This window comes from Sycon ciliatum, chromosome 2, assembly GCF_964019385.1.
Source record: "Sycon ciliatum chromosome 2, ocSycCili1.1, whole genome shotgun sequence".
NCBI lineage: Eukaryota > Metazoa > Porifera > Calcarea > Leucosolenida > Sycettidae > Sycon > Sycon ciliatum.
In genome coordinates, this window is record NC_088644.1 from 25,350,524 (window position 1) to 25,417,362 (window position 66,839).

General features: G+C 47.2%; 5 protein-coding genes across 9 annotated transcripts; 2 read left to right on the forward strand and 3 right to left on the reverse strand.

Annotated features, from left to right (window-relative positions):
• Positions 1-857: 857 nt before the first annotated feature.
• On the reverse strand, positions 858-3,231 carry LOC135809342 (uncharacterized). The gene has a single exon (XM_065322674.1). It carries the CDS (start codon positions 3,126-3,128, stop codon positions 1,752-1,754), a length of 1,377 nt encoding a protein of 458 aa, XP_065178746.1. The 5' UTR covers positions 3,129-3,231; the 3' UTR covers positions 858-1,751.
• A 13,633-nt stretch (positions 3,232-16,864) lies between these two features.
• On the forward strand, positions 16,865-21,655 carry LOC135809343 (uncharacterized). Its single transcript, XM_065322675.1, has 3 exons — positions 16,865-17,371; positions 18,026-18,178; positions 18,458-21,655. Exons 1-3 carry the CDS (start codon positions 16,979-16,981, stop codon positions 20,810-20,812), a joined length of 2,901 nt encoding a protein of 966 aa, XP_065178747.1. The 5' UTR covers positions 16,865-16,978; the 3' UTR covers positions 20,813-21,655.
• Positions 21,656-27,128: 5,473 nt separating this feature from the next.
• On the reverse strand, positions 27,129-34,394 carry LOC135809345 (biogenesis of lysosome-related organelles complex 1 subunit 5-like). The gene is made up of 5 exons (XM_065322679.1): positions 34,323-34,394; positions 34,155-34,237; positions 32,308-32,437; positions 29,276-29,331; positions 27,129-27,796 (listed from the first exon to the last, which is right to left on the reverse strand). The coding sequence occupies exons 1-5, from the start codon at positions 34,348-34,350 to the stop codon at positions 27,650-27,652; spliced, it is 444 nt and encodes a 147-aa protein (XP_065178751.1). The 5' UTR covers positions 34,351-34,394; the 3' UTR covers positions 27,129-27,649.
• Positions 34,348-38,503, forward strand: LOC135809344 (elongation factor 1-delta-like). Of its 3 annotated transcripts, none has more exons than XM_065322677.1 (4): positions 34,348-34,416; positions 34,805-34,906; positions 35,327-35,881; positions 38,323-38,503. In XM_065322677.1, the coding sequence occupies exons 1-4, from the start codon at positions 34,363-34,365 to the stop codon at positions 38,359-38,361; spliced, it is 750 nt and encodes a 249-aa protein (XP_065178749.1). In that variant the 5' UTR covers positions 34,348-34,362; the 3' UTR covers positions 38,362-38,503. The 3 variants fall into 3 exon arrangements, with proteins under 3 accessions (XP_065178749.1, XP_065178750.1, XP_065178748.1); XM_065322676.1 differs by lacking the exon at positions 34,348-34,416 and adding an exon at positions 34,464-34,597; XM_065322678.1 differs by lacking the exons at positions 34,348-34,416; positions 34,805-34,906 and adding an exon at positions 34,463-34,597.
• A 2,506-nt stretch (positions 38,504-41,009) lies between these two features.
• On the reverse strand, positions 41,010-60,335 carry LOC135809346 (uncharacterized). Of its 3 annotated transcripts, XM_065322680.1 has the most exons (22): positions 59,737-60,334; positions 58,800-58,864; positions 57,484-57,560; positions 56,232-56,306; positions 55,104-55,237; positions 54,709-54,817; positions 52,835-52,976; positions 52,389-52,573; positions 51,876-51,987; positions 50,971-51,328; positions 50,675-50,761; positions 48,628-48,825; positions 47,889-47,948; positions 47,200-47,320; positions 46,863-46,928; positions 46,308-46,432; positions 45,749-45,833; positions 44,443-44,584; positions 42,822-43,030; positions 42,528-42,612; positions 42,147-42,237; positions 41,010-41,782 (listed from the first exon to the last, which is right to left on the reverse strand). In XM_065322680.1, exons 1-22 carry the CDS (start codon positions 59,984-59,986, stop codon positions 41,505-41,507), a joined length of 3,054 nt encoding a protein of 1,017 aa, XP_065178752.1. In that variant the 5' UTR covers positions 59,987-60,334; the 3' UTR covers positions 41,010-41,504. The 3 variants fall into 3 exon arrangements, with proteins under 3 accessions (XP_065178752.1, XP_065178753.1, XP_065178754.1); XM_065322681.1 differs by lacking the exon at positions 58,800-58,864 and having other exon boundaries at positions 41,014-41,782; positions 59,737-59,861; XM_065322682.1 differs by lacking the exon at positions 42,147-42,237 and having other exon boundaries at positions 41,624-41,782; positions 59,737-60,335.
• Positions 60,336-66,839: the final 6,504 nt, after the last annotated feature.

Here is a 66,839-nt window from a genome sequence, read left to right on the forward strand (position 1 = left end):
AGGCAGAGCACCCTGGAAGCTGGCAGGAGCAATATTCAAAGAAGAGTGTGCAACTCCGCAGCTGGTCTGGTTCACGGTGGATTTTTTGTTGGCTCCTGTTTCAGAATGCATGCTGTGCAGAGCGCATGCGACCTATGAAGGGTGCACGGGCACCTTTCGCCCCCCTCCCCCCGGATCCTCCCCTGACATGTGGATGACGTTGCTATTGTTTGCGACTCGGCTGATCTTGATAGTGAAGTTTTGTTCACTGTTAGTCCTGGGTGCACCGGTGGGTGTGTTTGGCGGCCTGACAAAAAAACAACAACAGTGGGCCATGTGGTTTGATACATGTACGTGCGTGCAGGTGCTGAAGAGTAGAAGAGGGTTGGTAGAACATTTTTCAGCACCGGGAACGAGGGAGTCGTAAAATACCGCATTTTACGACTCACCGCTATGAACGTATGCATCGTAGTGAAAACAAGACTTGACTGGAGGGCAAAGTACGTCTCCTAGACAATAATCATTGACTTTACGTGACGACAACTTCTCCAACTCTTCAGGACCGGCGGAAGCAGTTTTTGATTGGTCCGGCCACGCCATAGCCTTTCATACAGTTTGTTTAACACCCGTTGGTGGCCAACATGTTGGTCCGGGCGTGGCCTGACGAACCGGACCGGTTCCGCCGGGCCTGCTCTTGTCCTTTGCTGGTACGGGCAGCAACAGTACACGGCACTACCGCCGGGCCAATCAGACAGTATCCTCAGGTTTGGTTGGATACTCATGCCAACTAGTGTGTTGAGCAGTTGTTCAGGACATCCGTTATGTGCAAATGACGGATATTCTCCTGCCGGGATTTTCACACGCTTCGCAATAGAAAATATGATTTTGTCAACCATTTCGGTCTCTCTGTGCTCTCCCTTGTTGATGGCACAGCTAATATGCATCATAGCCAAACTAAAAGTAGATGAATATATTCAATGTGCATTGGATGCTCATAAATCCTTAGAGGAGAAAGACAGACCAGTGACTTCATGAAACGAGAGAGCTTGGAAGCTCAGGGCCCTACGCTATGCTTTTTTGCCTTGATGACCTAGACAAAAAAAAAGCATAGGGATGTTATAAATTCTTTCAAAAATTCCTTTTATTTAGACATAACCTGGGATTCGAACCCGCACTATCGCGCGCCCTGCATTCATCCCCCGATGCACTTCGCATACATACTAATTCTTCCAAGTTGTTTCACATTGTGATCTTGCATTTGAAAGCCCTATTTGAGTTATATGCATTGTGGCCAGCCGTCTTTGATGGCACGGTACGGTAGGGGATAGGTACGGGACAGGTACGATCGAGGGTAATACGACACCGTCTCCCGTACCGTACCGTACCATCAAACACAGCTGGCCACATACAGCTTCCCGCAATATTCAAATAGGGCTTTCAAAAGCAAGATAATAACGTAACGCAACTTGGAAGAATGGGTATGAATGCGAAGTGTATGGGGGAATGCATGTAGGGCGATAGTGCGGGTTCGAATCCCAGGATATGCCTGAAAAAAAGGAGAATTGAAAAATTTATAACATCCTATGCTTTTTTGCCGTCAGATACGGATAGCGCCAGGCGTGACACAAACAAACAAACACACAAACAAACACCAAATTAAAGCTGTGTGGACCCTGGCTAGCGCCAGACGTTACTGAAGTAACGTCTTCTGCATAGCTACGGGAATAATAATTAAATTACAATTCCTCTAGTAAAATGCGTGGACTATTTCATCATTTGTTGGACAAGAAGTTTGTGAGCAATGCCAGTGCTGCCTTTGGCTTGAACTGGGGCACCATGTGGCCAGCTCCCTTTACAGTGGCGAAAGAGAAGTCATTCTCGTACCTGGTAATGTAGCCAGCGACCTGACCGTCCACCAACCATGCCTGGAAGGGTGCCACCTCCTTGTACCCCATGCCGCTGGTCCACTGTTCATTATCGGTGTATGGCACGACTGCGTCGGCATCACCATTGAAAATAAGAACACGGTAGTGCGAGATCAGCGCCGGATAGACAGTGTCAAGTAGTGACGCAACCGAGCGAGTATACATCATCTCGATGAAGGGGCTGCACATGGACCAGGGGCCTGCAAACTTCGGCTCGGTCACATGCAAGGCGTCCATAACCTCTGGAGTTCGCAGATAGGCTTCAACGTTCAAACCGCCAATGCATTCGTGAACTTCTGCACCCAGTCGTTCCCGTGATCCGACCCAGAAACGTGGCTCCGCAGATCGGCGAGTGGCATCCGAGCAATTACCGTAGATATCTAGCGAGTTCACGGGACCGGTCGTTGCCATTGCACTCTGTACGGCTTGGCCACATGCGGTGGTGTTTATGATCTTTGATGCACCACACTTCTCCCTGATGACGTTCCATGCCTTCATGCTAATAAGACCGTGGGCATAGAGGAAGGGCACAGCGTAACCCAGCGCGTGCTCTGGTCCACAAACGCCGACCTTGGCGCCAATGCAGCCATTGCCGACCAGTATGCCCTGCAGGTTGATTTTCTCCTGAGCCGAAGCCTGCTCGTTGTGCTTTAGGATGTCGTACGATAGCGTTGGAATGTAGATGCCAGCATATGATTCCCCACTAATGTAGAAATCACGACTTCTCAACTCTGGATATGCTTCAAAGAAACCCAGCAGAAATTTCAGATTGTCATCGGCCGTCCGACTATCGTTCGTTGCGTAATCCATCTTGGAGTCAGAAGAGCTGAAGCCAACTCCCGCTGGAGCTTCGATATACAGCATGTTTGCAACTAAATTCCAGGAGTTTGGATTCTGGTAAAGGGTTTTGCCATCTGGGTGTACATACAGGGGGCCGTTCTCTGTGAAATACCCCATCAGGGAACTGCATCCAGGTCCTCCTTGCAACCATACCACCAGTGGATCAGTCTTGGGATGAACACTCTCCACATACAAATAATGCAATCGTCGGTGTGTACTTTCTTTAATTGTGATGTACCCACTATAATGCTTCGTAGGGGGTGCGCCATACCCAGGGAAACTCTTCACTTCGTCTGCTTCCACAACTGCCGTTGCCTGTTTCAGGGAGACGCACCCAACCAGTAGGGCGAACAGAAGGGATCCGGAGACTCTAGATCTACCCATAGCTGCAGCCACAAGTTATCACTCCTGAAAATTTCAAACTAACTAACTAAAATCACGTTGTGTAGTTCTGGCCACTCGATCCCATGGGCCATGCCCAGCTCTGCCAAATTATTTTATTGTCCGAGAAGGCAGGATTACAAAAGTAACATCAAGAGTAGATAAACAAGAGTGTGCAACTCCGGATGGATTGGCCCACGGCGGAATTTTTTGTTGACGTAATCTTTTCGACGACGCACGCGCTGCGAGCCTTTTGGAGAGTTTTCCCTCGTGCACTTGGCTGGGCTTTACACTACAAGGTCGGTGCCCAGCACGTGCTCTCACACTGCTCTGCGGCAAAGCCGCGTTTCTCTGAAAAAAGGTGACGTAAACAAAAAATTCCGCCGTGGGCGCGCGGTATCTGCAGATTGTGCAGGAGAGATCCGGAGTTGCACACTCTTGTTTATCTACTCTTGGTAACATGCATGCACAGCTACAAGTACTTTTAATTTATAGCTCATACATGATATCAAGAGTGTTGGACTCTTGATGATATCAAGAGTCCATAACCACCCCCCGGGGGTTAGGCTGTCATCACACCATGGTACAAAGCGCTGCGTCTACGTCCACGTAAGGAGTTTTTGGTCGGTTGTCATGATGATCCGTATACGGGGTGAAAACGGGAGCAGAGGAAACGGGAGACGTGGACGTGGTATGGAGAGGGGGGGTATACGACTTTTTGTATGAACGTGCGTATCTCCCCCAGCCTTTTTCCGATCGACCCTGTACTTCGATGTACGTGGGTTCAAATTTCTTCACAAAACCTGACTGCGTGTACGCGTCAAGAACTGTGCCTATCTGATGACACGACCACCCGTTTTGGTTTTTTCACCATAGACGTAGACGTAAACGGGAGTCGGAGAACGTGGTGTGATGACGGCCTAATGGACTCTTGATGATATCAAGACTGACATTGACAAGAGTTTCTGGAGACGTCCCGCTCGTCACATGTTTCACTTCAACGTGCAACAAGCGAAGTCATTCGCTCACGCTGACGTCATGACGCTGACTCGCTGAAAAGGCCACGTGATACGTGTGGTAGATCTGCTCAGAGCAGATCTACCACACGTATCACGTGGCCTTTTCCTGCTCTGTTTTTGTTTGGGGTTGATCGCGCCCAGGCCAGGGAGCCCTACACGTAGATTCTACGTACAAGAGTACTAACAACACAACATAACTTTTCATGTTCAGGGCTCACAGTTGCGTAGAAAAGCGTCGATTAGATGGGGGCGGTGCACGTGCTCCAAAATGCCAGCTTGGCCAATCAGCAGTCAGCATTTCGTCGCATTTTTGCTCGAAGTAGGGGGTGTTTGAAGGAGTTAGCAGCACTTCAGCCTGGTTCTACGAAGCTTAGACTTGGCCCAGGCACAGATGACAGGTGTTCCAAAAGATTTACCGAAACAAATTTTCATTACTCACACGGGTATGCCAGAGCATATGCGTAAACTTCGTGAGATATAGTACAGCATTCGAAAGGAATATCCAAAAACGTCTCGGTAAATTTCTTTGCCAGGGTCTCCTGAAAATTTTGAGCCATTGATTGTCCAAATCGACCAAAGGGGAGATGCTCTGTACTAATTTTAGTAACCCCGAGTCCTAGCGGCGCGCAACCGCGAAAATGTGTGAAGATCAAACAACAAGAAAAACGCATGCATGCAGCAGAACAGCAACGCGTGCCGTCGAAGAGAAAATCATTGTGCACAGATTGTTCAGTGTTCTCTCCTCAGTTCGCCCGCGGCGTTGGTTGCTGTGCTTTTATTCTCGCTGGAGTTCTTGTGGCAGCGCATTTCGCCATCATGGAGGAACTGGCACCCTGGGAAACCTGGTCTTCAGTGGCCCTCGACAAACGCCCTGTGGATTTGCTGGTCCCGTTCACCTCCATCCGATCACCAGCTCCGTGTGGTATCATCATGTTCTCGGCGTTACCTGCCTGGCGAGCTCTGACTCGTTTGTTTGTCTTCTTACCTGTGGAATCATCACGATCGCTCATTGTAGGATCAGCTCTTGGTCGAACATGGCATGTTGTTTTTACTGGGACTAGCACAGGTTGCGTTTCGCCTTTTCCTTCAAAATATCGCGAACATCGGCTCTAAAACTACGAGAACAGTACACATGGTACAAGTACAACTCGGGTTCTTTCTCTTTTCTGTTCTGTTTTGGATGCGTGGGATGTACACGATCGGTACTCTCCCGGGGTCACGCGACTCACGTGCACCAAACCCGCCCTCGCACGACGCTTTTGTCGATCCTGCATGCCTACTGTGAGCCCTGATGTTACAACTACTTAGTTAGGCTGTGTTTACATGAAGCGTTTCAACCCGGGTTGAGTTCGACCCGGGTCAGATTTCAAACCGCCATGTGCACAAAGTGAATGGCGCGTTTACACATGACGCATTGCGCTTGACCCGGGTTGAAATTTCGCCCCGGGTTGATTTCAACCCTCCCCCCAAGGGCCGGGTTGAAATCAACCCGGGTCAAGAAAATCGTACAAACGTACTTCTGTGCGTATCTCGCGCCAGGTTTGAACAGCACTGCAGATGCAAATTTCGCGCGAACGGATTCACGTGACCATGCAGGACTGTAGAAGTGGACTTTTGGCGGCATATCAGTATTTGACCCGGGTCAACTGTCTTCATGTAAACGCTCACCTCTTTTGTTTGTCGTACAGACTTCCAACCCGGGCTGAACTCGACCCGGGTTGAAATTTCTCATGTAAACACAGCCTAACAAGGCGAGGACGCGTAGTGCTCCTGACTACAAGTACAACCATAAACCGGTTGGCAGAGTCCCGGTCTTGCGACCATTTGAACCGTATTGGGAACATCCATACATCCTGTACACACACCTTGTACACACTCTCTCTAACGGTCTCTAGGCTACACTGCAATTGATATACATTAGCTCAAATTTTCGGGCAAGGCCCATCATCAGGAATATGTTTACTGTAGACAGAACAGGGGTTTATATATATGTGACAAGTACTAGTGGCCAAAGTGTGATGGTATAGCAATACCACAGGAAGCGAGATTATAATTCTGTGTGATATGTATGAAGTGAAAATATAGTGCAGTGATAGTGCAGGATTACTAGCGTGAGTACAAAGCAGAACAATACACACTTCTAGCAACACTCACACACATACATACACACACACACAGTGCACACATTCTTGCACAAATTATGGTAATGACAGACATATTTACACATCACCCAACAGTCGCCAACCATTGTCACTGTTCACTGCCGGCTTCCTCTTCCTCATGAATAGTGCCTCCATGATTCTGCGGTCAACGTATGACCGTTGCCTGCGGGCGAGAACTTGCAGATGGGCGAATGGTGAAAACTGCGGTGACGATGGGAAGGTGTGCTGCTTTTAGACATATTAACGTTAACGGAAACGTGGCTATCCGACAGTGTACCTGACATATGTATTACAGTACCTGGATACACCATGCATAGACTTGATCGGAACTCAAAGAGAGGAGGTGGTGTCAGTATATACGTGAGAGAATGCTTCGGTAATCGAGCACTACATCACTCCTCTCCCATTGAAGCCCTTGCAGTACACGTGAACATTCACCCCCAGCCTCTCACTATCCTCTGTGCATATAGAGCTCCAACAGTACCTGTAGCATTTTGGCAAACCTTATCTAGCCTAACTGATGACATACTGGATTGTACACCGGCCTCCTCTGCGTGCATAATTCTAGGCGATTTCAATGTCAATGTCCAAGACCCTAGTCACGCACATTACCCTCACCTACGAACATTCTGCCATGATTTTGATCTCCGAAACGTTGTCACGTCACCAACTAGATTCCCTAGTGCAACAACCATAGACCTAGCACTGATCTCAAGCTCTTCCTCCACCACGTCTACTGCGAGACCAGGCAGGGATGAACTGATTTACAAAGACTGCAATGTTATTCCATGTGATCTTTCCGATCACCAACTTGTTTGTGTGAACTACAATATCCATGCTACCACCAGCACGCTCAAGACAAACAGACAGGTACAAGTACGAAAGCCACCGCTGCGTACGTTGAAGATTAAGCAATTCCAAGAGACAGCTGCTAAACATATGTCTACTCTCCACCAGCAGATCACATGCAGTTCATCACAGATGTCTCTAGACAGTTATACTGAACACTGGCAGGATGCAGTCAGTGATGCATTGAATGAGTACTGCCCACTAAAGACTGTTAACGCCAAGAAGAGCTATACTCCATCGCCTTGGGTAGACGACGAGCTCCGGCAGACTTTATTCAAGCGTAAACGAGCACACCGTGCAATGATAAAACGTCCTGATCGCTCAGACCTGCTGCAACAATTCCGAACTCTACGAAGACAATGTAAACTTTTAACTAGGAAGAAACGGTCTACATACTTCCAGCAACAACTAATCAATCATCGAAACCACCCAAGAGAGCAATGGAGTGTCATGAACAATCTACTGGGTAGAATTAAAATCAACCAGGAACCTGCTGCCGAAGTAGCCGACATCACAAAGACATTTACAGACGTTGTCAACGATACATCACTTTCTGGCAGTACACTACGCACTCCTAATGGCCCTGTATCGGAATACTCCCTGACACAGTTCACACCAGTCACTGTTCCACAAGTCCAACTCCATATCCAGAGAATGAACAGTCGTAAAGCCACAGGACCTGATAACATCCCCGCCCAGGCCTACAAGCTCATCAAAGATGAGATCGCCCCATCTTTAGCCAAACTATTTACCAAGTCTCTTACGTCTGGAGATTTTCCATCGACATACAAACTAGCAAACGTGCGGCCTATCTACAAGCGTGGAGATAAGTCAGTCCCATCCAACTATAGACCAATATCACTCCTGTCCCACATGTCTAAGCTACTGGAACATATTGTACACGACCAACTAATGTACTATATCTATAATGCACCACCACCACTGTTACCCCTACCTGCTGAGCAATTTGCCTACCGCAGAGGCCACTCCTGCGAGGACTTGCTCACTCCCGTGATCAACGACTGGATGCTCTCCTTGGACAATGGTGATTATGTCGTAGCTGCCTTTCTAGACATGTCTAAGGCATTCGACACAGTTAGTCATGAAGTTCTACTGAGTGAACTTCTGGAAATCGGTGTCGGTGGTACTGCCTTGCAGTGGTTCTGTAGCTACCTTACCCACAGGAAGCAACGTGTGGTCACCAAGACACAGCAAGGCCTTACATATAGCAGCAACAGGGGGGTTCCGCAAGGCTCTGTCTTGGGGCCCTCTCTCTTCAATCTGTCAGTCAGAAAGCTCCCATCTGTACCCCAGCACTGCAAGGCTCGACAGTACGCGGACGACGTCTCCCTGTACAAAGCTGGCAAGAACGTCAAACGATTGTGCAAGGAGTTGACAGAAGACATTGTGAAAGTGAAAGAGTTCTTGGCGGCCAGAGGCTTACTGCTGAATCCTTCCAAGACGCAGTTTGTCGTGTTCAGGTCAAAGTGCAAGCCCCTTGACCCTAGCGTCGCTCTACAGCTGGGTGAGGTCACAATCAACCCTAGTGCACACATTCGATACCTTGGCATTATACTCGACGAACATCTCTCCTTTGGAGAGCACGTTAGGCAACTAGAGCGGAAAGTTGGAAGTAAGTTAGCCATGTTCAGAAAGGTCCGAGCTCACATGACGGTAACTGCAAAGCGTGCATTTTACATTTGTTCCATTCAGACAGTACTCGAGTATGGGAGCAACTCATTTGCTCACTGCTTGTCAGTAACTCTGCATGACCGTCTAGTCCGTCTAAGTAATAGAGCTCTACGCATTGTGTTCAGTATGCCTCGTTTTTCTGACGTATCCCTTATTAATGCACGCCATCACATTCTCCCTTTGTCTGTGCGCTATCAGTTCAAACTCTATATCTTAGTGTTTCGTGTCCTGAATCAGTTAACTACTACTCTCCTTACTGATTGCTTTTGCCTTCGTTCTACTTCTACTCGTACCAATTCCTGCACTCGCTCCCAGGTATCTTCGTCTGTGACTCTACCCAAGGCTAAAACTCGTTTCGGTCTCTTTTCAGTTTCTTTCATCGGTTCCGACCGTTGGAATGCCCTCCCCGCTGCAGTCCGCTTATGCTCTTCCCTGCATCTATTCCGTAATTCAGTACTTTCATTTCTAGGGTACCCTGTAAGAAGGCCTTAGGCCTGTGGGGATTGCCCTATCAAAAATTTGATAATAATAATAATAATAATACTCAAAATAATAATAATAATAATTTTGTCGATAATGGGATATTGGGATAATGGGATATTGGGAACATGCTGTCAAAATTGAAAAACAAGCAAGGCTTCTGTATTATAAGACTTAAGAGTACATAACCCCCTACTCTTGGTACGTAACAAGGCGAGGACGCGTAGTGCTCCTGACTACAACCATAACCCGGTTGGCAGAGTCCCGGTCTTGCGACCATTTGAACCGTATTGGGAAAACCCAGGTTCGGACCCTCGTTACTCTACGGGTTGGTAGGATTTCTATAATTTTCGTTTTTGTGTTGTAGAAGTCGTCGTGTTGCCGCCGTAGTATTGTTTACGTTGCTGCCGCTGCAGGGATCACGTCTGGAAAGGATTTGTGATGTTATTTTCTTGTCTTCCTCTGTATTTTTAATTATTTGTAATTTGTAATTTATATTTCTTTTTTCTTTTGTTCTTTTGTTCTTTTTCTTTTTTCTTGTCTTTTTCCAACTTCTGCCCATGGCGTACGCGCGTCCTTCTCTCAGCTCGTCAGCTGTAACAGCAAGAGTACATGAAAACCTTGGTTTTCATGTACATGTACTCTTGGTAACAGTCATGGTCATCACCATGACGACTGTTGTGAGAAGGTGCTCGCTGCCGACGAGGTTGGTGATGTCCCGACGAGGCCATGGGTAGGCCTTCACCACGTCGGAACACCCCGTCTGCACGTTGGTGTTGTGGTCTGGGTGTTGATGGACGTTGATGTTGTTGTAATAGTTGTTGTCGTTGTAATTGTCGTTGATTGTTGTTGTTGTTGTTGTTGTTGTTGTTGTTGTTGTTGTTGTTGTTGTTGTTGTTGTTGTTGTTGTTGTTGTTGTTGTTGTTGTTGTTGTTGTTGTTGTTGTTGTTGTTGTTGTTGTTGTTGTTGTTGTTGTTGTTGTTGTTGTTGTTGTTGTTGTTGTTGTTGTTGTTGTTGTTGTTGTTGTTGTTGTTGTTGTTGTTGTTGTTCTCCTTAGTGTTGTTCTCGTTGTTGCTGTTGGTCTTGGTAATACTAATAGTCTTGTTCACGGACCTCATGAATTCCACAAATAAAACAGAGTCATATTTCTTAAATCAGCTTCAGGGTTACTTTTCCTTCAATTATGAATGATTTGTGGAATGTTGCAATTGGTAACATGGAAACATAAGTTCAGTGCAGCGTCCAGGATGTTGTTCAGGTGAGGTACGCCGGTTTTTGGGGTCAAATGTCGGAAGTCAGCATTGCTTACCTCGGCTGTTGCGCTGGACCGTCTTGGATTCACTCGTAGTTAATTAATTGTGCGTCCCCCCCCCCCAGGGGGTTTGGGCTCTCCGGTATTAATCCTTTGTTGAACGAGAAATTGTTTACTAATTAATTATTGATGTTGTATCACGTTCTTCGTGGCGTGGGCTGAGTCTTCTGTCAGGTGGACGGAGGTATAAAACACACAGACAGGACGGCGGTTATTGGTGTATCGAAGGAGAAGAGAAGTCTCACTGCAGCGGCAGCAACGTAAACAATACTACGGCGGCAACACGACGACTTCTACAACACAAAAACGAAACTTGATTATAGAAATCCTACCAACCCGTAGAGTAACGAGGGTCCGAACCTGGGTTTTCCCAATACGGTTCAAATGGTCGCAAGACCGGGACTCTGCCAACCGGGTTATGGTTGTAGTCAGGAGCACTACGCGTCCTCGCCTTGTATGTGTACGTGTAGCTACAGTCCATTTCAAAACTATAGACGCGTACCTAGGCAAAAACCGTTATGCCAGCATCTACATGTATACCACATAAAATCTGTGATCACTTTGTGCATAAATTTTTCCAAATTGGGCGTCTGTTATCCAATCCTTTAGAAACTATATGAGAGTAATTGTGGAGCGATCCTGAGCAATATTCCGAAAACTATTCTCAAAAGGTTCCAGCCAAATTTGAAATATTTCAAAAACCCTACGCGTCTATCGTTTTGAAATGCACTGTAGGGCTCCCTGATCGCGCCAGTACGTGCAGCCGAGTCTAGATTCTACGCTGACCTGACATGACTGTGCAGTGCGCGCGGTACATCTACATGTACCGGAACATACCAAGTACCTGGTATGTACGAGCTACAGACTACAGACCACAATGTAGGGTCAGCAGGTCCAGCCTCAACTAACTACTTTTTTTCCTTGACGGCTAAAAGGACAGTAGAGTAGAGAGTTGGGAGAGAGTCGGGAGACGCGGAGAGAGTTGGGAGAAAGTTGGGAAAGAGTTGCACAGACCACGCGCCCACGAAAGTAGATCTACGAGGTGCTTCCAGCTGGAACGCCCTGCCACCGCCGCTACGGATGTTATCTGTATACATGTACCGTCAATTTCGCATGGACTGTCTGTACTCCCCACACCCTAGCCTAGGCCTAATCTCTCTGTCTCCCAGGCTGACTGTCTCAGACATTTGGGGGGGGGGGGGGTTCCTGGCAACGGGAAACCCCCTGCGTACGCGCCTGGTCTGTCTGTCTTCAAGTTCTGCATACCAGCCTGTCGCTGCCTCTGTCTATCTCCCTCTTTCCCCCTCTCTCTCTCTCTCTCTCTCTCTCTCTCTCTCTCTCTCTCTCTCTCTCTCTCTCTCTCTCTCTCTCTCTCTCTCTCTCTCTCTCTCTCTCTCTCTCTCTCTCTCTCTCTCTCTCTCTCTCTCTCTCTCTCTCTCCCTCCCTCCCTCCCTCCCTCCCTCCCTCCCTCCCTCCCTCCCTCCCTCCCTCCCTCCCTCCCTCCCTCCCTCCCTCCCTCCCTCCATCCATCCATTCCATCCATTCCATTCCATTCCATTCCATCCATCTATCGATCTATCTACCGGTATCTATATATCTATCTATCTATCTATCTATCTATTTACGTGCTCCATTCAGCGCTTGTTACAGTAATGTTGTTGTTGTTGTAGAAGTTTATTTAACGTCGCACCACAAACAGGCGATTTCGCCTCCTTTGATACATGTGGACGACAGAAGGAATGAGAGAGAGGGGGGGGGGACAGAAGTATGGAGAGAGGAAGGGTAGAAATAAATAAGCAATCAACCTCAGGGCTACACCAAAGCAAAAACGGAATGGGAACATACTATAATAGCTTCATACATACATGTATATTGCAAAACACGTTTACTATTCTTCAGTCCGCTATACCACAGAAACCCACTAGCCGAAAAGCATTTAAACGGAGCCATGATGCGCTTTTAGCAGGGCACAGAACTGAAGGTGGCTGGGCTCGGAACGGAGATCAGGCGGGAGCTGGTTCCACAGGACTGCGCCGATGAACTGCATGGTCGCTCGACCCGCAGGACCGGGCCAAAATGGTACTCGAACGAGGTGATGTGCTGCTCCCCGAGTGCGGTCACCAGTAACTCTCACGAAGAAGCTGGTGAAGAGGGAGCTAGCTCGGGAGAACAGACAACGACGGACAAAGATGAGGAGCTTAATGTTAAACATGTCCTCCAGGGTGGTGAGGCGGAGCTGTTCAAAGATCGGGCTCGTGCGCGACCACGGTGGCAGACCAAAGAAGCCGCGGATAGCGCACTTCGTTAGACGTGTGAGGGGCTCCATGTTGCCAATTTGAAGTGACGGATAAAAGGCGTTGGAAGCGTACGACAACCTACCCTGGATCATCGACCTGTAAAACAGGATGGACAATTGATATCAATATTTTACACTGCCTGCACCTAGCAGTAACTCTTCACTCTTCACACTTCACGCTTTCTTTTTTGTGCGCCTTGCTGTGTGGTTGTGTATTTCTTTAGTGGACCTGACAGCCCTGCTTTAGTTAGAAAAGTTGCCTGACGATTGAAAAACTCAAGAAACTCGGAGTAGCAACGGATTGTGTTTTCTTGGTGAGGACCGCTTCCATTGTATCCATCTATCTATATATCTATCTACCTATCGATCTATCTATCTCTTTCTGTCTATCGGTCTCTCCGCCGTCCAACATTTTCTCTGTCTGTCTCTCTGTCTTTCGCACCACCTCATATATACACACACAAACTATCTCTCTCCTGAATGCCGGCCTCTTGTGTGAGCATTTATACAAGACTCTGAGCTTTCTTAGTTAATGGTGGCAGCTGCTTGGCATGCACTCGATGATCCCCTGGCCTCTGAAATATTTCTCTCCTAACTGTTTGCTCCTCGGTATTGTATTTTAATTATTGATATTGACGTATCAGAGCTCTCATCGTACATCTCGGACCAAACTCCACCTACCCCTTCCCCACTATCTAATATTTTCTGCTTTAAGTCCCCTCGTGCTTCTTGGCACCTTCATTCTCTTCATTGTTATGTCGATCGGGGGATCAAGCGATAACTGCAATGCAGTTGTCAATAACAAGTGTACAGAACACAACAAGCTACAATTAGGATAGATCTGCGGGTGAGCTCATGAGGTGCGAAGGAAGTGATAAGAAATGTGAAACTGGGAAAAGGGTACTTTTTCGACTTCCTTCTCAGACTCTCGCCCACTGCTCCAGCGCAGCCTCCGGGAAGCTTCCCCGATAGGTAACCTCAACTGAGGTACCATTAAATTTTACTTTGAAGAATCCTTCTATTATGCATGTTTGTAAATGTTCTCATCAGAGGAAAAACCTCCGGTTCCTACTTAAAGAACAAATAAAATATTATGAGAGAAGGGAATCTTTTTTTTAAATGGACTCGGATGGAGAGCCAAGGATACATAAAGTAAAGAAAAAAGGACCAAGAAACTACAAGTTACGCTATAATGTCCACTAGCACCACCAGTTACTAAACAATCAGCTCATGAGATAACATTGCACGGCCAGTTAGTTGTAGAACGTCCGTCAGTGTCGTGCAATGTTATCGCATGAGCTGATTGTTTAGTAACTGGTGGTGCTAGTGGACATCATAGCGTAACTTGTAGTTTCTCGGTCCTTTTTTCTTTCCTGGGAATACTAAAAAGAATCATAACATGAGAATTCCAAAGTATAGAATTCAAATAGATGTGTTTACGTGTAAGCAGTGCAGAACACATCGGGATTACACGCAGGATCGGTAATGTGTATAATGAATACTGGGGGGATTATTGCGTGCACACTGCTTTTTTTTTAAAGTATATAGATCTAGATGAGGGATGAATGTCAAGCAAAGCGGTACCCATGACCGAAGTGATGCCGAGTTTACAGGCACAGGCCACACGGTGGAGGCGAAAATCACTGGGAAGGGCATTCCAAAGAGTGCTTCCCACAAATGTCAATGACTGACGACCAGAAGGTCCAGGAAGGAAAGGCACTTGCAGCAGCCGCTGTTCCTGTCCTCAAGTAATTCTGTGATCATCCCGGGATGCGTGGCCTGTATTAGCCGCCCGCTGAAAGCAGGTGCAGAAAAGAGGATGCAAGAGCATGTAGGGAACGGAAAACAAAAAAAGCATAACCGTGTAGTGAAAAATGTGAGTTACGGATCGAATACCCGGTAGATAAGCTCATGAGAAGGGGGGGGGGGCTGTGGATGCACGGCTGGAGAGTGGGAAAATTGCACGAACTCCGGATATGCTGGATTTGATTAAACGACTCTGCAGCTGCTATGTACTGTGAGTGAATGAGTCCTGGCTCCATAGTAGCTACATGTAGTCATTATAACTTTATAAGCCACTGATAGCAGGGATCAAGGGCACATTTTATGATAAACGATATCACCAGCCTTCGTATTACTTCGAAGTACTCGGACTCGACGTGTGCATGATCTTCGCAAAGGTGGTGTTAAAGTCCTAAAGATATCAGCGCAGGCGCATAGCTACTGGGAAGGTGTGTAGTGGGGCCTAGTTTTCAAGAGGGAATCCTCAGTGGAGGGGGGGGGGTGCAGTAGCACCCTGAGTTGAGGAGGTTGTGTCCTACGCAGGGCGTCAGGCAAATGTCCTCCCCCGACCGAAAGCTCGAATGTACATGTACTTGTATCCGCAAATCACAATCCCGCTTCACTAATACTATTCATCGCTGCGGTAATCACAATCCTCTGAAAAGCTTACATGTATTGACAAGAATAGGAGGATACAGTGATTCGATGTGTCACACACTCTCAAGCTGTTTCAAAGTCGGTATACTGTAGCTTGCATTGTGCCTTGAAACCGCTGGTATTAGGCGCATGCCAGTTTTGATCCCCATAAAGTACCGGTATGCAACAACAAGAACCAACAACAACAACGACAGCGGCGGCAGCAGCAACAGCAGCAACAGCAACAGCAACACTCAACAGCAGCAGCAACAGCAACAGCAACACTCAACAGCAACAGCAACACTGAGCAACAGCAACACTGAGCAACAGCAACAGCAACACTCAACAGCAACAGCAACACTCAACAGCAACAGCAACTGCAACACTGAGCAACACTGAGCAACAGCAACAGCAGCACTCAACAGCAACAGCAACAGCAACACTGAGCAACAGCAACAGCAGCAGCAGCAGCAGCAACAGCAACCGCAGCAACAGCAACCGCAGCAACAGCAACCGCAGCAACAGCAACCGCAGCAACAGCAACCGCAGCAACAGCAACCGCAGCAACAGCAGCAGCAGCAGCAGCAGCAGCAGCAGCAGCAGCAGCAGCAGCAGCAGCAGCAGCAGCAACAACAACAACAACAACAACAATCAGCAGATGTATCACCCTACCATGAAGGACACCACCTACAACATGGCTTGTATGGAATACTATGGAGTATGGATCCGTAAAAAAAGTGCTGAATTCGGACAGGAAGCCTCACACATACTTGTACATGTACATGTATGTAGCCTATTGTAGGGCTCCAGCGATCCAAAAAGTCAGCGTTGCCAGGAGTGCGGCCCGGCTGTGACGTAGAACGTTCACGCCATGTGCACACTGAAGTTTCACCACGCTGTATTCCGCCATATTCCCCGTGGCTGCACTGCTATTCCAGAAAATAGGCCTGAAATCCGCATTGTCCGGACTCCCAAACATGCATGTTCGCACTAACTGGAATGGGACAGTTCGCCTCCAATAGAGGGACACGCCTTACAGATCGGTGTAGTAAAATACCCTGGAAATACCCTGGCAAAGAGAGTCATCAAAGGGGAGAATACCTCCGAGTGAGGGACAACTGTAGATGGTCTGAAATATGCCAAATACTTCTGGAGGCAGCAGCTGTCAGACTGTGCTTGGCATAAAAACACTTCCTTGTGAAAAAACATGGCTCTGTGCGTGGTGGGGTTGGACTGGGCCGGGGCCACATCTGCTTCTTGATTTAAATATTCTCATCCGCATCCCAGATGCTACGAGCATTCAGGCCTAAAAAATCCTCAGTGCAGTTTGACAGTCTGGGAAACATCTGTGCTGATATTGACCTACATGTGGTGACTTCACTCAACAGACATCAACCTCAATACATGCATGACGTGTATGTATAGCTGATTGGTACTAGAAATCTAGCAGGGTTCCGAACTACCAAGGCCCAAATCCCACATAAATAGTGATGCCCGCAGGAGCAAGTCGATCTTTCCTTGGCAATGAGTTCAATTACAGATCACCAAATCAGTCTTCATAGTGGTTGATCACTGGCTTTCAGTGCATCTGCGGTTCTATTATTTAGTTCTTACATGCTACAAGCATGGATTCCACGCCAGAGGTTAGACTGGTTTCAGCACTGGAGGAAGCTCCTTCCAAGGAAGAGAGAACCCTGCCTGCAAGGCATCAAGGACAGCAACCAAAGAAATCACACCACCCAACCACTGCGGGGCAGAAGCGGATGGGCCTCTTCAGAAACATTGCCAGCATCCAGTGCAAGTCGTTTCTTTGCTCTGCTCTTCACTACTATTCTACCAACACTGCACTGCTGGAGCAGCCAGCCTCCACTTGCTGTCGTGATGATGGGTGTGACCAGAGCTTGGAGAAATGGCGCACCATGCTTGCTGGTGAGATTATGGCCAACTTTCAAGCTCAACGAAAAATTCAGCAAACCCCCAAGCAACCAAGTTCAAGAAAAGTGAAACCAGTTGTCCAAGTAAGTTACTAGTAGTTACATTGTGTTCACGTGATAATAATTATTACTGATATGGCCTTGTACAGTACTTCGAAGCAGTGACCCGCCTACTGTAAAATGGATAGCTTTAGCGATGGTACAACTTTGAGAGCAATTTAACCGTTTTGTTGTAAAACTCGCCAACCATTTTTCTACCCTAAAAATAGGGAAATACCCCAGTGTCTGCTCTAGGATTGTAGGACAGCCGGGTACACGTGTACCTGGCGCAACCATTTCAACCGGGTCGGAGCCGGGTATACATGTACCTGGCACTGTCTCACCAGCCGAGTCACATGCTTTAACTGGTTGGTTGGTTTATTTTAATTCGGACAATAAACGGGAACTAGGCCCAATGATATAAAGGCGAATGGATAAGCCGCATTTAGAAAAGAGAGGACAGGAATTAGAAAATTACGAAAGAAGAAGAAGTATCTGACACATACAAGCCATGGAGTCAGTCCTTTAAAAGTTCGAAAGTGTAAAGTACCAACCGGGTCACAGGTGACCCGGTACTATATTTTCAACCGGGTCCAAGCGCCGCCCAACCGGGTGGATTACTCGGCTCACCCGGCGCTGGAGCAGACACTGATACCCATCTGCCACATGAATGACATTGTCTTCTGTGGGTGTGTGTAGGTTGTTCATGGCGGTAAGGCATCAGGCAAAACCAGGGTTGCTCAGCAGCTTGTGCACGAGGACAGTTGCCGGGATCTACCCAGGTACTCTCGTGTACTGTGGATACGCGCCTCGTCGCGACATCACCTCACTCGCTCCTGGAGAAACCTAGCGGTAAGTAGAGTCAACATGCATTGATTCGGCAGCTGACTGTGTTAGAGTTGGAGACTAGTCACCTGACTGTGTTAGAGTTGGAGACTAGTCACCTGACTGTGTTAGAGTTGGAGACTAGTCACCTGACCATATGTAACAGTCACTAGTAGGACCACCTGCACTTGCCAAAACCCCGCCAAGACATTGCATGCATTCTTGTGACCAGGTGCCTCTCCCACCTTTTAAAACATAATTATTATAGTTCTACCTGTATTTCTGCGTTGTGTGCAACCTGCTCAGATCTCCTTGGGACTGCTGCCAAGAGCCTCTCAATACCCACTTGCCTTCTTGGGTCCTCTGCTGAATGGAACGTTGAAACTGACTAGCACACGGTGGTTGCTCGTTCTTACTGGCTTGGAACATGTGTCATTACTTGCTCAATCGCAGTACAATCTACCCGTGAGAGGATGCCACTGTGATGTGCTCATCCTCACCACCGATTTCTCCGCCGATCTATCTCCAATAGGCAGGGACTTCCACACAATAGATGGGCCAACAGTGAAGCAACTGCCACCTGAGCAAGCCCATGCCGTCATCACCCACAACTTCCCGTTGCACAAGCACAAGGCCAGAGTGACTGCAACAGGCATGCCTGTACATGTATCTGCTGCTCGCCCACCCCCAGTCGAGGACCCAGGTGACCACGACAGGGCCTGCGTGCAAGAAGACCATCGAGCCGCGTTGCATGACATCATGTGTCTGACACAGGGACACCCCCTGTGCTTGGCCATGCTGACTCGATGCGTGACGGTGGCACCAGCCATGGGTGTGGACATGGCCGGGCTCATGAGGAAGCATGCAGACGCTATCGACACACCCGTGCAAGAGCAAGCCTCCTGCGTCAGCGGTAGAATCACGGACAGTTCTGCATCTGACCGATTGCCACTTGCTGCCATAATTGGCTTAGTACTGAAGTGCTTGACACCTGCTGCCATGGATCTGCTGGTGCTGGCTGCAGCCTTGGGAGGCAACCAGGTGCCCCTCCTTCTCATTCTACTGCAGCCATTGGAGACCCTGCCCAGGCATCTTCAGAATGCGCTGGGCACAAGCTGGCACGATGTACTGAATGCCCGAGGCATGCCTAGCAACCAGCGCAGCATCAAGCAGCTCGGCCAGTGCTCTCGGAGGCTTCTAGACCTGGTCCATGAGCTGGAAGCAATGCACACGGCAACACTGCACACAGGACTTCAGCAACAGGATGCTGAAACACCGGAACTCACCGCTGTTTCCGTGCAAGCAACTGTCCGGTATGCTGTGCTGGAGCACTTCCAAGGCAGCGACTCATGCCTTCCGTCCTTCCTGACCTTGGCCATGGACATTCTCCTAAAGGCAGATAGCCAATGCTGCATATCATCACGGCTAGATGTGCTTCTGCCGCTCAGCATGACATTCCTGGAGGTGCCTGATTTGAACCGGGCTCATGCGTCTAGCTTTGTGCAGAGCGGCAATCCAACTGGCCTGCTACAAATGCTGCCAAGAGAGGCAAGGCACTCCCTGGGCATGCTGGCTAACCAATGCATGTTGCTGTTTGCAAGCTACCCGCAACTCATGGAACAGGAGCAGAAGCTGACAAGCCTGCTCTATATACTTGACTTGCTGCAAGGTGATGCCAGCCCACAAGCCGAACAGGCAAGGAACCTGCTGGAAAAACGATGCCGCGTGGTCTTGAACAAACAACCACGTAGCACCAGAGCCCAGCATGCGGACAAACTTCTTCGACAACTTCCAAAGAAAATAGCTGTCACCGTGTTCCCACCCCTCTTGCAATTCGGCGCCCACTACACAGCACAACGCTTCCAAGTTCACACAAGTAGCTCCGCCGGCATGCGTCATAGACCAATGGATGCCGCCGCTGCTCTCTGCATCAATCCATCCGCATTCGAACCATGGTTGGCTAGCATTGCTGGGCTGTTCAGCAAAAAGAAGCTTGAACGACTGCGTTTACTTTTCCAGGATATAATTGCTGGCTTTCTCCTACTGCTGGAGCTGTTACCAAAGAGAATCACAGCCTTGCAACAGGGAAGGACACCGACCAAAGCCAGGGAGCTTAGTGAGTTCCAGAAGCGATTTGACCCCATGTGTAACGAGATAATGGACTTACTCCAACATGCCGTGTGCAAATCGGCAGGATTCAAAGACATACCACTGCCGAGCAGATCGACGAAGACAGCAGCAGCAGCTGCTGACAAATGGGAGCCAATGGTCACATGGCAAGAAAGCAGAAGCGCAAGCACGTTCACAAGTAGACCCACTCCTAAAGGGCGCAGAGGTCTGAACCGGCGCACTGCCAGTGGTCTGCCAATAGCACAGAAGCTGGCACGGTTTGCCCACGACTGCTGCGCACGGACCGGCGCTCACGAGATACAAACAGCGGTTGCTACTCTCCTGGGTCTACATGCGCTGGCTTTGCTGGTTGGTGGAGACCACGCCGGTGTGATGCGGGAAACGGAGCGATCGCTCTGCGTCAACAGGTTTTCCCGCGACGACAATTCACAGACGATTCAAACCGGTCTCTTCATGCTATCCCTGTTGAAAACAACCTCCTGCATCGGAGCAGAACATCCACCGCTCACCTTGTGTGATGCGCTTGATTGAGGCATGTCCTCTCCGACTCTTCTTCAAGTGGTTCACGGACTTGTCTTCTGTCTTACTTGTAAACGCATATGCTGCAACTGTGTGCAAATAGGAGTTGGCTCATGCCACAGTGAAGTCCAAACGTCACACCATATTGATTTGACTTTGGCTGTAAATACTGGAGACCAGTCATTGGCGATCAAGTACGCCTTTGCTGACTGCTCATATCAGAATAGCACACGCTCGTTTTGTTTTGTTTTTATCTAATAGTGCAGATAGCAATCTGGAGCTGATGCAAAAAGTAAAGTTTGTTCTTTTTGTTTCCTTTGTTTTTAACGATCATGTGATATTGCTGCCACAGCATGTACTCCGAACACAAGCAAGAACATTCAAGCAAATTGGCACTGAGCTCGTACACAGAAGTGACTACCGTATTTCACCAAATATAAATCGCACCCTTTTACACTAACATTCAAGGGTAAAAATTTAAAAAAAGGGGGTGCGACCTACAATCAAGCGTGACTTACTACTGAAGTCAATATAATATTATATTGACTTCAGTAAATAATATCAAATCATTATCGCCTTCTTAGTATTTGACCCCACTAATTTCCCTGATACCTAAGCGGTCAAATATATCGCGTATTTGACTGCTTAGTCAAATACGCGATATATTTGACTACTTATATTTGACTCCTTAGAACTTCTTGGACTTAGAAATTTTCTCTCCAACTTAGAAAAAGAAATTTTTGAAGAAAGCAGAAATACACAAGATGGGATTAGAACCCACAACCTTGTGAATCTCAGTCACTCTTCCTTACCACCCAGCCACTGTGCTACCGATGCTGAATCTAGTTTAAACAATGATCTTGACTTTCAATGCAGTACAATGCGGTATAGGCTATAGTATAATACTAGAATTACAAGGATATGTCGTATATGAAGAGAAACTATTGCGTGGAGAACACGATAAATAGATTATAGACATCATAGTTGGTCTATACAGGATATATAGACCTCGTAAAAGACCTCGGGGGACCTCGGTCTTTTACTCGGTCTATATATCCTGTATAGACCTCCTAACCGGTCTATAAGTATAGATTATAGACCGGTTAGGAGGTCTATACAGGATATATAGACCGAGTAAAAGACCGAGGTCCCCCGAGGTCTTTTACGAGGTCTATATATCCTGTATAGACCAACTATAAGGTCTATAATCTATTTATCGTGTTCTCCACGCAATAGTTTCTCTTCATATACGACATATCCTTGTAATTCTAGTATTATACTATAGCCTATACCGCATTGTACTGCATTGAAAGTCAAGATCATTGTTTAAACTAGGTTCAGCATCGGTAGCACAGTGGCTGGGTGGTAAGGAAGAGTGACTGAGATTCACAAGGTTGTGGGTTCAAATCCCATCTTGTGTATTTCTGCTTTCTTCAAAAATTTCTTTTTCTAAGTTGGAGAGAAAATTTCTAAGTCCAAGAAGTTCTAAGGAGTCAAATATAAGTAGTCAAATATATCGTGTATATAAGCAGTCAAATACGCGATATATTTGACCGCTTAGGTATCAGGGAAATTAGTGGGGTCAAATACTAAGAAGGCGATAATCTATACATATTGCTCAAACCTGAAAATGGGGGTGCGACTTAAAGGGGAAGTTAAGGCAAAAATTTAAATTTCACCAGTTGTAGTCTTCGGGGTGCTGAGGCGAATGGTCTTGGTCTGAGGAAGCTGAGACGCTCCCTTCCTACTTGAATCACAATCGAACTCGCGCACTTCCACCGAAACTGGGTGACTGCGCCCTACTAGATGGGGATTTGTATGCAAAATGTCACTAAAAGCGCCATTTCGTTCTTATAAAAGCACGGATGACCGCGATTGGCCCATATGTTGTAGTCTTTTGGACGCTGAGTCGACTGGTTTTGGTCCGAAAAGGCTGCGATGCAGCGTTCCTCCTTTATTCCCAATCGAACATGGTTGAACACGCGGTCACGTGCTCCTGGGTGCCCAAATCACCTGGTCACCACGCCAGCAGGCGACAACTTTCACACCAAGGTTCAACTCGAGTTCAACTCGAGTGACAGGATTGCACCCAAAAAAGGTCAAACAGGCTAGTAAGTAAGTTGTACCCTGCAGGCACAGTGACCAGGTGACTGGCGTACGCAGGAGCACGTGACCACTTGTTCAACCATGTTCGATTGGGAATAAAGGAGGAACGCTGCATCGCAGCCTTTTCGGACCAAAACCAATCGACTCAGCGTCCAAAAGACTACAACATATGGGCCAATCGCGGTCCTCCATGCTTTTATAAGAACGAAATGGCGCTTTTAGTGACATTTTGCATACAAATCCCCATCTAGTAGGGCGCAGTCACCCAGTTTCGGTGGAAGTGCGCGAGTTCGATTGGGATTCAAGTAGGAAGGGAGCGTCTCAGCTTCCTCGGACCACGACCATTCGACTCAGCAGCCCGAAGACTACAAGTTAAAGGGGAAGTATACCCTAAAATCAAATTTTCACCAGTTGTAGTCTTCTGGGTGCTGAGTCGAATGGTCTTGGTCCGAGGAAGCTGCGACGCTCCCTTCCTACTTGAATCCCAATCGAACTCGCGCACTTCCACCGAAACTGGGTGACTGCGCCCTACTAGATGGGGATTTGTATGCAAAATGTCACTAAAAGCGCCATTTCGTTCTTATAAAAGCACGGATGACCGCGATTGGCCCATATGTTGTAGTCTTTTGGACGCTGAGTCGACTGGTTTTGGTCCGAAAAGGCTGCGATGCAGCGTTCCTCCTTTATTCCCAATCGAACATGGTTGAACAAGCGGTCACGTGCTCCTGCGTACACCAGTCACCTGGTCACCGTGCCTGCAGGGTACAACTTACTAGCCTGTTTGACCTTTTTTGGGTGCAGTCCTGTCACTCGAGTTGAACTCGAGTTGAACCTTGGTGTGAAAGTTGTCGCCTGCTGGCGTGGTGACCAGGTGATTTGGGCACCCAGGAGCACGTGACCGCTTGTTCAACCATGTTCGATTGGGAATAAAGGAGGAACGCTGCATCGCAGCCTTTTCGGACCAAAACCAGTCGACTCAGCGTCCAAAAGTCTACAACATATGGGCCAATCGCGGTCATCCGTGCTTTTATAAGAACGAAATGGCGCTTTTAGTGACATTTTGCATACAAATCCCCATCTAGTAGGGCGCAGTCACCCAGTTTCGGTGGAAGTGCGCGAGTTCGACTGGGATTCAAGTAGGAAGGGAGCGTCGCAGCTTCCTCGGACCAAGACCATTCGACTCAGCACCCAGAAGACTACAACTGGTGAAAATTTGATTTTAGGGTATACTTCCCCTTTAACTGGTGAAATTTTAATTTTTGCCTTAACTTCCCCTTTTAAGACCATGATTGAGAAACAGAGGGTACCAGGTTCAAGTCCTGCTTGGAAGCGGAAGGATTTTTTCCAGCCGTGCTGCGACCCACAGTTAATTGGGGACTCGTGGCCTGGCACGAGGGAAACATGGATGCAGTGAATGGGATTTCGGTCTTTGACCACTTTGTGGTGGGTCTGATCTACTCACCTCCCACCGCTTAGGAGCTGCATCTGCGCCTTGATCCAAGAGGGTGGTGGCGTTCCTGCGGATGCGGAAAACTGGGCCTTTGGCCGAGTCTCACGCGAACCGTGAAATTTTTTTTTTTCCCCCTTTAAAGGGGAAGTCCGGTGAAAAATTTAAATTTCACAGTCCGTAGAGTTCGGGGCGCTGAGTCGAATGGTCTTTGTCCGAGGAGGCTGCGGCCTATGGTTCGTCAGCCTAATCGAACATGTGCGAATTTGAGCGCGCATCACCCAGATCCAGGTGATGACGTCACAGCGTGCAGCCAGGTAGCCACACCATCTAGTTGTGTACAAAACGGCCATATTCGGAGCGCGTTCGATTGGGGAACCGTTTGTCGCAGCTTCTTCGGACCAAGACCATTCGATTCAGTGTTACAAACACAACGTACTAGTACCCTGTGTTTTTTCACTTTCAGCTCGGTAAACCTCGAGGTTATACCGTATTTTAGCCGTTTCCGAGTTGGACTTTTTCCGTCGGCATGCACTGGCCTCTACAGCTCTAGCAATGCGCTGCGTGCATGCTAGCTGTACTGTAGTCAACAAACTCATCACACATGGAACTACTCCCGCACTGCCGTGCTGGGGTAGCTACAACAAGACCTTGAAGACTCGAGTCACAAGACTCAGAAAACTAGTCAACACACGGACTTGTCATGTACTACAAGTCTACAACAGTCAACACTCGTATCAATCGACAGTCATGTAGTCATGTAGTCAGAGAACGTGCGTTTCTCCTTGCCGGTGCTGGTGGTTGTGCTTTGAGAAAGAAAATTTTAGTTTTCCGCTCCAGCCTCATTATTTTATGCTACAGCGATGAGTGCACAACCGTGACAAGTGACAAAACAGCGAACAGCTCCCGGACCTAGAACTTTCAGATCCCGTAGCGTTGCGGGCGAAGAGTCGTGCCCGTGGTTCAAAGAGCCTGCACTGTTCTCAAATTGAGTAGTCCGAAATATGCCAAGTTCGCACCAAAACATCACCATGTGGCAGGCTACTGGAGTCTAAGCGAATCAGTGTGGATCAACATTTAGAGCACTCGCATCACTCTTCTCCATTTTAGCGACTCTGCTCTCCAGCGATCTGATAATTATATCAGCCTCGTCTGCAATAGCTGCTGCTTCTTCATCAGTCGGAAACTCAGTTGCGCTTACTCTTGACCGGCCCGCGCGGCCATTTCTTCAGCTGAATACCGAGGTTCTCAGCCCCAGACCGAACTCATGAAGGTCAGCCATGGCTGCATCCTCACTCTCACAAGGAGTTACGTATTCGGGGTCGTTTGCACCACCTACTATGGGTCGCCAAATCATTTGAAATAGCACTGACACTATTGCTTTCACGCACTTCTTTTGACCTAGCTGCACGCTATGACGTTGCGGAGGGTGTGCACATGTGGCGCGGCCGCATGACGTCATGGCACAGCCCCCGAAACTCAGTTTTTCCAACGGAAATATCTCGAGAACGCTTTGTCGGAGACACGTGGGACCAACACCATTCGACTCAGCGCCCGAAACTCTACCGACCCTGAAATTTAAATTTTTCACCGGACTTCCCCTTTAATCGAGTGCGACTTGTAGTCGGGAAAATACGGTACTTCAACCTGTTAGAACAGAGGCTATTCTACACTTTATACAGGGACAGCTCTCCAGCGTACCACATACATGTAGTTACATAGGACACACACACACACACACACACGCACGCACACGCACGCACACTGGAATGCCATTAACACAACTAATGCCTGAACGATAGTTATGATCGTTCAGAAAGAAAGAATATTTTATGATGAATACGTTTCAGCACCGTCATATTGTACAGCATGAACGTCTTGCACTTATTGACAATTCGACGAGAGGTTCATCTGCTTATCAAGAGTATGTAACCCCCCAAGAGTGTGCAACTCTGCATATGGCGTCTCCGACGGCGAAACTCACATCACGTGTCTCAGATAGCGTGCACGCAATCCGAATATCTACCATGATCATGCTGGGGATTTGCATACCCGCAGTGAGTTTCTGTCAGAGAGTGATTTTATATTACTCCGCTGCTCACTAAAAACGGGCTGGAAATGTACAACTGCGACACTGCACCACGTGATGTGAGTTTTCGCCGTCGGCGTACCCCATAGAAAGGGTATCAGCAAGAGTACATAACCCCCCAGAGTGTGCAACTCCACTATGGGTGCTGTCCCGACAGAATTTCAAGTTGACGTCATTTTGATGATGCAATGCGCACTGTACACGGATTATCAGACGAATCCGGAACCTGTGGTTGACCGAAGCCGATCGATCCTGTACAAATTATTGCAAAGAAAAACGTGTGATGCGTTGACACCCGTACACATGTTGTAAATCACTGCTGCAAGGAGCATTGCGTCATAAATAATGACGTCAACTTGAAATTCTGTCGGGACAACAGGGTATGTGGGAGTTGCACACTCTGGGGGGTTATGTACTCTTGGTATCAGGAGTTGCACACTCTTGAGGGGTTATAATTATACTCTTGTGGCTATGTGTGTGTGTGTGTGTGTGTGTGTGTGTGTGTGTGTGTGTGTGTGTGTGTGTGTGTGTGTGTGTGTACAATAGTGCTCATGCTCCCCCCCCCCCCCCTCTCTCTCTCTCCAGCAACGCCCAGCTGCATAATTTGAGGGAAGGAGGAATGGACTTTTCGCGCATACAAAAGTAACAAAACCTCACACACTCCACAATGTAGCAGAAGGCAATGCTTCATAATGAAGTATTTCCGCACGGAAAAACGAATGCAGTCATATACACAGCACTGTAGTGAGACATAATTATAGTAAAATAGCGAATATCTCTTGAAGTCAAATGAATTATTTGGACCTCAAGAATGTAAGTTTCGGGTACGCAAAGAAACCCCTTTGAGGGTTGGGATTTCTTCAAGAGCTATGAAAGGTGTCATGATAGCATGAAAGATAGTTTTATGCGGATAGAAAATATGTTACACGGAGCCGAAGGTTACAGCAACGGCTTGAATTTTAGCTCAATTCCCAGCAGTTGAGTGGACGGCACCCCCACGTGGCTACACACGTGGCTTGGTAGCGCGTCAACAAAGATTTCCACACAATACAACGAATGTACCAGTAGTTACAGAGGGATTTACGATGTGGATCAGAGAGGACAATGCTTGCCGAGGGTATAGCAATAAAGACACGAAATTAAAAAGAGTTCACACAGCTTTCCTTACTATGAAAAGGAGTACATAACCGCCGGTTACATACGCTTGCTATGACCTTAGCTCCTCCAGGCGTTTTCTTGTTGCTGCCAGTTCCTGATCGATATCCGCATCGTATTGACGGCGCTTCTCGCTGAGCTCATCCATGAACAATTGCCAGTCTTCTCCCAGTTTTTCTTTATTACATCCTTTCTCTATCTGCAAGCAACAACAGGAACGAAACGAGGTGATGATCTCGAACCCAACTGCCACACATCTGCCTAAACCAAAATTGATTTATGATACGCGTCGGATGAAAAGCGTAGCAGTCTTCTCCTTCTTTCGGGTGATTATCGATGACATAGTGGTCCTAATCCTGGCGATGGCAACTGAACACGGAGACTGGTGTAAGGCCAGTCAGTGGCTTCACACGCAATACCCCTAACCTTATTGCAATTATTGCATCTCATATTCTCATCCTAAGTACAGCGATATATATTCTCAGAGGCCCCTTCATTTCGGCTTCCACTTTTCGGAAATCCCTCAAATGTCAATGAAGAATTAACAACATGTTAGGCCCACAAGTAATTACAATATATTAATTCATATAATTCATTAGTTCATGCATTATTCATTTGGCCTGGGCAGCTACTTGCGCGTCCATGTTTGCCATAGCTACCCAGGCCCTTTATATTGCGTTGTCTCTCTTCAACTCTCTCTCTTCAATAAGCTCTCTTCAACTCGCTCTCTTCAATAATCACCATGTAGTCGTTTCTTTCGTCCTGGTCATCCCGTCTCTAATAAATGTCGTTCCACCAACCTACCTGTTCCCGTTGTCAGTCTCTTGTTCGGACCCAACAAACATAAAACATCAGGTGTGCAAGGATAGACTCGGATGGAGAGCCAGCAATTAAGTTATAGTAAAGGAAAGGACCAAGGAACTACAAGTTACGCTATGTCCGCTGACACCACCAGTTACTAAACAATCAGCTCATGCGATAACATGGCACGACACTGACTGACGGTAATAACGTTCTACAACTAACTGTGTCTATCAGCTCTAACGCGTCTTGGATGCGCACTCCGACAGCCTTCCAACTTGGAAGATGTACATCCGCCAACGTCCTTCACAGCTGAGACTTTCAGCTCGTGCTTGTCTTGGTTGCGCTCACCTTCCCCTCCTATGTTATCATATAACTTAGAACCTTCCAAGTTGGAAGCTGTTGAAGTGCGCACCCAAGACCAGTTAGTTGTAGAACGTCATAATACCGTCAGTCAGTGCCGTGCCATGTTATCGCATGAGCTGATTGTTTAGTAACTGGTGGTGTGAGCGGATATAGCGTAACTTGTAGTTCCTTGGTCCTTTTCCTTACTATAAATATAAAACATGTTCAGATCTTCTCGCACTCAAAGGAGGGACGTGAGATACATACTGGGAAAGTGGCTACAGCGCGTTTCGAAAGCTGGGACCTCAGACGTTTTGAAATGACAACACGCAAGCCTACTGTTCTCCCTGAATTTCTCAAGGAATGCATGTACATGTGAAGTGGAATTTCTCCTGTGTCAAATCGTCAAGCAGGGTGCTCTCTCAGGCTTCCATCTTAGACCTTAGATAATAGACACGCAGGCACCGAGGCAACACAGAGACTCACAGTAAAACATAAAAATCGTTTCTACCCAGCATAAAGTCAAACTCACCGCTTCGATGCTTCTCCCGGAAACAAGAGCAATTAGACTATCAGACAGGTCTGAAACTGCAACCACACACAACAAGTACGCAAGCAGACTACAGCCACAGAGATACCAATTTATATGCAATATGAACAACTGCAAAAACACAAACACACACACACACACTCGAACACACACACACATTCACACACTCACACGCGCGCGCGCGCGCTTGCATACACACACACACACACACACGCGTACGCGCGCACACACACACACACATGAGTACCTGTCACCAAACTGGAACAGCGTGCAGCTTTGCCTCCAAAAGGAGTGTTGCTTCTAATTTAATATAATTATGGGTTAAAATTAAAAAAGAGAGACCATAAGTTTACAAGTTGTCCGTTTTGTCTAACACTAACTAAAATAATTATGGGTGTGTGTAATACCCTGGCAAATATGGGATAATTTCCTTCATTTTTTCACACACCTTACACCACGTACACGACATGCACAGGCTATTGGTAATCACCCAGGAGAATTTAAAAGAGAAGGAAGAATTCTGTGTTGCTACCCTTCCGTATTTTCCATATACGGAAAAATCACTTCTTCGTCTGCAATATGGATTTTGAGCAAAATTGTACGGAAACGGAAAAGAATCGATCAGCTAACTACAAGCATTGCAAAGGAATGCCGAGCAATGATTCGATATCCTTATGGTACTAAAGCAAGTGCAGGCCGCGCTACGACTACACGCAGTGCAAACCTTGCCGTGAGTACAAATCACCACACGTGCTTTGTACAACACAAGCTAGCAATGGAACTAGGCTGAAGTAGTTATTACTCGGAGTTTCATGGCTGTGCTTTGTACTAATAAACTGGAAAGCCAGCCATCAACATGCGTGTTCGTATAAAAAAAGGCATATGGATTGAATAAGTTCTGAATGACGCTTCACTCAGATTAATTTTAACAAAATGGTTTGGTGGCAACACAGGCCAATACTCAGTTACACTGCAATTTAACACAATCGATCAGAAGCTCAAGTAGTTCAACGTTTCGGGAGATGGCAGGGCTGCCACTTTTCTGTCGGAATAAATCTGGATGGGATCTATGGGTTCCCCGACCAGGGGCCGAGGGGTAACGAGACAGAGCTCCAAAGCATTACTAGGCTTCTAAGAGTCTGAAACGACAGATTAAGGCACTTTAGTGAACGATCCTGGTAATAACGTGAAGATTGTTTTTGGTCGGTTTGTCGTAACCTGTAAAAATCGGAGTGTTTCCAAAAAAACAGAACAAGTGGCAGCCCTGAGATGGTCACAAGGACCAACAATGTTGGTCCGCCATTTCTGATCTATTGGCTAATTGCAGTGTGGCTCAGTGTTGGCCGGTGTTCCCATCAAACCACATTGTTAACCCTTTCCGTGCTGGCCCTTTTTACTCCAGCAAACTGCCGTTCCAGCGCACTGACTCTTCTGGTGTAGTTTTCGCGCACAGGTCCGAACGAATTTTTCTCTCAATTCAGTTCACCTTGATGGATTTTCGTCATCCTGGGCTTGTTGGAAAGATCAGGACCAAGAAAATCCATCCTGGTAGCTCTCATCTCAATATGCACGGCGGTGCAGCTTCTATGTCCTCTCGAAACTACTTCACGATGCCTCGGAAAGGCACAGCAACTTGATCTTGGATGGAGAGCCAAGGATTATTTATAAAAAGTAAAAAGGACCAAGGAACTACAAGTTACACTATGATGTCCACTAACACCACCAGTTAGGGGTCGTCGCAAAAGTTTTCTGTCGTCCCTGAAACGAACATCGTTCATTTCGTACTTGGACCCCCTCCCCTCCCTCTGAAACGAACACAGCTTGCTATGCTGGACGACGAAAATCGCATGCATGTACATGTCATATGTACAGTGTCGGTCGACTTGCGATTTTGGCTCGCACCCCCTCCCCCCCAAATGAATCATGTTCGTTTCAGGGACGACAAAAAACTTTTGCGACGACCCCTTACTAGTCCTGTTTACTTTTTATAAATAATCCTTGGCTCTCCATCCGAGTTCGACTTGATCTCACATTCTTTTTCGGTTTATTGTTCCAGTTCAGCCGATTTTCACGATTCAAACTGCGCTGCAAAGCTGAGATCCACGTGCTTCCGCTGATGTCCATTACGCATACGCTGTGCCAAAGGGAATTCCCCTGGCATGCAACAGAAAACTGCGAACGTACGAACAAAAAAATTAACGATCGCTCAGTGCCGTGAATTTCGTGTTCACACCATCGCCGCTCCGTCAATCTTTCTCCTATCGCAAAGAACTTTATATAGCTGGAAAGCTGAGCTCAATACCTTTCCAACGGTGTATCAATTGTCGCGATAGACTTATTTCTGACGGAGTTACGAAAGTCTGTACACTGATCTATGCACTGCGATGTACTGCGCAAATCTCATGACATCTATAGACCTCATTAGTCGTTTGGCGTACAGCGCGCATGACGTCTATAGACGTCATTAGCACGGAAAGGGTTAGTAATTGCACTTCAAGAAGTAGAATTTCAAAAACAGTTGGTAGTATGCAAAACTTAGCAAAAAAAGAAAGAAGCAAAACAGACCCAGAAGGTTGGCAGGTCTGGAAGATGAGTGTGACCATAATCATGTCTGTTATGTGTGGTGCAGTGGTTTGGATGGCCCATTTCCAAACACACAGGGATACAGACAAGCACCTCTCTCTCCCCCCGCCCACACACACAAGCATTTTCTCTTTCTCTCGTGTTAGTGGAACAGTGCGTACTGCTCGTGCACATCAAATGGGGGTACTTGCGACACTGTACCCGCTCTTCACAGAAATTGCACATGCCAACACCATTACTAAACAGTGCTAGCCGGTGAAATACGACCACTGGCTCCAGAATTGCACCACGGTTCGCATGGTGCACGTATGAGCTGTGCTGGGTTGCATAGCTGCATGACGCAAGAGACTGCCTGAGTCGGGGCGTGGATAATGCGCCTGTAGTCAGATTTCATTGGCCGTGTATGTGTGCACATCCAATGGCAAGCTTACCTTTGGAGTTGTATTCTGCAATCTGAGGCAGTAGATCTGTGACAAGTTCAGCAGATAGAACATCCTTGCATGTCTGAGTCGCTACCTTATGCTGTTCAAGACGCTTGACTTCCCGGAAGCCGCGCTTGGTCTGAGGCAACACAAGACAAATTAACAAGCTTGAAGCAGGATTCACAGAAGCATTTTGTGATGCGATGCGAATTCACGAAATACCACTCAAGAAAGACGTCATCGCCTTGCTGATTCGCCTCAGGAGCACAATGCAGGGTGCACAATTCACTGCCATTCGAGTAGGTGGGTACAAATTGTACATATCTAACGCTACACGCAGCTAGCTCTTGATCCTAGTGTACACCTCTTGCTGAAAAGAAGGTCCAAATCACGCAACGCGTTGCAAAATTTGTGCTGAGCTCAACTTCTGTGATGAGCCAGTTGCGATACTTGCGTATGCTGCGCAGTGGATGCGATTCGCGGTTTTCCTGGTTTCGCAGCCATCGCGGTGTCGCATTTAACTTGCCGCAACCCTAGTATATACCGGCAGCGCTATCTATACCCATGGTGGTGATTGTTAAATATTAATTTGTGAGGGCCCACCAAGAGCATGGCATCGTGGAGTCACATCTGTAGATAGATTCTATCGAGATCCATTGAGATTTATTACAATAACAGTTTGGAAGCCTAGCAACCCGTCCAGTGACCCCCTTATAATCCAGCACCATTCGTGCGAGAGAAATTCTTCTTGGCTAGGGGGTTCAGAAAGTGGTGGACATCACGCAACTGCATTGTAAATAAAAAGGGGGTTTGCCAACTGGCAACCGCTCTATTCAGTTGCTATTCACTCTGCGCATGCGCTGGATGAAAACTCTTTTATTAGTGATGTCAAAAAATTATTGACGTTTCGGGCCAGTCATGACGTCACCTGACGATGCCTGACTGGCCCGAAACGTCAATAAATTTTCGACATCACTGATAAAGAATTTTTATCCAGCACGTGCGCGAAGAGTAAATAGCAACCGATTTGGGCCGAATTGAGGATCAAAAACCCACTTTAAATCTCAAAAATCTGGGTTTGGGATCTGCTTCTCCGTACATTTTGCCATGGCATACCCATCCTAATTTTGTAAAACCTGGCTGAATTTCTATTTCCCTGTTCTTGGACTTTTCTGGCCTCAAATGTGGCAAGGAGTAATTGCACGGGTCACACAATGCAGGATGTACTGTGGTCTTCACGATATCTACAACTACCGTAAAGTACCGCCAGAGCGCCCCACCTTGATTTTACAGCCAGGGAAAGGAAAATCGTATGGCAGAATGCAACGAAGTTTGTACGGTGTGAGAACCTTAGTGTACTAAGGTCACAATAAGCAGGTTTTTGTGTGGAGCTCGTGTCCGCTCGAAGGTACGGATTGTCTGCACAACTTGCAATATGTGTACGAAGTTCGTGTCGTATGCCCTACAGACAGGAGACCACCTCCACAATACGACCAAGAAAGGACGAGATGGTGGGGCGCTCTGGCGGTACTTTACGGTATATGCGGCAGACACCAACAAGTTAGGGTGCCAGTTTCCAATGAATGGACTGTAGGGAGGGTGCTAAATTAATAAGTTCATCCGGTTGTAATGTGTGTACGTGGGCTGTTTTGTGTGTGTTTGGTTGCCGAAAATTGCGGTGGTTTATCGAGGGTCCATTGTTGTGTTGTCTAATGAGCTCTGCCCCCGTGGTATTCGTGAACTTTCAGCACACTGGCTGCACCCTTAGTTATATCCGCTAGAAATTTATCAAATAGAGAGGTGAAAATACTACAATTCATGTACTTCTAATTTCAAATTTTCACAAAAAAACTCACCTCGAATTCTTTTACAAAGAAGCGCTGCTGTCCTTGCAAAGCAGCTTTGTGATCAAAGAGGCGCATGAAAACATGTCCAACATCTACAACAACAAGTCGAGGGTGATCCAAGTCCGGTAAAAGGTCACATTCCCTTACAACCACTCTGCACCGCATAGCACCACTCACCTCGGCTGACTTCATCAGTGGCCGCCATTTTCTCTTGCACATGCGCCACGTGCTGCGTTGCTTTATTCGTATTCTCGCAAACCAGCTTGGCAAGGTAAATAGCAGTTTTTTTGTCTCTTCTCTTTGTAAATTTTAGTTACTCTTTCAAGAAAGCCATGGCTGTATTGGGATCAGAGGCTTGCTTTGAGCCAGTTTGGTTTGAGCGACAGAGGTTCGAAGACGCCGAAAGTCAATATCAGCGATTCCTTATCGGTGGCGCACCTTGCGCGACCAAGGTGTGTTATTCGGCCTTGGTCACTGTACATAACAATGCCTGATTAGAAATGGATGTATGGATAGTGGACTTTGCAGAAGACATCTCTGTGGGCGATTTCTTTCTCGTGTAGTGTTGGGAGCAACCGAAAGGATCTCTGTTTGCGAATGAATTGGAAAGTTTGCTCCATAAATAGTCCTCTGTGTGCGTGCGTGCGTACTCACTGTAGGTACTGGTTCAACACAAACACAAACTAGTGCGTGGTGACAGCACTATTGCCCAGGAGCTAGAACGTGCCCGTTCTAACATCCAGCGCTGCTTGTCCAAACAGGTCAGGGCACAATCCTGAAACGCCTGTTTCTTTTGGCTACATGTTGTTCAATTTTCTTGCAACTGCTGCTTCATCACACGGCTCAGACGGTGAAAATATGATACCCATCGCATGTCCCGATTTGTGCATTGCCACTATGACTCTCACACGCATTGTTAAAATTTAATGTTGTTGAATAATGGAAGTCTTATTTGCACTTGTTTGAGCCGGCTTTGCCGCAGCAGCTGTTTGCGCATGGTCAATAATAATGATTATAGTATTGTTGTGATGGTCGATAACGATAACACAATAATAATAATAATATCAAGCACTAATTGGCTGATTGCTTGACATACCTGTCTTGAAGGTTCCAGAGCCGAGACTTCATTGTTTTGTGTTGTCTGTGTTGTTATTCGCTTACTGTTGGTTTCTTGTACGCAGGGTGCTCCTACCAAGTCTGTTGAACTCACACCAGAAATGGCTGCCCGTGTCGAAGCCGTTGAGAAGGAGAACCGCACCCTGCGCCAGACTGTGTCAGGTCTTCAGTCTCAGGTTGAAGCACTTGCAAAGCGCCTCGCCGCACTCGAGTCCGGCTCAGGTGCTGCTGCCCCTGTTGCTGAGCCAGAACCAGCACAGGAGGAGGAAGAAGAGGACGACTTCGACCTCTTTGGTGATGATGCTGAGGAAGATGACGAAGAGAAGGAGAGAGTAAAGGCTGAGCGTATTGCTGCATACACAGACCGCAAGTCAAAGAAGACCGCTGTCATTGCCAAATCTAACATCATCCTGGACGTCAAGCCATGGGATGACGAGACCGATATGAAGGAGATGGAGAGACTTGTTCGTACCATTGAGGTGGACGGTCTGTTGTGGGGCTCTGCCAAGCTCGCTGAGGTCGGCTATGGAATTAAGAAGTTGGTTATCAGCTGTGTCGTCGAGGATGACAAAGTTGGAACAGACTTGCTTGAGGAGGAGATCACCAAGTTCGAAGACCTTGTAAGTGCATGTAATAGTAGTTCTCTTTTTTGTATTCATTGGTAATGCAGCTTTGGGCTGAAACGATCGTGGATTTTCACCTATCGATTACTCTTTAGCTTAATTAACGATCAATTATAATCGTTAGCAAATAATGTCAGAATGTTGTGCCAAAATTACTCTGTTTCCAAAAGCTAGGCCTTTGTAATACCATAAATCTGCAGTAGTAGATATCCTTAGCTAAAAAAACGCTAACGTAAACGCAAACCTTTCCGTACTTCGGATCGTTCAAGCTGACTTTTCCCTTAGCACAAAGTACGTTATAGTTGAGACGAAGTAGTCGTGACAACCATGGCGATACGAATTTTCGTAGAAACAGGTGCGGGAAATTCAAAATTTTGAACCAGGGATTAGTTTGCTGTCGTTCCGAAAGAATACCTTGGCGAGGTCTTTTACTCTGGAATAGCAAAAGCACGGCGAAAATGAGTTTTCGCTGTTCTCAGGTCCTTGGAAACCCTTTCCTAAACGCAGAACCGAAGACTGTAAGGGTTCTCCAGCTCCAGCACGTCTGGGAGAGGCCGATGAATTTCTTCCTCAGGAGTGCCGTGGAACTGGTCCTTTGTTTCCCAGATGGGATAGAGGGAGAAAGGCACGAAGCAGAGGACGCAGAAATTGTCAACTGAAAGGCAAAAGTCGCCAAAAAAGCTGTATGTCACAAGAGGAAGCAATCTCGACTCTCGATCTCATCTCGATCTGTACGACGTGCTTTTTATCTCCCGCCAGTTACAAAACAATGCGAGTTTTTGCATTTTTTGCAGAATTTCTATAACGAACGTCGGCCCGTTATTTTGAGCTCTGTAACGTTTTTCCGTTATCCGATAACGTCTTTTGTCACGGCTGGGAGTGAGTACCGTAAAAGTTAGCGTTATCGTACTTTTGCTAAGGATGTCTAGTGACAGTGTTACCCGGTAGCTCCGAAACATGGCAGTTCTAAAGTCAATTTCACCTCGGAATATGCACCATGCCAACTGCATACTCACAGTGGAAACTGATTCAAACTTCACAAAACAAGGATTTTCAGTACTTTTTGGACTCAAAATCCCTAACGAGTAATCTATAACGTAACGATTACTTGATTGATAAGGAATTCTCGATCGTTTACCGAGTAACTGGTATAATCGTTTCAGCCCTAGACCGTCACTAATGCTATGGGCTGAGGTGAAGTGATGCCAGACACCGAACAGCCCGAATAACGCACTTTCCTATGGCTCTGGAAGAACCAGACTGTCTGATTGTGTGAGGCTCTAGTGATGCCTTCAGTAAAAAAGGTGATATGCTGTACAGGGTCCGCAGTGGTGGGGGCTGAAGCCCCAGAAAAGCTGTAAAGTACCGCCAGTGCGGCTAAGGTCCTATGATGTAAGAACCTGAGTGCACTATGGTCACACATGGCCCCTGAGCAGCTCACTATTTGTGTCGACCTCACACCACCACTGAAAGGTGCAATGAATGAGAGCGGATTTACTGTGCAACGTCGTGCAATGTTATTAATTGTACAATGTTCATGTTGTATGACCTACGGTCAGGACATGCACATCCGCCCCGCACCCTAACCATGACCACAAGGGGGTCTGGGTGGTGGGCGCTCTCCCCGCACTTGACTGTATACAAGTATGCATCATGATCAAAGAGGTTCTGCACAACGAAAATTCGAACGAAGTTTCGCGACAGCCTTGCGAGTTCATGTTGTATGACCTACGGTCAGGACATGCACATCCGCCCCGCACCCTAAGCATGACCACAAGGGGGTCTGGGTGGTGGGCGCTCTCCCCGCACTTGACTGTATACAAGTATGCATCATGATCAAAGAGGTTCTGCACAACGAAAATTCGAACGAAGTTTCGCGACAGCCTTGCGAAAATGTGTACGAATTTTCGCACGAATTTGCACATTTTCGTAGTTTGCATGCGCCAAGTGCACGTACGCCATGACCCGATCTCACGAAACTTCCCACGAAAGTTCATTTCGCGTTCCCTGCAAGTTTCGCGTCCAAAGTTGCGAAAGTTCGTGCGAAGTTTCTCACTTCGTGACGTGGAGCGAAAGTTCGTACACATTTTTGTTTTGCAGAACCTCTATGATCAGCTGAGAATCACTTCTTCGGTGCAGAAAGCTCTAACTTTTGTGTTCAGCGGACATTAAACACCTTACTAAAATACTCAGATGCAGCAGTGGGGTACTGAGCCTGTGAAAATGTCAGGGCCTTCGCTCTCCAGCTTTTTATTACGGCAGCTTTCAGTGTCCTATCTGTGGATTTCCAGGAATATTGCAGTGGATTTTCTCAAAATGCGGTGGTGTGAAACGTGTGGATTTTTCCCAAGGGGTCAGTCTTAGTGGAAGTACACTGCACATGCATGAACTTGACAACATGTATTGCTTTGCCTTTCTTCAATTTGTTGTGTGCTCAGGTCCAGAGCGTGGACATCGCTGCCTTCAACAAGATTTGAGTTAATTACCACTTTGAATTCGTCCTGTTGTATTTAAGAACTCTCTGTCCCTTTTCTCCAGTCTTCCCGGTTTTATACCTGATTCGATCAAAACTGCTGGCCAGCATGAAAGCCACCTTGTCGGGTGTGGTTTGCGTTCCAATCTTCAATGTCTGCTGGTGTGGCAATGTGTGCTTGCGTGTGTGTGTGCAGCTGCATGATGGTCTGTTCCGATGGTTTCAGCGAGGCATGTGAGTTGTGTAGTGAACAGCATACTCGCTTGCTATGCTGTCCCTCCCATGAATTCTGCTGGGTGATTAGAATGCAACTTGTACCGCAGATTTTGATGTGGCCTTGGATTCCACCAGGGATTATCTAGGAGTTCATGTGGCAGAACAGGCAACAAATAGAATGATCTCTCCAGTTGTGCCAATGGGGCAGGCCAAAAAATTAATTTGGACGACGGGCCATCTCGCCTTTATTCCTTGAGCAATGAATGGATCGACTAGATTTGAGAAAACTTGTGCTAGGCAGATAGCAGATAATAGAGAGGTTAAGTTACACGTTTTTTGCCCTTTTTCAAAACGCGGTGCAAATGTCACGTTACGTGTAATTTTTAGAGGTTTAAAAGTTACACGTGCGACGTGACGTGTAATTTTGCCTGGCAGGATTCGGGTTTAGTTCGCACAAATATCAAATCTTCCAACGAACTCGATAAAACTCATTAAAATCCCGGAAACTCACACAAATTCGGTCAGAATAACCAAGCGAAACTTCCAAAAACTCACGTCATGAACTTACGTGCGGGACAGTCAACTCGCGTAAAACACGTCAAATTTTACGTGAGTTTTTTCACTTTTTGACGTAAAAGTAATAATAATAAAAAAGTTCATGGACGTAAGACTTTTACGTGAAACTTAAAGCAATGTGTGCAGCAATTTTACAGTACAGTGTACGTTGTACCCCTGGGGCACATGTTTTGGAAGTAACTATTACTTAACAGAGAGTCGATTTCGTATGACAAATTGTTTTAGGCTGTATAAAAGACTGGTTTTGCCAGATCAGTGTAGATGAAAAGCAGGGAGTCGTACAATGTACAATGGGTATTTTACGACTCCCTGATGAAAAGTTGATGCCTCGCATGCTTCTAACCGGAGGGGCATGATTGTATTCTACTTCGAAGTACAGAGCTGGCCATATTGTGATTGTTTGCACTGCATTTCCGTGAATATCGTGGACAACTTTTCATGAACGACTCCGCATTCTTTTTTCGCTGCTGCCAAGTTCGTTTTGCAGAATCTCACTACATGCACAGCAGCACTACAAATTTTTTTTTATTACATGTGTGTACCTGACTACAGTGCCCTCTCAATGAAAGGACTCAAATCAGTCATGATGTAGTCAACGTTGTTCCTTTGACCAGTGAACGTACCAGCGTTTGCAGGTCTAGATCTGCACAGCGCACACTTGCACAATCGGATTTCATTGGCAGCACTGTCGTCTGTAGCATACTGTAAAAGCAAGAATTTTCGGTGGTGTAATATTTTCGGTGTTTCCCAAAATTGAGGGTATGGTAGCGCGAAAATTTCGGTAAACCAGTTTTCCGTACTGCAGTCGTCATGCATGTACGTACATTTTCGGTGCGTTTTATTTTATTTTTAGGTATTGTCGGCACCGAAGTTAAAGGGGAAGTTAAGGCAAAAATTAAAATTTCACCAGTTGTAGTCTTTGGGGTGCTGAGTCGAATGGTCTTGGTCCGAGGAAGCTGAGACGCTCCCTTCCTCCTTTATTCCCAATCGAACTCGCGCACTTCCACCGAAACTGGGTGACTGCGCCCTACTAGATGGGGATTTGTATGCAAAATGTCACTAAAAGCGGCGTTTCGTTCTTATAAAAGCACGGATGACCGCGATTGGCCCATAATTATGTTGTAGTCTTTTGGACGCTGAGTCGACTGGTTTTGGTCCGAAAAGGCTGCTATGCAGCGTTCCTCCTTTATTCCCAATCGAACATGGTTGAACACGCGGTCACGTGCTCCTGCGTACACCAGTCAGCTGGTCACCGTGCCTGCAGGGTACAACTTACTAGCCTGTTTGACCTTTTTTGGGTGCAGTCCTGTCACTCGAGTTGAACCTTGGTGTGAAAGTTGTCGCCTGCTGGCGTGGTGACCAGGTGATTTGGGCACCCAGGAGCACGTGACCACTTGTTCAACCATGTTCGATTGGGAATAAAGGAGGAACGCTGCATCGCAGCCTTTTCGGACCAAAACCAGTCGACTCAGCGTCCAAAAGACTACAACATATGGGCCAATCTCGGTCATCCGTGCTTTTATAAGAACGACATGGCGCTTTTAGTGACATTTTGCATACAAATCCCCATCTAGTAGGGCGCAGTCACCCAGTTTCGGTGGAAGTGCGCGAGTTCGATTGGGAATAAAGGAGGAAGGGAGCGTCTCAGCTTCCTCGGACCAAGACCATTCGACTCAGCACCCCAAAGACTACAACTGGTGAAATTTTAATTTTTGCCTTAACTTCCCCTTTAACGAAAATTAGACACCATGTACCACCGAAAATTTCTGCTTTTACAGTACTCGATTGACTGTCATGTGGGCTGTAAATCGGTATGTTTTACATTTATGTAGCCAGTAGGTGTCCATACACCATGGAGTATGTATAGATTTCCCCCTGCAACGCTGGAATTTAAAAGCAATGGTGGACAGTGTACCTTGTTTTCCACTGCACTTCAGTGCTCTTGCAAGGAGACAACTTGATATGCACATACTGGTACAGACGCACACGTGCACATAATAATCATTACCGGTAAGAGTAAATATGCTGGGAGTGCATTCTACTCTTAATAGTATTACAAGCAATCCAAAGGCTCTATGAAGTGGCTTTTATAAAATGATTGTGCTCAATTTGTTTAGCTTGGCACAGGGAACTTGTGAAGTCGTTGCGGGAAGCCTTGACAGACGTGCCTACCTGGTGATGAAGTAAGCAATGCAGAAAATGGTGCATTCCAATTCCAATTTCACTCTTGAAACAGAGTGGTATATTTTTTTAAAATAGTGCATATCCATTGGGAGGGGGGGGATTGGGACTCAAGGTTTATTCTGTAGCTCAGGGTATTAACTAGTAAACATATTGTGTAGCATCAACTTTCTGTCACAGCTCATCGCGCTGCTTGGATACAGTTTTGTGCGGTGCTGTGTTCACGTCCCGATCTGTGGGGAGGTCTTCAATTTCATCCGCCTCCAAGTCTTCATCGTCCGGAGATGCGACTCGGATTCGGCTGCGCTGTATATTAGACTCGCTGATCGTTTCATCGTCCTTGATGCTCCTGCTGCTTGCATCAGTTGTCTTCCAGAATGGCAGGAGTTTGGATTTGCTGAGGAAATCTGTTGCTTTGCCTCTTGGCTTCCAGTCGGATTTTAACATATGTCCTGGACAAATTTGCAAGATCAGAGGATGTAGAACGGACACCACCAGCATTCACTGAGGAGAGTGGGTAAGAATTATTTCTGGGAGTTTTGATTAATTTATTTTTTCAGCTTTTTGTGGCCTCAAAATGTACCACGTGCATGTACCCTTTACTACCATACATCTTTTTCAGATTCTGTTCAGATATAGAGTCTATACCCACTCTGCTGAAGTGGCTGTTTGGTATCTTATGTTGCCCAGGTGATGTAGAAGACCCAGTAAAGACTGCATGATGTTCTTGGTACCCTAGCTGGCTTGGCCAGGGTTGTTACTCAATCATAACCGGTACCCTGCCAAGTTCAATAGTGCTGCCACACGTGCCCTTACCAGTTGGGTAGGCTCGGCCCTCATCAAAGCTTGTGAGAAAGTCGCGGATTGCTTTCTTACTTGGAGAGCCGGAAAATTCAAATGCTGATTCCTTCAGCAGATTCGGGTAAGCAGAAGAAACAGTTGTGTTCAGAGTTTTGCTCACAGCTGCAGGGAGTGCATGCACGTGCAATGTGTGGCAGGTCATGATCATTGAGTATTGCCAGGGGCGTCAGACACTACGGTATTGACTACCGGTATGCAACTATTTTCCGCAGTAGCCTCACAAATCAATAAAAATGTCCTGATTTCGGCTCCATTTTTTCAAGAATTTCAGCAGAGCGCCTGTAGCAGTAACAGTAGCAGGCACACGGTGGAAGATATGCAAGGTAGAACACTTACTGCCTTCATGCTGATCAATGTGGCACTTGCATCCTCAAGACCTATGTTCAGACTGCGTTGTATCTCATCCAGCCCAGGTGTGCTCCTGTGTATACAGAATAACATTGTAGCAGTAAAATAAGAAATGAAAAGGTGATTGTGACTGTGGTTTGCCAGAGTGAATTAAAGATGCATTGTATAAAACTGGTCATGCAACCACCGGTCATGCAACCACCGGTCAATGATTTAATAGGTCCTAAACTACATGTAGTGCACATTCTCCCCCCCCCCCCCCCAACACCACATCATCCTTACTTGGAGAGCCAGACGAAGCAATAATGGGCCTCAAACTCCGGCTCCAATGCAACCGCCTTCAGTGATTGCAAGAGCTTCGCCCAGTATGGCTGCTTCTGTGTCTGTGGTGTGCTTGCGTTTGCCTTGGGTGACTCGAGTTGACCAATGTAGACAAATAGTGTCTTGCCTTCATCTAGCAGGCGACCTGCATTGGCCGGAGTGAGCTGACCCTGTAACGACAGTGGTAAGACACGTTTATAGCCGCATTGTGTGCAAGACAGACAGGGGCTGAAGGGACTGGTACAGGCTCAGGCGCGTGCCCCGTATGGTGCCCTGGGTGCCCCCTTTTTCGCTCAAAATGCAGGATTTTGCTTCATTTTTTTGAAAAAATTCCCGGGAGGCCCCAGAACCCCCCCCCCCTTAAAGGGCACCGGCGCACGCGCCTGAGGCTTGCTGCCGGGGAGTCTGTACCAGTGGAGCAGGACTGACAACACCAACCTAAGGTCTCGGCGCTAGCACTGGCCAACGCACCGTAAAGAAGAACAGAGAAAATGAAGAGTGGAAAAAATAGTGGAGAGATGCAAGGGAGTAGTGAATTAGTAGCACAGGGCTACCCAGAGTTAATTCATTGATTCGGGTCACTCCACTCATCAGTACCCGACTTTTTCGGTTTCTGCCATGGATACATGTATAATATCTAGATTGTGCATATTGAATATCCAAGTTTTTGTCCATCGAACCAGTCGGTCAAACCCGATCGTTGACGATCCAGTGCTGTCAGCACTATATCTTGACCGTTGCTGGCGAATGTGTCTTACGAGCAGCTCTCACCAAAACTTCTGTCATTGAGCGACGAGGTGGCGGTGCTGGTGATGTTTCAGGAACGATTGCGGATCGAAGATAGAAGGTGAAATGACGATCAAACTCCGACCAATGTCGTCACTAAGCGCTGCATCCTGTCATTTGGTTGCTTCCGAAGTCGGGACGGTTGAAAATCTATAGTGATCTGTGGATCAGGCAGTCGCGAAGATAGAAGGTGAAATGACGATCAAACTCCGACCAATGTCGTCAATAAGCGCTGCATCCTGTCATTTGGTTGCTTCCGAAGTCGGGACGGTTGAAAATCTATAGTGATCTGTGGATCAGGCAGTGGAGCTTTCGGCGCGAAAGGCCCTACCATTGACAAAAAGTGTTGTCCTGTCCAACATGGATGCACACACCGCTGGCATGATTCAAACATGTTCTATTTCGTCCGTGGCTGCTCTGAACAATGTTCCATTGAGGCGAAATCAATATGTGAGTATGTTTGCAGCCTATTCCTTGCTCCTTGCTGTATTCGGGCGTGCGCAGGGACTCATTAGGATCGCGTGTGTCACGCACAATACCGTTAATTCGGTGGCCCAATTTTTTTGTAGCACGTGAAGTGATATAGCAAACCTCTGGCCCAATGCCACCAGCTGGCATGTATATCTAAATACTTATGCATTTCACGGCTCTTGAACAGGTGTAGGAATTTGTGGCCATATCATCGCGCACCCTTTATATGGCACCAGCCTGCGGGAACCACCTGAGCAGTGTCCTAGCAAATTGCGGCAATGCCCTGCATACTCTCACTGGGGGTTTCAGAATTGAACTTTCTTACCATTCTTGGCTGGGTTCCCTGCTTGAAGAACGTTTTCATGTTGTCCTCGGTGAACTTTCCTGGCATCAGCTTTGCAGGCTCAGCCAGATCACGGGGCTTAAGGAGCAGCAAAGCGGGGACTCGAGCATTGTGCTTTTCAAGTCTGTGTTGCACGAGATTGACACAGTAACCATGAAAGCCGATAATACACACACACACACACCACACATACACACACAGCACACGCACAGAAACACTCGCACGCACGCACACGTGGACACACACACACACCATATACCCCCCCCCCCCCCCACACACACACACATGCACGCACGCATACACACACCATTGGACCATTGGACGCCCATCGCCGGAGGCGATGATAGCGATGCTACAGCAGAAGCCATAGCAGCTTGTGCTGGGATTGCACCATTCAACAGCTTGCAAGGCTGAAGAATTGACCACCACTATTCAGCCTGGTCTACACCACACAACTATGAAGTGGGTTTTTCTGGCCAGTGAATCCCTACTTTTTGGTCTTTTTTTTCTTCTTTTTTCATTTTTTTCACACACACACATCACACCACATACTCCGGCATGCACTGGCTGTTGGTAACCACCCAGGAGAATGAAAGAAAAGTCAGGAGGAGTCTGAGAAAGAGAAGAAAGATGTGTGTGACCATAATCGTCGGGAATCGAACCCGCAACCTATAGATTGGAAATCGCTGCACATACCACTGCACCATATGGGACACACACACACACGCACACGCACGCGCACACACACACACACACACACACACACACACACACACACACACACACATTTCAGTCAGAATGGGCGTCATATGCACAGAAAACATATAACATGCAGATATACATTGTGCCACGCTGTCACCCTGTGATTTCTTGCATTACATCATGCATATGTACTCGTCATGCATATGTACAAAGTTATTTTATGACTCCATGATTTGTAGTCCTTTCTCCTTGTCATGCTTTTCATGCACATGCTTGAGAGATGATGATAGTCTTTTCCTCTTGCAATGACCTAGTGCAACGCACTGTGATTAGGTCTATGTGAATGTGAATGGGGTCAGAAGTCCGACTGAGAACACACTCACGCACAGGATTGTGTACGTTACGCATGTGCACCTCCTGTACACGAAGCATGGCAATGTCACAATGTACATGGCTTCATCTAGTTTCCCAACCAACTGCTGCACTGCGGCCACGGCAATATCCTAAACATCTGCATAAGGTTTTAAAATGTACACGACCATTGTGCTGCCTGCCAACCGATGGCCAGCAAACCACTGTGACTCACAAATAGGTCAGGAGATCACCAACAGCATTCACAAACAGGAAGCGTCCCTTCCACTTGCCAGCCATGCTGCTGAAGGCAGCGAACTCTGTGCAAGAAGACAAGGCAACACTAGTTCAGGGTTGGTGCGGGCGAAGTGTGTGACCTAGTACACTGCATGCTCTTGGTCTTCTTTACTTGGCATGACTTCTGCCTGGGATCAAAATTGGGGGAAAGGACTCAGTAAAAGGAGTCTTTCCAAATCTTGATCTACCTTGCTTCAGTTTAGATGACTACACGCCCTACTCAATGGCAACAACTGCTGGAGTCTCAGTCGGTCACAGATGTAAAAAAACAAATATCTGCTACTGCTGCCCTTGTTATCCAAAAATCATATTTTTAATCGCAGTACCGGTAGCAAAGTTCCAGTGCACCAAGCCAGCCTGGTGTCTTCATGCAGCAAGGTGGCCCGTAGATTAGGCAAAAGGCATTTCTGATTCCAGTGCATTCGGTGGCTGGCCTCCAGCACACAGCACACAATATCTATCCACACTGGAGGGTGCAGTTGCAATTGGCTGCTCACCAGTGAGTTGGCCCGAGCTCAGCAATGCCACAGCGACGGTCTCACTCATGCTCCCGTACTGCTTTAGGATGAGATCGATAAGCTGCTGCCGGGTGGATAGTTGCTTGACAGCGGGTTGCAGGCGACTAAAAGAAATGAGAAGTAAATAACGTTAAAAGCATTGTTTTTTAATTAACATGTCATGTTGTCGACTATTTAAAAAAGAGCAAAAGCACCCCCCCCCCCCCACACACACACTAACAGTGTGAAAGGACCATTCTCCTTGTTTCTGGTTTACTGTTTTGGCGCAAATAGGGCATGTCTGAAGTGTATTTATGCCAGAACGGAAATAGTGCTAAGTTATCAACCATAGCATGTGGGCATAATAATTCCTGTGTTTGTGTGTACATGTGTGTTTACTTATGCGTGAAGCCGCGGATGTGTGTCCGTACGTGTATGTGTGTGTGTGTGTGTGTCCGTACGTGTGTGTGTGTGTGTGTGCGCGCGCGCGCGGGGGCGCCCGCTACACACAAAGAAAGCCATCATTTACTCAATGCAGTGTGTTCACAGGCTTACAGGTTTATGGTCTTGAAGACTGTTCCGTAGTCCAAGTAGTCTCTGTACTTGACATGCTTTGCGGCCCTGCAAGCATCGAGCAGAAGTGCATGTCAAATTCCACCGTCTTCATATGCTTGGATAAATAAATGAGCGTTGTTCAAGCATCAGCACTGAAACATACACACACTCGGGTATGTTGCTCAGCATGTCAGGCAGTGGTACATCTCCACATCTCCAGTTAACTCAGTGAATGACACGTAGCAGCTCGTGTCGCTGAATGTCGGAGAGGCTCATGAAGCCGGGTCCTTTCAATTCCGTCGCTGCCGTTTGGCGCGGGCAGCACAGTCAAACTTACTTTGACCCCTTCTGCTGGGTTACAAATGCAATGGACGGCGTGTGTCTGACGTCTTGCCGGTTGCAGACGTCGACCAATTGAGCACAGTTGATGGCTCGGAATGCCACCTCGGCTTCTCTGCCTGAAGAACATACAACCGTGCAGAAAATCATTGTCATCATTCAGGAACTTGGCAATACTGCAATGATTGTGTCGCAATGCAGAGCAATATCATATATGCGAGCTTCCAGAAATGTTATGCATCATTCAATAGGCCTTTGCGTGCCAGCTTCAGGGATGGAGAATGCCGCAGTGCATGCCATGAGTGGAGTCGGCGAGGTTGATCGCTTTTTAAAGATGATGCCTAGTCATGAGAAAACATGTTAGCCGGTCCTATTTTAAATCCGAATATGTGTGATAGTAATCACACAGACTGGTGTACAACTACTCAGTGCTTTTGTTGTTGTGATGACATTCCCCAAAATGTCTTCATCTAATCGCGTGCATCTGTGATATGAGCATGTGCGAAGTGGTAATCAAGAGTCTTGTGTGTTTCAGTCTGTTTGTTCTTCCCTTGGATTTGTAGTTATCGTTTTTAGTTTCAGTAACTCAACAATAATGTAGAGAGACAATACATACTCATCCTTTGTGTTCCTGCTTTGTGTTCCAAGGAATGGCCGTGTATCTGTAACAAGACTGGGGTAAATTACCTTTGAATTCCCCTGCAACATCGGACATGACGACCCTAAACACACGTGATGGTGACGTGTCTGCATGTCGACCAAACCAGCGGAACAAGAAGAAACAAACCAGTGTTGCATCAGCAGGAATTGGCATGTTCATATTGCACTAGGAACTAAACTGATTCTCGCGGTAGTCTTTTCACTATCAACTAAGACGCAGGGGAAGTCTGGCCTGAGTTTCAACCGGACACTTATCGATATGTGATTGCCCAACTGCACTGGCTTTATCGGAATACACTCGGGTACTCCCCATCTGCAATTCACCAATCATTACCAAGCTGAAGTTCAGAAGGACGTCTCCCTACTTCTAGATACTCCGAAGGCTTCATTTCCAACACAGCATTGGTATGCTGATCTAAACGCACACCAGGGCCCGATGATGTGGGCAATGCGGCATAGCATGGCACTGGGTCCTCTTAAGGTTTGGCCGCTCCATTTCTAAATCGACAGCACCACTGTACAATCACTACAATGCATGATTTAACTTGAGTAAAAATGGCAGTAAGCCCACATTACCATGGTGCAGCACATGTATAGGGCGAAGAAGATGTGCACACCGGCAGGTCTGCGCCAACTAACCCAACTGCTTCTCTTCAATTACAAACTGGCTACAACCCTGCACACTTCCGCCATTATGTACGGTTTGAGAGTGCTTACACCCTGCACACTTCTCGGCCCCTGTGCACAGTTTGAGAGTGCGGCTTACATGGCGTGTAGTAGAGCACTACTACCAGCGGTGCAATCTCATGCAGCCTGGCCATCTCGCCCGCCCTCAGCAGTGGAAGGCTTGCCGTAGGTCGAATCCGCAATAGCTGCTCAAAACGATTGATCCGCTCTGAGAGGTATGCCACGTCGTCACTGTTGCCAATGAATGTAGTCTCAGCCGAATCCTCCTCCTCCTCCTCTGTACATGAAATATACAGTACACAGTTCAGATTTCAATGGATTTCTAACACGGGAATAAGAAGAGAAAAAAGCATATTGGAGCTGTGGACATGAAGGGAAAAAAACATATTGGAGCTGTGGACATGAAGGGAAAAAAACATAATTGCTTTTCCTGTTTGATACATTGCATTGCCCTTCCACCTCAGCCCATCTGATGCAACTTCCCTGCCTGTTTTGAAAGCAAGCAGCTCAGAGCAGCACTCAGGCTGGTATGTCACACTTGAACAACTGCAAGATGCATGGCATACTCAATCTCCGGACAACTAGCCCTTTCAACCCTGTGAGGCTGCCTAGTCATGGCATAGGTAGAGTGCTAGATGTGCAAGGAAACCTAAAGCTCGGGGAGGTTTGTACCATACAATAATTGAGTGATTACTGTATTTTCCCCAATAACGTTATATAATATAAGTCACACCACTTTATGTTTAACTTCTTGGGCAAAGATAGGGGTGCAACTCAGTGGCGGATCCAGGGGGGGGGGGGGGGGCAGGGGGCTGCCCCCCCCCCCTTTGAAAATTTCGACCTTGGTCTAGGATTTCAGTAGACTGTAGAATGAGCGCTCGAAATGACTTGGTGTGTCAAGTGGGTCACGCGGGCTGGGTACTTTTATACAACAGTAACGTGTCCAGTGTCACGCACTAGCACTGTACTAGCCAGCGCGCTGTGTACAACTACTGTACGCACTGCGACCTGAGGACACGGCCGCACTTCAAACATGTGAAAAACGTGCCAAAAATGCAGGGCCTGGTACATAGTGCAGCGATCGCGCTGGGCTGAAGTCCTGTCGGCCGGGAGGGGGGATCGGTGCTGTCGACTTCGTCCTTCCTTTTTTCTCTTTCACTTGTCAGAAACTAAACGCTCTCTCTACTTCGCTTGTAGCCAACGGGTTACCTTCAGATATGCGATGAAGAGGAAGGGTCTGACATCAGGTCGTTCTTCAGTGGACCGGTAGATAAGAGAGCTCGCGTTGAAGAGCCGTCCAAAGGTCCGTCACAGCTGCTGTCGAGTGGAAATGTTCCAGTGCAGTTAGAAAATGTCGTGAGAATGGAATATAACTAGGGACCGGCGGATTCTGCTCGAAAAGCAGTGAAATTGGCAGAACCATACAAACCTTATGGCTGGCAATTCCTCGAATTCTGCTCCATTTCTTTATCCACATACCAAACATGCATGAAACTTACCAGAAAAAGTACCGAATTTTGCCAATTTTTCTGCCGGCAGAACCCGCCGGACCCTAAATACAACAGCTCTTCACAGTAGTAGTAGTAGTATTGATTATTTTGTTAGGACACAACTTCAGGACTTTGTTGTTGTTGTATTAATTTGTTTTTGTTTTTTGTTTTGTTTTTGGGGGGGGGGGGGTACCTTGGGCCCCCTCTTCGGCCAAGTCCTGGATCCGCCACTGCAACTTACAATCGAGTGTGGCATCCTACTTATGTGAATATCATTATAGAAACAATAATTATAGCTGAGACCTGAACGTGGGGGTGCGACTTATAGTCAAGTGTGACTTATAATCAAGTGTGACTTATAATCGGGGAAATACAGTATTGTATTGACAACATAAATGATTAGCAAGTTGTGAAACGATGATGTCACTAGTCAGCTGACCAATTGCAGCTTAGCCAGACCGGCTTCGCCGACCCGTAGTCACAGACTTTCGAAAGCTTGATGTGTTTGTTCCCGCATGGTCATGCTTGTGCCGGGAGATGGTGACGTATCCATTTCAAAACGTGCTAAACCCACTCTGTTTGGGGTAAGGCTGATAGTTACTTAGCTGATTTATAGACGCACACTGATCTGCTTACTATTCCAAGTCATCATATCATCGTCCCACTCCGGCGCCTTCTCACTGTCCCGATCATCCACTTTGGCTTTATTGATACGTTCCCTCTCTGGACATGTACAATGTGCAAAGCAAAAAAAACTTTCATGAAGTCCTAAAGGCAAGACTTTACCCATATATGCATGCTGTAGATTGTTAGGCTGTGTCAGCATGCTTCAAACGTTGCCAGCCTAGATCATAGAAACCATTGCCTCAAAGGCCAACACATGGAGTGGTCTTTACTTTCTCATATACAAGTGCTTCATTTCCTCACACTACCTGGACTCTTTGAAGTCTCCATCTTGGCATTGGGACCGTCCGGCTTTCCTTCGGTGTCCAAGTTTTCCTTCTTTCGCTCGGCAGTTTTCGGCTTGTCCGGCAGTGGTGGATATCTTTCCTGTTCAGTGTCCTTTGTGGAGACTTTCTCAGGTATGTCTGCTACTTTCTCCTGGACTTTCTCTGCTTTGTCTGGCAATGGTTTGGCTTTGGGTGCAGCCTTCTTCTTCTTCTTCTTTGCTTTGGGCTTCTTGATGGTCCTTGGTGGAGTTGGGGGTGTCGGAAGAATACTCCTGTATGCTGTCTCCACGCTTTCGTAGGTCATGTTGAACACAGCCACTGGATCAGGCCTCTTGCCATCCTATGGAAGCAGAACAGAGCGCATGAATCCCATCATACTACTGACGTCATCAGGTGATTGCACAAAGTACATCCCATCATCATACACCAGTGCATGGCCATATACAATATACACTGGCTTGTCACCGTAAGATAGCAGTGACAAGTATGGCCATGACCATAATTGTTGAAATAAAATAAGGAGCATGATGTGCCACTTCTAGGTGCCAGTGTCACGCTGCAAACATGCGCAGACCTTGGGTAGTGAGATTTATCTGAAAAAAAAGTAAATTATCGGGTCTGTTCCCGACGGGAACTCACGACAGCCGCTAACACCCGGTAAACCCTAGCGGCAGATGCAGCGCCTAAACGGTGGAAGTGAGGGGATAAGTCTCATAACCACTGGCACAAGTGCCGAGAAACCCCATTAGCCGCATCCATCGAGATTTGTCTGAGGAGTTAATGATATGACAGATTGTTGCGGATCAGTGTTACTACCCAGCACAGCACATACTAGTACTAACCACATGACCAAGAGTGCTAAGCTAGGAAGCTTTGCAACAACGCACCTTTGCACCGGGTCGCAGGATGATCAGCGGTTTGCGCAGACTCTCGTCACGCCTGCTCTCTTCAACCAGCGCCTCGACCTCAGGAAACTGGGAAACCGCATTCTTTCTTCGTCTGCACAAACAGAATAGCGCACCCAGTGTCATGGATTGATGAAGAGAAATCTCTATTACCAGCAGTAATCTCATTTTGTCCATCCCAAAAAATGCACTGTATGAAATTGGGCTTAATTAGTTGAACAATTTCAACCAAACGCCGGTGCATGAAAATGGAAATACCTTCTACAACTATTACAAACATACTACCCATTACGTTTCCGCGCAGAGTAGATGGACGCCTCCTAGTGTATGAAAGAAATTATAGTTCCAACTTTCAGGGCCTTGGAAAGTGTGTATGGTGGTATTACACCAACAACGCATTCAAATGATCTGTTCCCTGCCCTCTGTCCTGCCATAGGGTCCCTGTGTGAGACATGTTAGATCATGGACCTGGGTGAAGCTCTCCTAGTCACTCACAGATTCACATAGATTCCTGCGATGCTGCCTTGAAACTTCTTGTTCATGTCGGTGAAGAGCACGCGCAAGGCAGTGCTATATTGTTTAGAATTGCATGGCAGTATGGCCAGAGTTAGACCAAAGTCATTGTGCACAGTCAGCTCGCGCAGTAGCATCTCATCATCTACGACTTCGTCTCCTTCGACCTATGCGCAGGACACATGCGACAGCAAAAAGTAAGCATTGTATGTATCTTGCCAGGTCAAAAAAGGCAGGAGTAGATCAAAAGGCACTGCCATGCCCATACTAGGATTATAAGAAGTCCAGTCCAGAACCGTTCTGCCAGTAAGTCACAAGAAAACATGCCCAAGATAACATGCAAACCTTCATGTTGACCTGGCCCAGCTCCTGGCACTGGCGTGTTGCTGCAACCTACGGTCTATGTTCTACTGACTTGTGACACTCACAACATTTGCGAGGATGGAGCCGAAGAAGAATGACAGCATGCCTTGCGGCTCCCATTGCCCATAGTATCCATTCACAATTCTCGGAAGATGCTCCCCATTGAGGTGAGATGCCCAAAGAGCATTCACCGCTCTTGTTGACACCCTGCAGGTTGGCATGCATAGTTAAGAACAGTCTCTAATCAACAATAGCAATCAATTGCTGTACCGGCAGTACATGTAAACACACACACACACACACACTTACACACACACACACACACTACTACTACTACTACTATAGCATGACTGCCCATTGGGCAATGTCACCCCCGGAGGGGCCAGAGTTTGGAGGGCACCGTCATTGGCAGGACTTCTGGTGCCTCGTCAAATCTTGCTGTCGTCGGAAACGCTTCGGGCAATGCATGCAGATCAGCGGCAGTGATTCCCTATCGGCTGCAGCAAGACGTTTTCCACGGTTGCAGTTATGGCGATTAAAACCAGCCCGGGACTTGCAGCGTTGACAATGCTGAAAGCAGCAACTAGCGAGAGACGCCGTCAATGCCGTATCTGCATGATCAGGGAGTGCAGGCTGGCAGCGATGAACTGCAAGCCCACCCTTACTACGGAACCATCGGCAGCAACTGACGCACTGTGCTGAACCACGCTGTTGGTGGACGGGAAGTTGGCGCTCAGCCAAACACTTGTGCCGTGCCTCGTCTTGAGGACGAGAGAAAGCCCGGTTGCAATATGAGCAGAGTACGGATTTCTCTACTGCCCGAGGAGGCTGAAAAACCAGAACCTGCTCTCGCCAAGCTGACTGGTCTTGTGCGCAATCAAACCAATTTGGAATGGACTTCGTGTCAGTAGCCACAACGTCTCTCCACCTGCGCCTGGGACCACAGAAGGGGCGCGCAGCCAACAAACGACCAAACAACAGCTGCAATGGGACACGGTCCTCCGACATCCGAGCCACATGACCAAGCCACTCTAAACGACGATGGCGCATCTTAACAGAGAGTGGCACTGGGTCACCCCAGTGACGATGTAACTGCGCAGACGTGATGCGATCGGATTGCTGCTGACTGCGAGGGATGGCTAATATTGTGCGGATGCAGCGATGATGGAAGGCATCCAAACGTCTACTATCAGCTTTCAAGGGCGTCCAACACTCACTGCCGTACAGCAAAATGGACAAGACACAGGCCACGTATAGCTTTCGCTTACTGACTAATGACAGCGAGCGATCCGACAAGACTGGAAGAAGAGATCCACACACACACACACACGCACACACATGTGGCAGGCTAAATCCATGAACAATGCGTAGAAGAATGGAGTAGGATTGTCTTTTGCAGGGGCGTCAAACATGGTACGACCAGTGCGACTGCCACTTTTCCTTTTCGTCCCGGAAGGTCCACCCAATTCACCTAAAAAAGCAATAAAAGAACGCTAAAACATGCCCCATTGGCCGAAAATCAGATTTTCCCCCGGGGAACACCCCCCCCCCCCCACCCCCATCCCGGTCATACCATTGCCCACTGCCCTGTGATGCCCCTGTTTAGAACATGCTAATCTACAGTGCTGGAAACTGAAATCCGACCCCCTGACCCCTGAGCGGTGCGCTCACATCGCAAAGACCCAACATGGGATAGTAAAACTACGAAATAGAGACCGCTAGAATGTGAACGCATCGCGAGGGGGTCGGATTTCAATTGCCAGCACTGTAGTAGTACCAGCTTGAGTGTAATATGTGTGGAGGGTGGTGGCCTAACATCAGAACTCTGTGCCGCACGGTGTTGGGTAGACTTGCAGTACATGCACAACTCCCTATACCATTCTGACTACTTGTACACCAGTTTGATCACATGACCCATCACAGGACCCATGCAGCTTACTGTGCATCACCCTGGCACAGGTCCATGTTGTCTGTCACCACCAGCGTCATCTTGTAGCCGTGACGACTGCTGAGGAAGTAGTAGGCAGCTTCCAGGAATGCCTGATGGCCTGTATGTTGCAACCGTTGCAAATAGACAATGTCAAGAGAAGATGAAAACCAGAGCGAGCAGCCCAAGTGGATTGCCGTCATAATACCAAATATGGTGAGGTCATGTACTTTGACCCGATGCACCTCTGGGTCATGGACTTTGACCCCATGCTCCCCTGCGTCATGTACTGTGACCATTATACTCGCTAGGGTCACGTACGATGACCCATAATATGCACCCCTAATGCCCGCACACGGATGAGCAATATGAGATTACTAGTAGTTACCAGATTCTGCCCCTCTCACCTTCTCCATGGTAATCACCTGTGGCAAACACAGCCACTTTGTCGCGTTTGCTCTTGACATTGTCAAACTGGCTCCGGGTTGAGACATATTGCAGCAAGTTGCCACTACCCATCTTGAAGTTGAGTAGCATGGACCTGTCAGCAAGATCCCAATGGCACAGACAGCATACCGTGGACATGCCGGACAGATCGGCCCACCATACTTCCCCTAAAGGGCAAGTTATCTTCCGTGACAAGTCAAGCCTTGGCCACACCAGACAGAATAGCGTGCTCAAGCCTTGGCCACACCAGACAGAATAGCGTGCTCAAGCCTTGGCCACACCAGACAGAATAGCGTGCTCTACTATAGAGTACGTCATGTACTACAGTCAACTTCGTTTACAACAACACTCGGCGGGGCATCAGAAAAGTGTCCTTATTCGCGAAGTGTCGTTATACCCGAAGTCTCATTATATGTATTACAGTTGGATGGAACTTTGCTCTGGGCATGGACATTCTGTCGTTATTCGCGAATTGTCGTTATATCCGCAGTCGTTATTAGCGAAGTTGACTGTATGCGAAATAAGTCATAATGCAGGACCGCCGGAAGCAGCTATCAATTGGTCCGGTCGTACCATAGTTTCATACTGTTGTGTTTGATATGGCTGGGACATGCGTAAACATGCGTTGGTGGCCAGAAAGGTGGTCCGGTGTTAACCTGACCAACCGGACCGGTTCCGGCGGGCCTGTAATGACGAGTCAGCAGTGTTTGCAGAAGGGCTATACTGGCAGTTCAGCTGCACAGTTTGAGATAGAATATATATCAGGGTATTACAAAAAAAATAAAGAGGAAGATAATCCCGCAAGGTGGTGACTGTATGCATGGTCTATAGACCACACTACACATTGCATCATTCCGTGTAATTGCTACCAACCATTGACTGGTGCTAGCTAGATATTGGGAACTGTGTAACACACGGTATGAGATGCAGAGAGCTGTGTAATACACGGTATGAGATGCAGAGAGCTGTGTAATATACGGTATGAGATGCAGAGAGCTGTGTAATATACGGTATGAGATGCAGAGAGCTGTGTAATATACGGTATGAGATGCAGAGAGCTGTGTAGTCAGCATGTAAAAGTCACTTACTGTAAGCCGGCTGCAACCAGTGACACGCTCTTACTGACCACATCTTCTGACAATCGCGTTTGACTGGTCCCGCCGCTAGATATTCAATAGTCCACACACAAGAAACAACAACAAGCCTGACATCTCTTTTGATCCGGCGGGACTGGGCTGATTTTTTCCAACCATTAGACTTCAAAGAGGCTCCCCAAGTGAGTGCCAGAGTTTAAGTTAGCATGTCTGGAGCCACGTCCCGAAACCCCACGAAGCAATACAAGCGGGCATGTCATGACCATGACTTGAGTCTGTGAAGGTTGTGTCTCTCAAATAGTTTTCTCGGCCGGCAATAGAGCTCAGAAACAATAGCCTTTAGGCTCCTCACAATCAACATCCTCAAAGCTCTACCATCAGTACTTTTACTGCCTTCTCACCCAGTGGAGTTCAGGAAAAAGAAACTGTCCAATCACACTGACTTTTATACAGTAGTGATGCGATAGCAACTGCGCCGCAAAGACTTGAAGAGTAGCCAAAACCAACACGGTAAAATGAATCACGCCATACACACAATGGAATGTCAAAACATGCAGTGTGAAGGAACCGGGCAGAAGTGCGATGCACTGCAATGACACTAGACACTAAAGGGACAAAATTAATGAGTTGTTGATGACCTACCAAATACTACTAGCCTAAGTGTGATTATTAGCGTTGTTTTTAGCTACTCTTCTTCCTGCTGTTGCTATCACAGCGCTACTGTATAACATTCATTGGGCTTGTTCAGTTTCTTTTGTGCCTGTCCTCCACGTAAGTTGCGTGACAGGCATATTGCGTCATGCAGCCTTAATACTGCCAACCGTTTGGTGCTACATCGGGTGTATATTAGCACAAGCCGCCCGCATCCTATCTCTGAAAAATACATCTTCAGCCTTTACAGAGCAGACTCGGTAGAGGACATTCAGGCTTGTTGCAACTCCAAGTTTCATGCCGCAAGGAAATCATCAGACAACTGATACTGGGGTCCTACCCAACTGTATACATATAAACACATACATAGGGCCACGACGGCCATTACCATAATGATTATGTTGCCGGAGGATCTCAGGCCCAGATGTCCCCAATTCGTCAAAAATCAAATCTGTAGAGAAGGAAACTGACAAAGGCAACCTTCCCATTGTATGTGTGTTTCTATGGAATATTTCTGGTCCTAGAGATTTCCCGCTTTGGTACTCCACCGCCCCCCCCCCCCTCCCACCATGCTATGAGTGGAGTCGAAACTTACCTGTATGCAACAATGAGGGGAAAGTCCCCACTGTCTGCCTGACACTGCGTCGCCTTCGTGTTCTTTTTGCAGTTGACCTACAATTATGAACACAGTTAGCCGGCAGGGATGGCACAATTCGCACAGTGCTGATACATGACTGTAACGTTACTGTGCCAATGCGGGATTCGCAGTGGTGCTGCCATAGCAGCAGCACAACACACTTGCTGGTACTTCAATGCGGCAGGGGAACAGCAGCATCCGAATAAATCCTGACCAAACCATGACTCCAGCTAGTCACTGTGTACCTACTAGCAGCTACAGCTGCAGTTACAGTACACTGCTGTATAAGTACAAATTTTCATTTATGAAATCTTTCGCTAGATCACTCCACCAGCAGGTTCGTTACGTACTAAATTTCGTTTTTGGTCGAGACCTGTGGCCCCGAACGTTCAGAAGGAGCCACTTTAGTTTGGTACAAACTTTAGTTATTTCGTTCCCCCTAACGGATATAGCGAATTAATCAGTCCAAACGAAACTTTGTACTTATACAGTAATCAGCAGCTGCTCCTCCAGTCAATCTGGTAAGTTCCCGCATAAAACTAATTATGGCAATTGCGTAGATGTGACTGGCAAGATACAATGTATGCCGGTATACATGTACTGTGGGGTAATACCAGGAATGTCACACTTGTGCTCCAGGAATGCTCACACATTGACACCGGCGTCATAGTCACAACGAAGCCGATTATAATACTGTAACTCAGGCTGCATGTGTTGCGAAATTCGATACGCTTTTTAAAATATTTACACCCGTTGTTGTCTCTGGTCTCGCTGTCTTGTCCTGTCCGGTGTCAAATATGGTCTGCTGTCTGTACGGGAGTGGTGCGTGGTGTGCAGTATATGGGTGTGATGCGTATGACGTGGTATATGTGGTGTATGCGTTGTCAGAGTGTGTGGATCTGCTTCTGCCTGTGTGAGTGCGTTTGTCGACTAGTTGTAGCGCATGCGTGGACTATGTGGAGCATGCGCTGTGCGAGTCAGGTTCGGGGGCGAGGGAGTGGTGTGATTCGTCCACGGTGTTGTTGTCTTGGTTCTGGTCACATGTATCGTACGTACTGGTCGCTCATTGGTCGTTTCGATGTGTTCGCCCTTTCTCTGTTTATAGCTGTTGGTCGTTTATTATTTCTTTGTCTTTCTCCCCCGTTCTCTCCGCCACCAGTTAGTGAATTATAACTCTGAAACAATCTGTCAACCCAAATGAGTCAGCGTGTTGTGGTGTGGCGTGCGGAGAAGGGCGTGGGGGATAGTCCACCAACACATGTGCACTGGCTCACCTTGTAACTTTTAATGGCAAATCGACTGAGAGAGTGACTTGCTTCTTCAAACGTGGACTGAATATCTGCAGATGAATGAGCAGATCAAGCCAAGCCTTCGCAAGATTTGATGCGAATTGCTTTAGTGGAAATTGCAGCACATAGTAGTAGTAGTAGTATTTATTATTTGACTACATGGATCCAATACTTTCATGCAGGGCTGAAAAGGTCTCTGATCCAGTCTCATTCAGTCATTGCTGAGGCTAAATGTTCTAGGCCAGTCTCCTGATATATTATTATTATTATTGTTATTACAGAACTCTTCCTCTCCTCTCCTCCATGCGCTCTCACAGCGGCGACTCACTGCTACCCTCAGTAGCCATTACACACACCAACCAAGGAATCTTGCGCCCATGTTTTGTAGTATAAATCTGACCATCTCCACCTGATATCATCCTATTCAATATCACCTTCTCTGATGAGCCTTATGAAGGCGAAACAGCTGTCAGGAGGAATTTCAGTATCTACCTGCAATCCTTCCTTGGTTGGTGTGTGAGATGGCGACGAAAACGTTTAGGAACAAGCTTCTTTATTTACATGAAAACAAGTTTTGCTAATGGTGTTTGTACTGAGTGCGCAGCTTACTCTATTTATTGCGTTGATTACATTTTTATCTCCACGTAAGCTTTTTAATTATTATTATTAAATTTTGAATAGGGCAGTCCCACAGGCCTAGGGCCTTTTTACAGGGTACCCTATGAATTGTTGAATAGATGAACGGAAGTTTCTGAGATTATAATTATAAGACCATTACATTATGATTCATGATTGAAGTAATTGGTGATTCAGACTCAGTCGGAGGTTCAGCTTTTCCGGAGTTGGCTAACTCGAGAAATGGCCCATTGCAAAATCGCATGTGAGCTATCTGACCTCAGCAGCTGATCAAACGACTGCTTACCGCCATGTTCTTCCTCCTCCCTGTCACCAGCTGCGTACATGACGATAGCCACGCGAAAGTCCGTCTCTTTTACGCGCTTGTCCACCTCCTTCTGGCTAAGCCAGGTGCCGGCAGCCTTGCGGCCTTCCGCGTCCGGTACCCAGCATAGTGTGCCAGCAAAAAACAGAAAGGCGAGCAAGTACCTGGTACCTCTCAGACTGGGTTGGGCTCTGCCTGCTGAATTCCTCCTTTGCTTTTGTTCAATCTCCATTGATTCCTGTCGATCAAGACAGTGCTATGTTTTCTCTACCACGTGCACGCTGCTGCAAGATTGGCGCCGAAGCCACCCACAACTATAAAGTATAATTACTTCCTCGTTCACAAGGATTGCCCTTCAGCACTCTTTCCCCTCTGAGGTGCTACCCGTTACTCGACTTCACTCTTCCCTTCAGGGAACTAGCTTCTCGGATCTCCTCACTCGCTGTGAAACGATGTGATATCGCAGACTAGACGTCGTCTAGCACACCCATTTACAACACTAACAGTCGCACATGATCAGTTTCGCTGTGCCACGTGTGTTTGGTGTCATGAGTCTGCAAACGGTAGAAGACCTAGCCCTAACTGGCCTACACGGCTACAGTAAGTCCTTTCTTCAGTCTTCAACGACAGTCGTCCATGTCCAGTAGATCTACAGACTACATGTACATGACTGAGTCTGTAGGTCTACATGGCGGCGCAGTCTTGATCAACCGCAGATGCAGATGACCGAGATGAGCCCGACGCTGGGTTCACCGTTGCCTGCGGGGGTACGGGTGCGTGTAAACCCGATTTGCATCCAAGAAGTATAGCCTCTTTTATTGGCGAACAAAACACAATTTGCCATGGTGGCGGATTGGAAGAAAACTCACATACATGTACTGAAAACAATTGCAAGTAGACTGATGATGTGCGGGTAAGGAATATTAAAAGTCCCCTACAAGTACAAGAACAAGACTGGCAACTGGGCCAGTTCAACTGCAACACTGTACGTAGATACGAGTATGTTATAGACCATGGCATGGACATGGTAGACTGTTGTGCAGTACCGGTATGTCTTGTGTTGTACAGTACTACAATTTTTTTAATACTGTACATACACATAATTGTAGTAAAGTAGGCTATCATTACGTTACATGTTTGGTTTGCCAATTGAAATAAAGAAAACAACAACAACGTGCACAGCCATTTACATAGTAGCAGCTGTTGCGAAGCATGTCGGTTCTTCAGAAATTGGTCGGTCCATTGCCCATTGGTGGAGCCCGTATACCAGAAATGTTGACTCCAGATTATCCACCTTTCTGGGCCACTGGCACGGAGGCAGTCTGGGGCGAGTCCTCTTCCGCACCGGCACGACAGCGTCAAAAGTCACTGACCTCTCCCGGCTGATTTCTTCCAGGCGTATACTACAATCATTTTGTGGTATCCTGAAGGAGTGTCGTAATGACCTACACTTGCAGCAATCCTAGGCCCTGGGCCATGGGCTGTAGCGAAACTGTTTATTTTTATTTTTTTTATTTTTTTACGAAAGTCCACTCTATTATTTGTCTGCGTAGACAAAGCACGCCACAATGCAGTAAAACCATGAGGAGGGGAGGAGGAAGGGGAATGAATAATAATGGGCAGATGGTCGTGAGAGAAGCAGAATGAGAGATAACAATAACATGTAGTGGGGAGAGAAGCAGAATGAGAGATAACATGTAGTGAGGAGAGAAGCAGAATGAGAGATAACATCACATTGTGGTGAGAGACTCGAACAACGCGCGCGCAACGCAGCTTGGGCCTTCGAGTGCCCAAATCTGCCTCCAAAGCCGGCCACGACCGTCCAACCGCTCGCGGGTCCATTTTATGGAACACCCTGCCATCCGACGTGCGTGGTATTACCCAGTACCACCAGTTCAAACAAGCCTGCCTCCCGTTCTGTCTTGCTAGCAGTAGCACCCGGTACCCACTACTGAACACTACAGGAATCTTTGAACGTTTGCGGTACTCCACAGTACCAGTCAGTGCTGTTTACCGCCTCCCCGTTGTTGTATTCTAACGTTAAAGGGGAAGTTAAGGCAAAAATCAAAATTTCACCAGTTGTAGTCTTCGGGGTGCTGAGTCGAATGGTCTTGGTCCGAGGAAGCTGAGACGCTCCCTTCCTACTTGAATCCCAATCGAACTCGCGCACTTCTACCGAAACTGGGTGACTGCGCCCTACTAGATGGGGATTTGTATGCAAAATGTCACTAAAAGCGCCATTTCGTTCTTATAAAAGCACGGATGACCGCGATTGGCCCATATGTTGTAGTCTTTTGGACGCTGAGTCGACTGGTTTTGGTCCGAAAAGGCTGCGATGTAGCGTTCCTCCTTTATTCCCAATCGAACATGGTCGAACAAGCGGTCACGTGCTCCTGCGTACACCAGTCACCTGGTCACGGTGCCTGCAGGGTACAACTTACTAGCCTGTTTGACCTTTTTTGGGTGCACTCCTGTCACTCGAGTTGAACTCGAGTTGAACCTTGGTGTGAAATTTGTCGCCTGCTGGCGTGGTGACCAGGTGATTTGGACTCCCAGGAGCACGTGACCGCTTGTTCAACCATGTTCGATTGGGAATAAAGGAGGAACGCTGCATCGCAGCCTTTTCGGACCAAAACCAGTCGACTCAGCGTCCAAAAGACTACAACATATGAGCCAATCGCGGTCATCCGTGCTTTTATAAGAACGAAATGGCGCTTTTAGTGACATTCCCAGCTTGTTGTGTTCAGGCCAAAGTCGAAACCTCTTGACCCCGATGTCAACGTTCAGATTGAAGATGTCACCATCACCCCTAGTGCACACGTGAAATACCTCGGTATAGTTCTTGACGAACATCTCTCCTTTGGAGTTCACATTGCACAATTAGAACGTAAAATAGGCTGTAAGTTAGGAATGTTTAGAAAGGTCCGAGACCATTTAACGATCGATGCTAAGAGGGCTTTCTACATCTGTTCCATTCAGTCCATACTTGAGTATGGGTCTAATTCCTTTGCTCACTGCCTTTCTGCCTCCCTCCATGACCGTGTTGTCCGACTTAGTAATAGAGCGCTGCGTATTGTATTTTGCATGCCCCGCCTATCTGATGTCTCCCTTGTTCTTGCCCGCTACCATATCATTCCCTTGTCTGTCAGGTACCAATTCAAGCTGTACGTTCTAACGTACCGTGCGCTTCATGATCTGGCTAGTGTCTTTGTTGCTAACTGTTTCTGTCTCCGCTCTAATTCTACCTGCACTAGTTCTCGCACCCGCTCTCAAGTGTCCTCTTCCCTTGCTCTTCCGACAGCCAAACGTCGCTATGGTTTATTTTCTGTCACTTTCCTTGGCTCTGACCGCTGGAATGCCCTCCCAGCGGAGGTCCGCTCAAGTTCTTCCTTGCATACCTTCCGTAATTCTGTTCTTCATTTTTTAGGGTACCCTGTCAAAAGGCCTTAGGCCTGTGGGGATTGCCCTATCAAAAATTTAATAATAATAATAATAATTTTGCATACAAATCCCCATCTAGTAGGGCGCAGTCACCCAGTTTCGGTGGAAGTGCGCGAGTTCGATTGGGATTCAAGTAGGAAGGGAGCGTCGCAGCTTCCTCGGACCAAGACCATTCGACTCAGCACCCAGAAGACTACAACTGTCACATACAAACTCCTGTACACGCTCTCAAGTTTCTGCAGCCCTTACTCTTCCCCCTGCTTCAAATCGGTATGGTCTTTTTTCTCTTAGTTTTCTAGGCTCAGATCGTTGGAACTCTTTACCTGCTGACATTCGCCTATGCACATCTGTTTCTCGCTTCCGTAACCTTGTATTGGCACATTTAGGGTACCCTGTAAGAAGGCCTTAGGCCTGTGGGGATTGCCCTATCAAAAATTTAATAATAATAATAATAATAATAATAATAATAATAATAATAATCCAGGTTGGCGATGAGACCATTGCAGAGTCGCTACGACTCAATGAAACATACAAGTACCTTGGAGTAGTGCAAGCAGCCATGATACCTCACCCGAAGCTCAAGACGCAACTCACTGCAGAATACAAAAAGAGATTGTATTTGCTTCTTAACAGTGGATTGAATGCGCGAAACATGATCAAGGCCATCAATACGTAACGTTATGCTCTGCCGGTTATGACATATAGTTATGGAATCGTAAATTGGACCGAGGCTGAAATCAAGACCACAGATCGAGTGACAAGATCAGCCTTGACTGCGTCTGGATTTCACCACCCCAAAGCCTCAGTCAACAGGCTCTACATGAAGAGGGGAGATGGAGGCCGGGGCTTGGTCTCTTGTGAGGATATGCATGGCCGGAGCATGTGTGGCCTGGCCCGCTACATGAGTACCAGCCCAATAGACAGAATAAGCCTGCTTTATCAGTATCATCAACAAAAACCTACAACAAAAAGCCACTCAATAACTGCAAAGGCCGCTAAGTTCCTGTCGAGTTTGGATCTGCCAGCAGCTGGACCAGCTTTACCCAATAAGCATACCATTAAACAAGCGTGCGCTGAGCGAAAATCCAAAACACTTTCCACTATGCCGCTGCATGGGAGATATTGGAGCCGATTGGAGGAGAATCGCCTAGATAAGGAGCTTACCTTCATGTGGTTGAAATCAAGGACACTGAAACCTTCAACTGAAGGCATGATTATGGCAGCACAAGACCAATCCCTCAAAACGAAAAATTACCAATACGCCATAATGAAGTCAATTCCTCGAACTGATGCCAATTGCAGGCTTTGCAAGGGCAGCTTAGAAACAATTGACCACATTGTCAGTGCCTGCCCAGTTCTTGCTCGGACCAGTTACATTGAACGACATAACCGGATAGTAAAGTATGTGCACTTCGAAATGTGTAAAGCACGAGGTCTACCTACTGGTGCTTCACGATTCGACCACCAGCTCAAGGCATTGGTCAAGAGTAATCAGTATCGCCTCTATTGGGAGTATTCGGTCCCAACTGACCTGAAACTATCAGCAAACAGGCCCGATCTGCTCCTTGTTGATGACAAGGAGCGCATCGCCTACATTATAGACATCAGCGTTCCTGGTGAGAACAACATCAATAAGAAAATGGCTGAAAAGCGCTCGAAATATTATGATTTGAAGCGGGAGATTTCGAGGATTTGGTCCCTCAACCAGGTTGACGTGGTCCCTGTGGTTGTCGGTGCCCTGGGAGGCTTGGTGGGGGAGACTCCTCAATGCCTTCGGACTGTGCAGGGAGGAGACCTGGCTATTGTGCAACAGGAGGCTATACAAGGTTCGATTAAAATACTGAGAACTATCCTTAACATGTAGATGCACCTCTGCTGCGTTTGCATGTTCAATAGCTAAGAGACTTGAATAACGACTGATAAAGACTGATATTTCCTTTGTTACTACTCCCTTCATTGGTTGATGTATTTTTGCCTGTCGCTGCAAATTCTTTATTATTGTTTTGATGTTGGAGTTCGGATTGAGTTTCTTTCCTTTCTTCCTCTTCCTTCAACTAGTTCTTGTCCCTTTGGTTTTTAGGTTTTATTTATTTATTTATTTTTGTTTTTGTTTTTTCACTTTCTTTTTGCTGTCCCACCCATGGAAATATTTCCCGGTGGGTCTGGCTTATCGCCTTCGAAAGAAGTGAATAAAGGGGAAATAATAATAATAATAATAATAACTGGTGAAAATTTGATTTTAGGGTATACTTACCCTTTAACGTTAAAGGGGAAGTTAAGGCAAAAATTAAAATTTCACCAGTTGTAGTCTTCGGGGTGCTGAGTCGAATGGTCTTGGTCCGAGAAAGCTGAGACGCTCCCTTCCTACTTGAATCCCAATCGAACTCGCGCACTTCCACCGAAACTGGGTGACTGCGCCCTACTAGATGGGGATTTGTATGCAAAATGTCACTAAAAGCGCCATTTCGTTCTTATAAAAGCACGGATGACCGCGATTGGCCCATATGTTGTAGTCTTTTGGACGCTGAGTCGACTGGTTTTGGTCCGAAAAGGCTGCGATGCAGCGTTCCTCCTTTATTCCCAATCGAACATGGTTGAACACGCGGTCACGTGCTCCTGCGTACACCAGTCAGCTGGTCACCGTGCCTGCAGGGTACAACTAATTACTTACTAGCCTGTTTGACCTTTTTTGGGTGCAGTCCTGTCACTCGAGTTGAACTCGAGTTGAACCTTGGTGTGAAAGTTGTCGCCTGCTGGCGTGGTGACCAGGTGATTTGGGCACCCAGGAGCACGTGACCACTTGTTCAACCATGTTCGATTGGGAATAAAGGAGGAACGCTGCATTGCAGCCTTTTCGGACCAAAACTAGTCGACTCAGCGTCCAAAAGACTACAACATATGGGCCAATCGCGGTCATCCGTGCTTTTATAAGAACGAAATGGCGCTTTTAGTGACATTTTGCATACAAATCCCCATCTAGTAGGGCGCAGTCACCCAGTTTCGGTGGAAGTGCGCGAGTTCGATTGGGATTCAAGTAGGAAGGGAGCGTCTCAGCTTTCTCGGACCAAGACATTCGACTCAGCACCCCGAAGACTACAACTGGTGAAATTTTAATTTTTGCCTTAACTTCCCCTTTAATCATTGACTGAGCGTTCTTTGCTTTGTACTACACCCTGCTATCATGTTAGGCTATTTCCTACAATATTTTACTGTTTCCATTCGCTTCCATGTAATTGGGCGACACCGCCCGTTTGGTTCTGCGAATTCAAATAAAAATGTACCTACCTACCTAGAGAGAGAGTGGAGGGTGCTAGTAGTGAGGCGCTGGTCCGGTAAACCGTTTCATAGGGCGTCGGTGGTTGTTTGCCAGTTCAGGTGCAGCAGATACTTGTTGCACTTTTCCTTGAAGGACTGGAGCTGTCTGGGTTGCGGCTCTGCTGATAGGATGGTCGCTGGTAGGCTGTTCCGCAAGGGAATAATGCAATCTGGGTAAGAATCCCGGAGGCTGCTACTGGTGCGCACGGGCAACGTTGACTTGAGCTGGAGCGGGTGGTAGTGGGCAGCCTCCGTTGCTAGCCTAGTGGATCGACCACCCACTGGGCGGGGGTTGGCTGGGGGTGGGAGGATGGGCTTCAGGGGGCTTG

Bases quoted from the DNA above. Each gene is read 5' to 3' on its own strand.
- LOC135809342 (XM_065322674.1), bottom strand. From the start codon at position 3,128: ATGGGTAGATCTAGAGTCTCCGGATCCCTTCTGTTCGCCCTACTGGTT.
- LOC135809343 (XM_065322675.1), top strand. From the start codon at position 16,979: ATGGATTCCACGCCAGAGGTTAGACTGGTTTCAGCACTGGAGGAAGCT. The intron at 17,372-18,025 runs GTAAGTTACTAG...GGGTGTGTGTAG, and splicing joins AAGTGAAACCAGTTGTCCAA to GTTGTTCATGGCGGTAAGGC. The intron at 18,179-18,457 runs GTAAGTAGAGTC...CAACCTGCTCAG, and splicing joins GCTCCTGGAGAAACCTAGCG to ATCTCCTTGGGACTGCTGCC.
- LOC135809345 (XM_065322679.1), bottom strand. From the start codon at position 34,350: ATGGCGGCCACTGATGAAGTCAGCCGAG. The intron at 34,238-34,322 runs GTGAGTGGTGCT...TTGTTGTTGTAG, and splicing joins CACTGATGAAGTCAGCCGAG to ATGTTGGACATGTTTTCATG. The intron at 32,438-34,154 runs GTGAGTTTTTTT...GTGTTGCCTCAG, and splicing joins TCTTTGTAAAAGAATTCGAG to ACCAAGCGCGGCTTCCGGGA.
- LOC135809344 (XM_065322676.1), top strand. From the start codon at position 34,478: ATGGCTGTATTGGGATCAGAGGCTTGCTTTGAGCCAGTTTGGTTTGAG. The intron at 34,598-34,804 runs GTGTGTTATTCG...TACTCACTGTAG, and splicing joins GCGCACCTTGCGCGACCAAG to GTACTGGTTCAACACAAACA. The intron at 34,907-35,326 runs GTCAGGGCACAA...TCTTGTACGCAG, and splicing joins AGCGCTGCTTGTCCAAACAG to GGTGCTCCTACCAAGTCTGT.
- LOC135809346 (XM_065322680.1), bottom strand. From the start codon at position 59,986: ATGGAGATTGAACAAAAGCAAAGGAGGAATTCAGCAGGCAGAGCCCAA. The intron at 52,977-54,708 runs GTAAGCTGCATG...GCCAACCTGCAG, and splicing joins CTGTGCCAGGGTGATGCACA to GGTGTCAACAAGAGCGGTGA. The intron at 50,762-50,970 runs GTAGTGTGAGGA...GTACATGTCCAG, and splicing joins GGAGACTTCAAAGAGTCCAG to AGAGGGAACGTATCAATAAA.